General features: G+C 45.7%; 5 protein-coding genes across 5 annotated transcripts; 3 read left to right on the top strand and 2 right to left on the bottom strand.

Annotated features, from left to right (window-relative positions):
* The first annotated feature begins 34,660 nt into the window (after positions 1-34,660).
* LOC125522493 (acetyl transferase GW6a) lies at positions 34,661-36,850 on the top strand. The gene is made up of 3 exons (XM_048687554.2): positions 34,661-34,984; positions 35,190-35,365; positions 35,587-36,850. The coding sequence occupies exons 1-3, from the start codon at positions 34,676-34,678 to the stop codon at positions 36,437-36,439; spliced, it is 1,338 nt and encodes a 445-aa protein (XP_048543511.2). The 5' UTR covers positions 34,661-34,675; the 3' UTR covers positions 36,440-36,850.
* A 2,978-nt stretch (positions 36,851-39,828) lies between these two features.
* Positions 39,829-42,747, bottom strand: LOC125522391 (ubiquitin-NEDD8-like protein RUB2). Its single transcript, XM_048687451.2, has 3 exons — positions 42,493-42,747; positions 40,227-40,486; positions 39,829-40,132 (listed from the first exon to the last, which is right to left on the bottom strand). Exons 1-3 carry the CDS (start codon positions 42,583-42,585, stop codon positions 40,024-40,026), a joined length of 462 nt encoding a protein of 153 aa, XP_048543408.1. The 5' UTR covers positions 42,586-42,747; the 3' UTR covers positions 39,829-40,023.
* A 3,391-nt stretch (positions 42,748-46,138) lies between these two features.
* On the top strand, positions 46,139-50,202 carry LOC125520369 (uncharacterized). The gene is made up of 7 exons (XM_087532524.1): positions 46,139-46,398; positions 46,948-47,152; positions 47,414-47,615; positions 47,741-47,934; positions 48,289-48,442; positions 48,905-49,069; positions 49,445-50,202. Exons 1-7 carry the CDS (start codon positions 46,218-46,220, stop codon positions 49,889-49,891), a joined length of 1,548 nt encoding a protein of 515 aa, XP_087388650.1. The 5' UTR covers positions 46,139-46,217; the 3' UTR covers positions 49,892-50,202.
* Positions 50,203-50,532: 330 nt separating this feature from the next.
* On the top strand, positions 50,533-51,592 carry LOC147961765 (2-acetamido-2-deoxy-D-galactose-binding seed lectin 2-like). Its single transcript, XM_087532526.1, has one exon. The coding sequence runs from the start codon at positions 50,556-50,558 to the stop codon at positions 51,444-51,446; it is 891 nt and encodes a 296-aa protein (XP_087388652.1). The 5' UTR covers positions 50,533-50,555; the 3' UTR covers positions 51,447-51,592.
* A 1,106-nt stretch (positions 51,593-52,698) lies between these two features.
* LOC125524271 (uncharacterized) lies at positions 52,699-53,574 on the bottom strand. Its single transcript, XM_048689349.2, has one exon. The coding sequence runs from the start codon at positions 53,327-53,329 to the stop codon at positions 52,865-52,867; it is 465 nt and encodes a 154-aa protein (XP_048545306.1). The 5' UTR covers positions 53,330-53,574; the 3' UTR covers positions 52,699-52,864.
* Positions 53,575-70,611: the final 17,037 nt, after the last annotated feature.

Here is a 70,611-nt window from a genome sequence, read left to right as displayed (position 1 = left end):
TAGTAACTAAAAAAAACCCAAAAAGATTTCTCGTTCTTCTTTTGCTTGTTGGGAGCTTTCCCATGTAAATGGTTTTGTTTCTTTTCTTTAGGGATCGAGAGGAGAAGACCATAATTAAAATGTTAAAGTGGCTCTTATATGCATTATTGTTGATCTAACAAAGAGCCCATTTTACCTTGTCTTCTCTCTTGAATTTGGAGCGGGACGGGGAAGAACTCGGCCGTGTAAAAAAAGCAGCTAGAAGATAAACAAGGTATGCAATGTCCTTGTGTATATCCGGAAAGGATGAATGATTTGTACTGACCATAGTGCCATGATATTTATTAGGGGGGGAGACCGAGGTGGAGGCCCTCAAGAAGGAGTTGGCCGAAGCCAAGAAGAAAGCGGCCGAGGAGCAAGCCGCCCGTGAAAGACACGAGGCCAGAGTTGGTGAGGTCCAGCAGGAGCTCCAGGACGCCGTGAAAAAATGTGAATCCTTGGAGCGTAATATTACGGACCAAGAGACCGAACTTACCAAGGCTCGCGAGAGCATGCACGACGCCTGGGTTGAAGCCCAAGGCGCCCTCCAGGAAATCTAGGAGGCCAGAAAAATCATGGTTGGTAAGGCCTTTATTATGTAGAGCAAGTATATGGGAAGAAAAGGTTCCTATTACTGACCCAGATTTGGAGTTCTCCAGGGGCGTTTGCGGATCTGCCGCGCGGTGTTGCCGATGCTGCAGAGTTCTTTTGAGCCGAAGAAGGCATCTCGACGGAGAAGCTGTTCTGGTCGCAATACCTTTCGCCAGAACATCCGGTGCCCTTTAGCGATCAGCTAAAATAGCTGGTCGAACTGCATAGGGTGGCTGATACGTCTCCAACGTATCTATAATTTTTGATTGTTCCATGCTATTATATTATCAACCTTGGATGTTTTATATGCATTTATATGCTATTTTATATGATTTTTGGGACTAACCTATTAACCCAGAGCCCAGTGCCAGTTTCTGTTTTTTCCTTGTTTTAGAGTATCGCAGAAAAGGAAAATCAAACGGAGTCCAAATGACATGAAACTTCACAGAACTTATTTTTTGAACGGAAACAATCCAGAAGAGTTGGAGTGTACGTAAGGGAATCAACGAGGAAGGCACGAGGCAGGGGGGCGCGCCCTCCACCCTCGTGGGCCCCTCGTGGTTCCCTGATGTATTTCTTCCGCCTATATATATCCATATACCCTAAAACGATCGGGGAGCAGAATAGATCGTGAGTTCCGCTGCCAGAAGCCTCCGTAGCCACCAAAAGCCAATCTAGACCCATTCCGGCACCCTGCCGGAGGGGGAATCCCTCTCCGGTGGCCATCTTGATCATCCCGGTGCTCTCCATGACGAGGAGGGAGTAGTTCTCCCTCGGGGCTGAGGGTATGTACCAGTAGGTATGTGTTTGATCTCTCTCTCTCTCTCGTGTTCTTGATTTGGCATGATCTTGATGTATCGCGAGCTTTGCTATTATAGTTGATTGTTGGTGTCAAAACCGGCGGATCTCGGGTAGGGGGTCCCGAACTGTGCGTCTAGGCCGGATGGTAACAGGAGACAAGGAACACGAAGTTTTACCCAGGTTCGGGCCCTCTCGATGGAGGTAAAACCCTATGTCCTGCTTGATTAATATTGATGATATGGGTAGTACAAGAGTAGATCTACCACGAGATCAGAGAGGCTAAACCCTAGAAGCTAGCCTATGGTATGATTGTTGTTGTGTATGTTGTCCTACGGACTAAAACCCTCTGGTTTATATAGACACCAGAGAGGGTTAGGGTTACACAAAGTCGGTTACAATGGTAGGAGATCTACATATCCGTATCGCCAAGCTTGCCTTCCACGCCAAGGAAAGTCCCTTCTGGACACGGGACGAAGTCTTCAATCTTGTATCTTCATAGTCCAGGAGTCCAGCTGAAGGTATAGTCCGGCCATCCAGACACCCCCTAATCCAGGACTCCCTCAGTAGCCCCTGAACCAGGCTTCAATGATGACGAGTCTGGCGCGCAGATTGTCTTCGGCATTGCTAGGCGGGTTCCTCCTCCAAGTACTTCATAGAAGATTTTGAACACAAAGATAGTGTCTGGCTCTGCCAAATAAGTTTCCACATATTGCCATAGAGAGAATAATATTTACACAAATCTAATCTGCTGACGTATTCCGTAGTGTGACACACCACGACCAAGCCTTTATCCGAGTCGTTTCATTATCCCACAGCGCGTCATGCGAGCTGGTTTCCTTGCCACGTCTTGTTAAAGCAGAGATCGTGTCCCCTTATTCCGGGATTCTCATCAATATGGGCGTGGGTAACCCAACCGCGCCATTGATTACGACGCTTGGAGATAAGCGAGTTTTACCAGGCTGGTGGGGACACGTAGTTGCGTCCACCCATATAAGGGGATAAGGATCCACCTTTTCACCTACGCCTTCTTCCTCCCTTGCTTATCCATTCTCGCACACTCGAGCTCCAGCGCCGAAGTCCGCACTCCCCGCCTCAACCTTCTCCAGCCATGTCCGAAGCGGGAGGCAAGTGGATGGTCTCCTCCGTCATGGAGGGACACATCAAAAAACTGAGGAAGGCCGGATACTTGTCTAACGACATTGCGTACCGGCTTCCCGAAAAGGGGCAGCTCATCCCCACCCCTAGGCCCCATGAGAGGGTGGTGTTCCTCCCCCATTTCCTCCGCGGACTGGGCTTCCCTCTTCACCCATTTGTCCGGGGGCTCATGTTCTACTATGGCCTGGATTTCCACGATCTGGCCCCGAACTTTGTCCTCAACATCTCAACGTTTATCATCGTGTGCGAGGCTTTCCTCCGCATCCGCCCCCATTTCGGCCTATGTCTCAAGACTTTCAATGTCAAGCCGAAGGTGGTGCGCGGCAACCTGGCGGAGTGCAGAGGCGCCATGGTGGGCAAGATGGACAACGTCTTATGGCTCGAGGGCTCCTTTGTGGAGACCCTGAAGGGGTGGCAATCGGGGTGGTTTTACATCACCGAGCCGCGCGACCCCGAATGGGTCACGGTCCCCGAGTTTCGATCTGGACCCCCTACGCGGCTCACCTCCTAGAAGGAGATGGGCCTGTCGTGGGGTAAAAAAGGAGAGCTGACCGGACTCCAAACATGCGTCCAAACCCTAGTGGACAAGAAGCTCAAACTTGTCAACGTAGTCCAGGTTATGCTCATCCGCCTGATCCTCCCGTGTCAACAACGTGCTTTCAACCTGTGGGAGTTCGACCCGGCGCGGCACCGAACTCTGAGCAGGCTCTTCGACACGACGTACGAAGATGCCTGGAAGGTGCTTTTCAAGGGCGCCGAGGCCCCCGCATCCGCTACCGAGGATCGCGGATTCAGTACACAGTGTCACGCTCATGCGGTAAGCTGTTTTTTCCTTTTACAGGGTATCGGTTTTTCATAGTTTGACTCCATGCGGGATCTAAGCTCCCTTACCTTTGACAGGATTGGCAGGAGACGTCCAGACAGATCAATTGTCCGGCTCCTTTGCCCGAAGGCCCAGCGGACGCTCGCTTGGCGAAGCTGCTGGTTCCCGCACCCTATGTGGTGCCGGAGAAGAAGGCCGCGAAAAAGGCCATGGGGACTCGAAAGAGTGCCCGGTGCCAGGAGGTGTCGGACCCATCATCCGACGGTTCCGAGGCGCATTCCTCCCGTGAAGACGAGGAGGAGGAAGAAGAGACCTCTCCCCCTCCAGCGGGAGAAGAGAAGAAAAGGAAGGCCGCTCTCTCTGGGGAGGCCGGAGGTTCCAAGAAGGGGAAAACCCTTCCTCCGGACTATTCCACCGACGCCGACGACGGCGGAGAGGAGTGGCCGCCCAGGGCCAAGCCCCTGGAAAAATCGTAAGTATCCGGATACCAGAGTAATTCATAGTATTCGTTTATTGCACAGCTTTCCCTTATGTCGAATATGTTCATGCAGCCCACCCAAAGACCGGCTCGACGCGTCATCGAGCGGCTCACTGGACTCGTCGGATGTGAACTCGCTTCTGACGGCTTCCTCCCCCCGCCCTATGGACGACACCTAAGTGTTGTCCCAATAGGTTCCAAGCCGGGAGGAGGTGGTCCTGGAGGCGCCGCAAGGCGACCTCCCCAACCCCCCAGGGCTCCAAGTCTGGCTCTAGTTCGGACACCGCTCCGGAACCTTCAAAGGTTCCAGAGTCCGGCGGGGGACCTCCTTCCAAGAGGAGCAAGCCCACTGTGCCGGTGACCCCCGTCCAACCGGAGGCGCCGGACAATCTGTTGGAGGCGCTCCAAGGCGCCTCCATCGACGAGGAGCACCGCACCATTATGAGTGCGGTGGTCCAGAAGGTTCAGTCCGCCAAGAGCGGACTGACTGAAGCTTGTACTAGCCTTTTAACAGGCTTTGAGGTAAGTAAAGAATGTGTAAATAATATTACCGCATAGACAGTAGCCCCTGATGCTCTGTTTGGCATTCGAGAAGAAAAGCCGAATAGAGGATCAAATAAGATTCGCAGGAGTCTAACAAAAAGGTGTCAATATGCGTATGCAGGCTTCTCTGCTTGCGTCCACCGTACTGACTGCGGAAGTGGACACGCTAAAGCAGAACCTCGAGCGGTCCGAGCAAGAGCTCAGGCGTGCCAAGAAGCAGCTCGAGGACAATGAAGGTAAGAAATACCTTGTTTAAATATATATAAGAAGTTGCAATTGAAAAAAATGCCAGGATTATCGTGGCTATTGTAGGGGCCACGTCTGAGGTGGCGACCCTTAAGCAAGCGCTGGTCGAGGCCGAGAAGAGGGCGGCCACGGAGCGCACCGAGCGGGAGAAGTATGAGGCCGAGGTTGGCAAGGTACGGCAAGAGCTCCAGGCTCTCATGGAAAAACATGAGAGTTTGGAGCTTGACTCAAAGACGCGAGCGTCCGAGCTCGCGGTGGCTATTGAAAATGCCAAGTCTGCCAAGGCCGAATCCCAGAAGACCCTCCAGGAGTTGGATGAGGTGAAGAAGATAGCGGCGGGTAAGGCATTCTTTATGTAAAGCAAACACATAAACATGAGTTACTTGTTACTTACCTGAATTCGGAGCTCTCCAGGAGCGTTCGCAGATCTTCCCCGGAGTGTGTCCGATGCCGCCGCATTCCATCGAGCCGAGGAGGGCAGCTCGACAGAGAAGGTGTTCTGGTCTCAGTATGCTGAGGCCGGACACCCCATGCCCCTGAGCGACCAGCTAAAGCAACTGGTCGAGCTCCACAAGGCGGCCGAACAGGCCATGAAGGGCCTCATAGTTTGGCTGTGGCTTGGAGGGGCTCTGCCTGGGAGCTATTTTGGGCTGGTGCGGCGGCTGGTGGAGGCCTGTCCAAGGCTCCAAGTCATCAAACGATCCGTCTGCATTGAAGGTGCCCGTAGGGCCCTTGCCCGTGCTAAGGTGCACTGGGGCAAGCTGGATGCTGAGAAGCTTGTGAAGGACGGGCCACCGCCGGGGAAAGAGCATCGCAAGCCCGAGAATTATTATAAGGATGTTCTGAAGGGTGCCTGCCTTGTGGCGGATGAATGTTCTAGGGATGTAATTTTTGAGTGAAACTTGCTCGTTTTGTCCTATGCGCTGAAAACTTGTTCATATGCGCTAAGCAATGCTGTTGGAATTTAAAATATTACCTTCTGTGTGGCTGTTTATCAATTCTGAGAGATGGCAAGTCGTCGGCTTCTGCCCCCGTGCCGCTAGTGCTGGGGTGTTTGGGGATAAACCTGAGCGCTCTTTTTCCCATGTTTGGGTCCTTCGAGGGAGGCGCTCAGCCCAACGAACAAGGCAATCGGACTATAATGCGTGAACACTCTCACTTAGCCATAGAATTCTATAATTTTAAATTTCGGCGAAGCCCCTGGTATTCGGAAGACCGAGTTCGGGGCGCTATCCACGCCTTGGCCGGACAGAGCCGGCTCCTCGCTCTAAGCGGCATAAGTCTTCAGGGATTCGAAAAACCTCTCGAACAGCGACCAGCTCTCGCTTCATCATGACAGTCAGTTTTAGCTTTCTCCACTGAGGTGCTCGACCCAGCTCAACTGGGGCACAATCGCAGTGGTTCTCCTAGTGCTACCTTAGCCGATATAGCGGAACGTAAGGCACCAAAACATAGGAGCCGGGCAAACCCAACTATTGACCCAAGACATGATTCGGAGCCGATGCATATAATGCTATATGTTCGGGGTGCCGCACTTGTTAAAGTGTTCGGACTTCTCACACCATATTGAGGGGTACTAAAGCCCCTGGCATATTTTGGTCGTACCAAAGTGTACGGATGCAACATGTCATTAAGGAACATATATTAAAAAAGAGTAATGCAGAAATAGACAAAAGCTATGCATTGTTTATTAAAGAGGGATGTGATCAAAACAGAACGATACAAATAATGCAATAAGAAAAAGGTTGGACTATGTAACATGTCCGTTCCAGGGGCAAGCTGCGGAATAGTATACGAAAAAGGTATACTGCTCGTGATAGAGACCACCTGGGAGTTCCGTAATGCGGCATGGCTTGTCTGCTTCCCTGGTTCTTGCATCGTTTGTGCGGCAATTGAACTGCCGAACAGGCCTTCCGAAGAGTGGAGTCCTGAAAGTAAGAGAAAATTAAAAAATCGGCAGCCCCTGGTGCGGTTTAAGCCGTGTTTCGGGCGTGCCGTGATGGTGCCCCTCCCCCTGTACCCATGGTATTTCTAGAGCGTAGTTATGTACGCGAAGTACTTGTATCGCATTTTTGCGAGGGCTGGGGTTGGGGCCGCATTGCTACGCCTTCTCGGGTCGTGCCAGGCGGTCTTGTTATAGGTTACTCCGGGCGTGCTTGACGGTGTCCGGTCGTTTAATAGTCGGACTGGAGAACTGCCTGGAGAGGCTGCTTTGTACTTCTGCTGCAAGGGCCGCCGTGTGCTCCTTCATTCGGAGGGAGCGTTCGGTGTTTCCATTGACCGTAATTACTCCTCGAGGGCCTGGCATTTTGAGCTTAAGGTATGCGTAGTGCGGTACCGCATTGAACTTGGCGAATGCGGTTCGCCCGAGCAGTGCGTGATAGCCACTGCGGAATGGGACTATGTCGAAGATTAACTCCTCGCTTCGGAAATTATCCGGAGATCCGAAGACCACTTCAAGTGTGACTAAGCCTGTACAGTTGGCCTCTACACCTGGTATTACGCCTTTAAAGGTCGTTTTGGTGGGCTTAATCCTCGAGGGATCTATGCCCATTTTCCGCACTGTATCCTGGTAAAGCAGGTTCAGGCTGCTGCCGCCGTCCATAAGGACTCTAGTGAGATGAAATCCGCCAATAATTGGGTCTAGAACCAATGCGGCGAATCCACCATGACGGATGCTAGTGGGATGGTCCCTTCGATCAAAGGTGATCGGGCAGGAGGACCATGGGTTGAACTTTGGGGCGACTGGCTCTACCGCGTATACGTCCCTTAACGCGCACTTCCGCTCCCTTTTGGGGACGTGGGTTGCGTATATCATGTTCACCGTCCGCACTTGCGGGGGAAAACCCTTCTGTTCACTGTTGTTCGGCGGACGGGGCTCCTCGTCGTCATCGCTATGCAGCCCCTTGTCTTAATTTTCGGCATTTAACTTGCCTGCCTGCTTGAACACCCAACAATCCCTGTTGGTGTGATTGGCCGGCTTTTCGGGGGTGCCATGTATCTGGCATAAGCGGTCGAGTACTCGGTCCAAACTGGACAGGCCCATAGGATTCCTTTTGAATGGCTTTTTCCGCTGACCGGATTTAGAGCCTCTGAATCCGGCATTAACTATTGTATCCTCAGTATTGTCGCCGTTAACGCGGTGCTTCTGCTTGTTGCGACGCGACCTGCCACTACTGTCCCTGGTATCCGAATTACCAGGGTTCTTGGTCATATTGTTGCTACGAGCAAGCCAGCTGTCTTCTCCTGTGCAAAAGCGGGTCATGAGTGTCGTGAGTGCTGCCATAGACTTCGGCTTTTCCTGTCCAAGGTGCCGGGCAAGCCACTTGTCACGGATATTGTGCTTGAAGGCTGCTAGGGCCTCAGCGTCCGGATAGTCGACTATTTGATTTTTCTTTGTTAGGAACCGTGTCCAGAATTGCCTGGCCGATTCCTCTGGCTGCTGAATTACGTGACTTAGGTCATCGGCGTCTGGGGGTCGCACATAAGTGCCATGGAAATTGTCGAGGAATGCGGCTTCGAGGTCCTCCCAACAACTGATTGATCCTGTTGGCAAGCTGTTAAGCCAATGCCGAGCTGGTCCTTTAAGCTTGAGTGGGAGGTATTTGATGGCATGGAAATCATCGCCGCGGGCCATGTGGATATGAAGGAGATAATCCTCGATCCATACCGCAGGATCTGTTGTGCCATCATATGATTCGATGTTTACGGGTTTGAAACCCTCGGGGATTTGATGATCCATTATTTCGTCTGTGAAGCATAGTGGGTGTGCGGCGCCTCTGTACTGGGCTATATCACGACATAGCTCCAATGAGCTTTGTCTACTGTGTTCGGCCCTGCCAAATTTGTGGCCGGCATGACGGTTACTGTCTCGAGCTGTGGGGCGCCCACGCGATCCGTAGATCGATCTTGTTTGCCTTGCCTTGTCCTCCAACACATCTCGTAAGTCCGGCGCATATTCCCGTGCCTTGGTACGGGGTGCGGCTTGAGTGGAGGGCCGAGAGGCCTCTCTGTCGCAGCCACGAGGTGGCCGGTCGGCTGCATCAAGTTCTTCCTCCTCTAATCGGGGTAGCAACCTGCGCTTTGGGTAGCTCTTGGAGGGGAATTCGAGTTTATGCTCTTCGGCCGCAAGGACTTCAGTCCATCTGTCGACTAGCAAATCTTGGTCGGCTCTAAGCTGTTGCAGTTTTTTCTTGAGGCTTCTTGTCGTGGCCATAAGCCTGCGTTGAAAACGCTCTTGCTCGACGGGATCCTCTGGCACGACGAATTCGTCGTCGTCAAGGCTTGCCTCATCTTCGGAGGGAGGCATATAATTATCGTCCTCGGCCTCTCTGTCTGCCGCTCTCTCATGAGGGCTGGTTTCTCCATCCTCCTGTGCTAAATCTTGCTGGAGGGGGTTTTCTTCGGCACTTTCCGGAGTATTATTATCTCCCATGCTGGAATCACCGTATTTGTTTTGGCGGGATTTTGACCGGCGCCGCTGGCGCTTAGGCTATTTCTTGGAGGGGTCATCCTCCGCTGTTCCATCGCCATCTCCTTCTTTTGGGGTGTCCACCATGTATATGTCATATGATGAGGTGGCTTTCCAGGGCCTGATAGGCGCTGGTTCTTCATTGTCTCCATCATCGGCGTCCATACCGTCGATGTCTTTGGAGTCGAAGTCGAGCATGTCGGTTAAGTCGTCGACAGTGGCTACAAAGTAGGTGGTGGGTGGGCTTTGAATTTCTTCATCGTCCGAATCCCAACCTTGTTGACCGTAGTCCGACCAGGGCTCTCCTGATAAAGAGAGAGACTTCAGTGTCTTCAGAATATCACTGAAAGGCGAGTGCTGAAAGATGTCCACGGCAGTAAACTCCATGATCGGCGCCCAATCAGATTCGATCGGCAGGGGCGCGGAGGGTTTGGAGTCCAGAGAGGAGTCCAGCTCCTTGGAGTCACGAGTCTCGCAGAGTGCGGGGCTGGTGTTCGGCTCGATCGCCGTTGGGATCGCAGCCCCCGAGGCAGCGTCCGACCACCCATCCTCGATCGACGCAGTTGGCTCCGAATTAAGGGTCGAAGCCGATGATGGTGCGGCCTCCAGGGCACTGTTCGGCGGCAGAGCTAGATCATGCTCGTCGTGACAGTGCGGCGCACTCGGCAGTGGCTCGAATCCATCGAAAATCAAGTCCCCGCGGATGTCAGCCATGTAGTTTAAGCTTCCAAATCTGACCTGATGGCCAGGGGCATAGCTTTCGATCTGCTCCAGATGGCCAAGTGAATTGGCCCGCAGTGCGAAGCCGCCGAAGATGAAGATCTGTCCAGGGAGGAAGGTATCACCCTGGACTGCATCGCCATTGATGATCGTAGGAGCCATCAAGCCTGACGGCGATGACACATAGGAACTCTCAATGAAAGCACCAATGTCGGTGTCAAAACCGGCGGATCTCGGGTAGGGGGTCCCGAACTGTGCGTCTAGGTCGGATGGTAATAGGAGACAAGGAACACGAAGTTTTACCCAGGTTCGGGCCCTCTCGATGGAGGTAAAACCCTACGTCCTGCTTGATTAATATTGATGATATGGGTAGTACAAGAGTAGATCTACCACGAGATCAGAGAGGCTAAACCCTAGAAGGTAGCCTATGGTATGATTGTTGTTGTGTATGTTGTCCTACGGACTAAAACCCTCCGGTTTATATAGACACCGGAGAGGGTTAGGGTTACACAAAGTCGGTTACAATGGTAGGAGATCTACATATCCGTATCGCCAAGCTTGCCTTCCACGCCAAGGAAAGTCCCTTCCGGACACGGGACGAAGTCTTCAATCTTGTATCTTCATAGTCCGGGAGTCCGGCTGAAGGTATAGTCCGGCCATCCGGACACCCCCTAATCCAGGACTCCCTCATTGATCTTATGTTTCTTCTCCCCGTCTACTCTCTTGTAATGGATTGAGTTTCCCCTTCAAAGTTATCTTATCGGATTGAGTCTTTAAAGATTTGAGAACACTTGATGTATGTCTTGCCGTGTGTATCTATGGTGACAATGGGATATCACGTGATTCACTTGATGTATGTTTTGGTGATAAACTTGCGGGTTCCGCCCATGAACCTATGCATAGGGGTTGGCACATGTTTTCCTCGTGATTCTCCGGTAGAAACTTTGGGGCACTCTTTGAGGTTCTGTGTGTTGGTTGAATAGATGAATCTAAGATTGTGTGATGCATATCGTATAATCATACCCACGGATACTTGAGGTGACATTGGAGTATCTAGGTGTGAAAGTGCAACTATCCCTGGGTGGTTTTGGTAATTCCTAACAACATATAGCTCATTGAGCTAACATCATTCCAAGATTAATATTTCAGGAAAAGTTCAATGAATGGCATGGCATGGATGAGGAAAGTGGATCCCTCAAAATTCTAAGGATAAAAAGTTTGGCTCAAGCTTGAAGCTCAAGACTCTACATTTTATATTTTAGTGATCCAAGATCACATTGAGTCTATAAGAAAAGCCAATACTATCAAGGAGGGATGAGGTGTTTCTTAATGGCTTGCTTGCTCAAAATGCTTAGTGATATGCTCCAAAATCCTCAACTACCTTCCCACATCCACATATGACCTAAACCAAAAGTCAAACTCGGCCCCACCGATTCTTTCTATCCGGCGCCATCGAGTTTCAAATGTCATAGCCACTGCCACAAACCCTAGGCAAATCGGTCTCACCGATAGGGATCTCGGTCTCACCGAGATGGGATTGTAATCTCTCTGTTTCCCTTCTTAACGTTTCGATCTTACCGAGATGAGCGATCGGTCCCACCGAGATTGCAATGTAAACTCTCTGTTTCCCTTTTGTAACATTTTGGTCTCACCGAGATGAGCGAATCGGTCCCACCGAGTTTACCTGACCAACTCTCGGGTTAGCTTATTACCAAAATCGGTCCCACCGAGTTTGTGTAATCGGTCACACCGAAATTACGTTATGCCCTAACCCTAACCATATCGGTCCTACCGAGTTGCATCTCAGTCCCACTGAAAATCCTAACAGTCACTAGGTTTGCTGAATCGGTCCGACCGAGTTTAACCATTCGGTCCCACCGAGTTTGGCAAATTGTGTGTAATGGTTAGATTCTGTGTGGAGGCTATATATACCCCTCCACCCACTCTTCATTCGTGAAGAGAGCGATTAGAACATACCTACACTTCCAATACACATTTTCTGAGAGAGAACCACCTACACTTGTGTTGAGGTCAAGATATTCCACTCCAACCATATGAATCTTGATCTGTAGCCTTCCCCAAGTTGCTTTCCACTCAAATCTTCTTTCCACCAAATCCAAATCCTGAGAGAGAGTTGAGTGTTGGGGAGACTATCATTTGAAGCACAAGAGCAAGGAGTTCATCATCAACACACCATTTGTTACTTCTTGGAGAGTGGTGTCTCCTAGCTAGATTGGCTAGGTGTCACTTGGGAGCCTCCGACAAGATTGTGGAGTTGAACCAAGGAGTTTGTAAGGGCAAGGAAATCGCCTAATTCGTGAAGATCTACCGCTAGTGAGGCAAGTCCTTCGTGGGCGACGACCGTGATGGAATAGACAAGGTTGCTTCTTCGTGGACCCTTCGTGGGTGGAGCCCTCCGTGGACTCGCACAACCGTTACCCTCCGTGGGTTGAAGTCTCCATCAACGTGGATGTACGATAGCACCACCTATCGGAACCACGACAAAAACATCCGTGTCTCCAATTGCGTTAGAATCCTCCAAACCCTTCCCTTTACATTCTTGCAAGTTGCATGCTTTACTTTCCGCTGCTCATATACTCTTTTGCATGCTTGCTTGAATTGTGTGGAGATTTCTTGACTTGTACTAAGATAGCTAAAATCTGCCAAGAACTAAAATTGGGAAAAGGCTAGATTTTTATTTGGTCAAGTTGTCTAATCACCCCCCCTCTAGACATACTTTCGATCCTACAAGTGGTATTAGAGCTTTGGTCTCCATTTGCTTTGATTTCCATAGCTTTTGGTGGTCATAGCCTTGGTTTCACAACCTAGGAGAGTATGGCGTCTAGCGAGGGAAATTATCACCGTAGAGGTCCTTACTTTGATGGTACTGATTTTGCTAGTTGGGAGCATAAGATGAAAATGCATATTCTTGTACATAACCCCGCCGTTTGGGCTATTGTGTGTGTTGGCATGCAAGGTGAATTCTTTGATGGGAGAGAACCGAATCGTGAAGCTACTGCGGATGAGTTGAAGATGCTACAATACAATGCTCAAGCTTGTGATATCCTCTTCAACGGATTGTGCCCGAAGAATTCAAAAAAATCAGCCGTCTTGAGAATGCAAAGGAAATTTGGGATACTTTGATTGATATGCACGAAGGTACCGACTCCGTCAAGGAATCCAAATTGGATGTGCTTCAAAGTCAACTTGACAAGTTCAAAATGAAGGATGGTGAAGGTGTCGCTGAAATGTACTCTAGGCTTGCTCTTATCACAAATGAGATTGCTGGCTTAGGGAGTGAAGAGATGACCGGTAGATTCATCATCAAGAAGATCCTAAGAGCCTTGGATGGAAAATATGATACCGTGTGCACATTGATCCAAATGATGCCCAATTACAAAGATCTCAAGCCAACGGAAGTCATAGGAAGAATTGTTGCTCATGAGATGTCACTCAAGGATAAAGAGGAACTTCACAACAAATCAAGTGGTGCTTACAAAGCCTCATGTGAAGCCCCCACATCATCGAGTGAGAAACAAACCTTCAATGAAGAATTGAGCTTAATGGTGAAGAACTTCAACAAGTTCTACAAGAGTAGAAGCAAAGAGAGAAGCTCCAAGTCAAGGTCCTACAATGACAAAAGATCTTCTAGTCGAGAGCGAAATTGCTACAATTGTGGAAGTCCCAAACACTATTCCAATGAGTGTACGGCCCCCTACAAGAGAAGAGAAGATTCTCCCAAGAGAAGAAGTAGAAGAGAAGAATCACCATCTAGAGAAAGAAGGAGTAGAGATGATCGTTATGAATGAAGACCCTCACGGAGAAGCAAGGATTCGGAAAGAAAGGACAAGTCATCAAGGAGCTACACAAAACGAAGACATCAAGCTCATGTTGGTGAATGGGTATCCGGCTCCGACTCCGACAACCACTCCGAGAGAAGCTATCACTCCGACTCCGAATATACTCAGGATGAAGGTGTTGCCGGTCTAGCACTTGTGACAACCAACTCCTACGACATATTTGACTCACCAAATGAAGGAGTTGGAACATGCTTCATGGCTAAAGGCCCAAAGGTATCACACCCAGAGTATGTTGATTTCAATAGTGATGAAGATGACTTGTTAGGTGATGATGATTTACTTGTTGACAACTCTAGTGATGAATACTATGATGAAACGTCAATTAATCATGCTAATCAAGATAAAACGAATGACAATGATAAGGAGAAGATTGAGTCTCTAACTAAAGAACTAAACACTCTTAAGTTAGCTCATGAAACTATCTTAGGAGATCATCGAGAACTTTTAAGGACTCATGAGAAATTGCGCTTTGAAAAGCTCAACCTTGAGCAAGAGCATGAGTTCTTAAAAGCAATCAATGATGATCTTCATAAGAAAAGTTCTTCTTACATTGCCAAGCGTTTACTCTTATCCACTTACATGCCTCAAGTCAAGTCTAGTAACAAGAACAAGAAAGATTCTTCCTCTAGTAGTAACAATAATCATGCTAAATCCAATATTGTTGCTTCTAGTAGTTCTCTTGATTCCACTAATGATTCTCTTAGCCAAGTTACACTTGAGCAAGAAAATAGCTTATTGAAGGGAATTATAGAGAAAGGTGTTTACAAGAGCCTGGCCGGAAGTAAGCAATTCGAGGAAATTGTACGCATGCAAGGAAGGCACGGGAAGAATCAAGGTGTTGGTTTTGAACGAAAGTTCAATGCCAATGGAGTTGAGTGGGAAGAAGATCAATACCCCAAGACAAAGTTTGTTCCTCAACAAGAGAAGTATGATCCTACTTCTCTCAAAGGGACACAAGCTCAAGATGATCTTCCACCACAAGACCACAAGCAAAAAGGCAAGGACAAGCTTCAAGAGGAAATTGATGCATTTGAAGAAGCTCCTAAGGCCTTGGTCAAGTGGGTTACCAAGACTACTTCAAGTTCCACTTCATCAAGTACAACTACAACACCGAGGATTCCCATCAAGATGGTGTGGATCCCGAAGAAGAAGAACTAGAGAGTTCTTGAGGGTGACTCCGCCAACATACTTCACTCTTATCATCTTGGCAAGAACAAGTGCAATCAACTTCCACATCTTGCACTAGTTCAAGGAGTCACAAACCCTCTTGTTGGTAAGACAAGGGACAAGGTAACCTAAAAGCTTTCATAGACATCATCTTGTGTGTGCATCACTCTATGTCTATGGATATCCTTGTTTGTTCCTTGTGGGACTAACCCGTGTAGGTATTGAAAGTGCAACTCACTCCAATGGATAGCTCCAAATAATCTACATCAACATTGAGCATCCACATCTTCAACATCTACATGAAGTCATCATCGACAAAACCCAAGTTTAGTTCATCCCTCTTAGGGGGGATCTCACGTCTAGGGGGAGCTTTACTCTAAGAATTGAGCTAAAGCAACTCTAATGGTGTGAACACAACAATGCTTTATGTAAAAGTGGTAACCCCACTTGTGCTTAAACGATGAGTATGACCTATGATCAAATGTTCTCATTTGACTCCTAAGTCAATATACTCATATATAGATGACCTAGTCATCGCAAATTGTTTGATAGATGCTAGAATTGGTTGTGCATGCTTTGCCACATATTTCTATTACCATTTTATTGTGTGGGCATGTTGATTGCATATTTCACTCATTCGAGGACATCCACTTGTTGTTTTCATTTATTGGTTTTCTTTTCTTTTGCCAAGTGGATGGACATGCCTAAGAACCCTCTCTAGCTATCTATGCTTTTCTCGTCTCAAACTCTATTCATGCTACATCACAAAATTTGATCAAGCCAGATTCGAACCACTCTGTGTGAGGAGCACTCGGAGTCCCCGATTCGTCATAGACTTAAACTTCCAAAACTTCTTTGTGCGTTTCGGTCTGACCGATTCCTCCATTTCGGTCATACCAAGATCACTAAGTCGATCTAGGTTTTCAATCTCGGTGCAACCGATTTGAACCTTTCGGTCACACCGAGTTTCAGTAATTGCTTGCAGTTATGAATCTCGGTGCCACCGAGTTGTTCCACTTGGTCACACCGACAGGGTCGGGCTATATATACTCACGGGCAAAATTTTGGAAATTTCTGCGAAACCCCTTCGCCCACGCATAGCTCGCTCTGCCTCCTGGGTCTCCGGATCGTCCTCCTCGTCGCCAGCCACCTCCTGTCGATGGTCTCCGCCGCCGTCAACGGAATTCTTCCCCGCCGTTGCCGCCGTAGCGAGTTCATCGCCGAACTAGGGTATGAACTTGATCACTGTGCTATCCTCAATCCGATTCCTAGCACATTGTGTTTACCATGAATCTTGCCATGATTGAAATGATCTTATCCAGTCAAAACACTCCGTAGATTAGAGTTGAATTGAAAATTTAGGGTTAGGTTTCCGCCGAAACCATCTCGGACCCACCGAGTTGTGGAACTCGGTACCACCGATTCGGCTCAGGCCATTGCACATGTAATTTTCGGTCTGACCGAGAATTGCAAATCGGTGTGACCGAGTTCAGGACTTTGTGAAACCCTAGCAGTCTCGGTGCCACCGAACTGTGACTCGGTCTGACCGAGTTCACTAGTTTAGGTTCCAACAGCTGCTTCGGTATCACCGAGTTTACAAATCGGTTGATCCGAAATGCTTTCTGTGGAAAACTAAAACTAAGTTTTTGACTCATTCTTTTGCAAAAACCTCTGCATTTTGTGATGCTCATCCACTCTATCTCATCTATATCTATTCACAGGGTCTGCTGTCAGTGTTTGCAATATGTCTGATCAGAGTTACAGCCAGAACAGGTCAGAGGAGCAGGTTCACCTGAGTGAGGGCACTAGTCCCTCTAGCAGTTCAGATGATGGTAGCAGGAGCACTCCCAGCAACTTGCCCAAAGCTGCCACCAGAACAAGGAAGAAGAAAACTTCAGAGTCTGAGGATGAAGACTATGTGGCCACTGAGGATGATGCCACATCAAAGAAGAAAGTGCTTAAGAAGGAATATGGCACAGCTGCTTCAACCAAGCCAGGTCTGAAGACCAAGAGGTCAGCAGGGAGACAGCCAATGTCTAAAGCCAGAGCCTCCTCTCAAGCATCTTTGGAATCTCAACCCAAAGAGGCTGCTGCAGAAGGGAAGAAGAGGAAGGAGAGGATCAAAAAGACCACTGCTAGAGTGCTTGGGAGATCCTCAATCATGAGAGATTCTGAAGAGGAAGAGGAAGAAGAGGTTGCTGCACCAGCACCTAAGGCCCAGAAGCTTATGGGTGATGCTATCAGGACAGAGGCTGCTTCATCAAAGCCCAAAGAAGCACCCAAAGAAGCCTCCAAGCCCAAGAGTGCACCTAAGAGGAATACCAGGAGTATAGCAGCTCCTGAGAAGAACAAGGCCCCAGTGCCTGAAGTTGCTGTTGATGAAGATGGTGAAGGACAAGTCCTGAGAAAGCTCAAACCCAAGATTCCAGACCACAATGATGCTCATCCTGTGGCTGAGAACATGAAGATCAGGAGAGACTCAGGGTTGAGGCTATGGAGAGAGACAGATCCATATGCTACCAAGAGAAGGACTGTTGTTGATTATAGGTTCCACACAAAAGAACAGCAGGACTTCTATGAGACAGTGTTGTTGGACAAGAAGCCTATAGTGTGTGAAATGAGGTGGGTCGACTGGAAGTATATCAAGGAAAATGAGGAACACTATCCTGGTGTGTTTGACAGCTTCAGTGCTTGTGGAGTTGCAGACTTTGTTGGGCAGAAGCTCACAAAGTGGAATGAGGAGCTCATAATGCAATTCTACTCCACAGCACACTTCTATCCAGATGGCAGGATAGTATGGATGTCTGAAGGTACAAGGTACCACTCAACTATTGAGGAATGGGCAAATCTGATCAATGCTCCTAAGGAAGAAGAAGATGACTTGGATGTCTATGCCAAGAAGAAGATGGATCACAACTCCATGGCAAACATGTACAAGGAGATTCCTGAAGATGATCTTGAGACTCACCAGTTTGGGTCAGTAAAACACTTGCTGTCAGGGCTGCCTACAATCAATTGGATCCTTAGGCACACTCTCTTGCCCAAGTCTGGTGATCACAGAATGATCAGAGGCCATGCAATTAACTTGCTACATATATTTGATGTGCCACAGAAGTTCAAGGTCATGAGCCTTATAGTTGAGACTATCAAGAGGACTGCAGCTGACCAGAAAAGAAGTTGTGGATATGCCCCACAGATCCAGGAGTTGGTAAACTCAAAGATGGGCACAGGCACATACCTGTTGGATAAGGAACACTTGCCTATCTATCCTGACTTTGAGGACAATCAAGTTGTGATGAATGAGAATGAACCATCATCAGTACAAGCTCAAGAGAAGAAGGAGAAAGCAAAGAAAGTGAAGGCTTCCAAGATGCCAACTCAAGAGGAGGCATCTGAGTACTTTTTGAAAAGCAAGCAAGATCAGCTTGGCTACCTGATTGCATCCACTCTGAGGATTGAGAAGGGACTGGCCACCCTGACTCAAAACCAAGAGAGCTTGGAAAGAATCGTGGAGAAAAAATTCTATGATTTAGATGTCAAAGTAACTGAGATTCAGTCAGTTCTGGAGCAGCTACAAGATGATATGCAGGAGAGGAAGGGCAAGACAACCACTGATGCACTTGCCAGAGTGCCTAGAGCTCAGAGGTCTGCCGCAGTGCCTGTTCCAGACACCAGAGCCACTTCATCTGCACCAGCTACAGCTCCACCGCAACCAGCACCAACTCCATCAGCTCCATCCACATCAACTGAAGCCTTTGTCCTTGGTGTTCTCCAGAGAGACGTTTTAGTGCTATGCATTTTCTATGAACTTTTTGATAACTTGTTGCCAAACGGGGAGAAAAATGTATAGATCATAGGCTTCGAGAGAGAGAGTTTGCTTTTTATTCTCTCTTGCTTTGGTGGTTGAAATATGTTTGTCTTTTGATTGCTTGAGATACTATGCTATTATTTGTGAGACATTGATGATCATGTGGTTGATCATAAGCTACACTTATGCTTGTTAGATGATATTATCTTACTTATCCTTATATGATCATTCACTTTGCTTGGTGATGAGTGCATGTATTTAATTCTTATCATTTTGAGCGCTCCACCAAGATGTATGTGACATGGAAGAGTAACCCGTGATCCTAACTCATTGTGCATTTGCAGTCCAAAGCAAATCTTAAGATATGCACAAATTTAGGAGGAGCTCTTGCTTTTCACATACTTCTCAAAGCGACAATATCTTTCACTCTTATTATCATTTGTCGAAGCTTTGATCTATATGTTGTCATCAGTTACCAAAAAGGGGGAGATTGAAAGTGCAACTATCCCTGGGTGGTTTTGGTAATTCCTAACAACATATAGCTCATTGAGCTAACATTATTCCAAGATTAATATTTCAGGAAAAGCTCATTGAATGGCATGGCATGGATGAGGAAAGTGGATCCCTCAAAATTCTAAGGACAAAAAGTTTGGCCCAAGCTTGAAGCTCAAGACTCTACATTTTATATTTTAGTGACCCATTGAGTCTATAAGAAAAGCCAATACTATCAAGGAGGGATGAGGTGTTGCTTAATGGCTTGCTTGCTCAAAATGCTTAGTGATATGCTCCAAAATCCTCAACTACCTTCACACATCCACCTATGACCTAAACTAAAAGTCAAACTCGGCCCCACCGATTCTTTCTATCCGGCGCCACCGAGTTTCAAATGTCATAGCCACTGCCACAAACCCTAGGCAAATCGGTCAACGATAGGGATCTCGGTCTCACCGAGATGGGATTGTAATCTCTTTGTTTCCCTTCGTAACATTTCGGTCTTACCGAGATGAGCGATCGGTCCCACCGTGATTGCAATGTGAACTCTCTGTTTCCCTTTTGTAACATTTTGGTCTCACCGAGATGAGCGAATCGGTCCCACCGAGTTTACCTGACCAACTCTCGGGTTAGCTTATTACCAAAATCGGTCCCACCGAGTTTGTGTAATCGGTCACACCGAGATTACGTTATGCCCTAACCCTAACCATATCGGTCCTACCGAGTTGCATCTCACTCCCACTGAAAATCCTAACGGTCACTAGGTTTGCTGAATCGGTCCGACCGAGTTTAACCATTCGGTCCCACCGAGTTTGGCAAATTGTGTGTAACGGTTAGATTCTGTGTGGAGGCTATATATACCCCTCCATCCACTCTTCATTCGTGAAGAGAGTGATCAGAACATATCTACACTTCCAATACACATTTCTGAGAGAACCACCTACACTTGTGTTGAGGTCAAGATATTCCACTCCAACCATATGAATCTTGATCTCTAGCCTTCCCCAAGTTGCTTTCCACTCAAATCTTCTTTCCACCAAATCCAAATCCTGAGAGAGAGAGAGAGTTGAGTGTTGGGGAGACTATCATTTGAAGCACAAGAGCAAGGAGTTCATCATCAACACACCATTTGTTACTTCTTGGAGAGTGGTGTCTCCTAGATTGGCTAGGTGTCACTTGGGAGCCTCCGACAAGATTGTGGAGTTGAACCAAGGAGTTTGTAAGGGCAAGGAGATCGCCTACTTCGTGAAGATCTACCGCTAGTGAGGCAAGTCCTTCGTGGGCGACGGCCGTGATGGAATAGCCAAGGTTGCTTCTTCGTGGACCCTTCGTGGGTGGAGCCCTCCATGGACTCGCGCAACCATTACCCTCCGTGGGTTGAAGTCTCCATCAACGTGGATGTACGATAGCACCACCTATCGGAACCATGACAAAAACATCTGTGTCTCCAATTGCGTTTGAATCCTCCAAACCCTTCCCTTTACATTCTTGCAAGTTGCATGCTTTACTTTCCGCTGCTCATATACTCTTTTGCATGCTTGCTTGAATTGTGTGGAGATTGCTTGACTTGTGCTAAGATAGCTAAAATCTGCCAAGAACTAAAATTGGGAAAAGGCTAGATTTTTATTTGCTCAAGTAGTCTAATCACCCCCCCCCCCCTCTAGACATACTTTCGATCCTACAAGGTGACATTAGGGTTTTGGTTGATTTGTGTCTTAAGGTGTTATTCCAGTGCGAACTCTAGGGTTGTTTGTGACACTTATAGGAATAGCCCAACGGATTGATTGGAAAGAATAACTTTGAGGTGGTTTCGTACCCTACCATAATCTCTTCGTTTGTTCTCCGCTATTAGTAACTTTGGAGTGACTCTTTATTGCATGTTGAGGTATAGTTATGTGATCCAATTATGTTATTATTGTTGAGAGAACTTGCACTAGTGAAAGTATGAACCCTAGGCCTTGTTTTAACGCATTGCAATACCGTTTGTGCTCAGTTTTATCATCAGTTACCTTGCTGTTTTTATATTTTCAGATTACAAAAACCTTTATCTACCATCCATATACCACTTGTATCACCATCTCTTCGCCGAACTAGTGCACCTATACAATTTACCATTGTATTGGGTGTGTTGGGGACACAAGAGACTCTTTGTTATTTGGTTGCAGGGTTGCTTGAGAGAGACCATCTTCATCCTACGCCTCCTACGGATTGATAAACCTTAGGTCATCCACTTGAGGGAAATTTGCTACTGTCCTACAAACCTCTGCGCTTGGAGGCCCAACAACGTCTACCAGAAGAAGGTTGTGTAGTAGACATCAGTGGCCGAACAAGCCATGAAGGATTTGATAATCCGGCTATGGCCTGCCGAAGTCATATCCAGCAGCTACTTCAGGCTCGTGAAGCGGCTGGCCAATGCCTGCCCCCGTCTGGACGTCATCAAGCAGTCAGTTTGCATCAAGGGTGCGCGGGTGGCCTTCGCCCATGTCAAGATATAGTGGACGAAGATGGACGATGTCAAGCTCGCGACCGAGGGACCGCCCACTGGCAAGGAGCACCACACGCCTGAGCTGGAATTTGATGATGTCCTCAAGGGATCCCGCATTGTAGAGGTCCAGTGCTCAAAAGACATTATCTTTGAATGAGTACCTTCATGTTATCCCGCCCTGTATGATGAAAACAAGACTGATGTGTAATATAATGCTTGCTATTTATTTTGGAATTTTACCTCCTGTGCGGCCGTTTTTATTAAATCTGAGACTTGGTCAGTCATCGGCTCCAGCCCCCACGTAGGTCGTACGGGGGTGTTCGGGATGGAATCTAAGCACTCTTGATCCAAGAAATTGGTCCTTGAAGGAGGTGTTTAGCGCAATGAACCAGGCAATCGGACTATGTGGCTTTATCACCCTCACTTAGCCATAGGAGTTTGAAAATAGAAATGTAGGCGCAGCCCCTAGTATTCGTTAATCTGGACTAGGGTGTTGTAGACACCTGATCGGGTGAAGGCTGATCCGTCGCATAATGCGGAAAAATCGTAAGATATTTTAACCTTCGAAGAGCTGACCGGCTCACGCCGCATCATGATAGTCAGTTTTTGGCTTTCTCTACTGAGGTCCTCATCCGGATAAACCAGGACACAATCGCAGTAGTTCTCCCTTTACTACCCTAGCCGATAGAGCGGAACGTAAGGTAGTAAGCACAGCAGCCGGGCAACCCAACTATTGACCAGAGACATGATTCGGAGCCAATGCATATAATGCTAAATTCGGGGGGCCGAACTATACTGTAAAAGTGTTTGGACTTGTTGCCATAATATGGGGCGCAATAAATCCCCTGGCGAATTACGGCGCACCAAAGTGTACGGATGCAAATAAGAATAACGAAATAAAAATGAAGTAGTAAGCTAGTGCCACATAAGTTGAGCCGCAGACTGTTTCTATTATAATTGTGATTAATACGTCAAATCGTATTTGTAAAAATAGTGCAATAAGCAACAGTGGCTATTTAACATTCCAAGACCAAGGGGGGGCTGTGTACGGGTCCTGAAAACAGGTAGAATGGTCGCGAAGAAGAAGATCTAGAGATTTCCCCACATGTATGTGCTACTTGCCACCTTGGTATATCCGTCCTTCGAAAGGACCGATTATCAGGCCGTTGAGAGGGGCCTGTGAAAAGAAACCTGAAAAGGAAAAAAGAAAAGTAAAAGTATGTGTGTCCCAGGAAGGTCGAGCCGTGTTGTGGACTGCAGTATGGTTATGCCTCCGTCTCTTTCCATGGTATTTTTAGTGCGTAGTTATGTACGCGCAGTATGTATGCCGCCACTAGGTCGGGGCTGAGACGGAGGTCGAGTTGCTAGTCTAACTATTGAATAGCCGGACTGTCATCTTGCGGAGTAGTCCAGACTCGTTTGACAGTGTCTGGGAGCTTGGCCACTGAATTAAAGTTCTGCCTTAAAAGGCCACTCTGTACTTCCGCTGCTAGGGCCGCAGTGTGTTCCTCGGTGTGGAGGGAGCGCTCTGTGTTTCCATTGACTGTTATGACACCGCGAGGTCCGGGCATCTTGAGCTTGAGATAAGCATAGTGTGGCACCGCATTGAATCGAGCAAACGCGGTTCGTCCGAGCAGTGCGTGATAGCCGCTGCGGAACGGGACGATATCGAAGATTAAATCTTCGCTTCGGAAGTTGTCCGGAGATCCGAAGACGACCTCCAATGCGATTGAGCCCAAGCAACGGGCCTCTACACCTAGTATAACTCCTTTAAAGGTAGTTTTGGTGGGCTTGATCCTTGATGGATCGATACCCATTTTGCGCGATGTATCCTGATAGAGCAGGTTGAGGCTGCTGCCACCGTCCATGAGGACTCGTGTGAGGTGGAATCCATCAATTATTGGGTCGAGAACCAGTGCGGCTAAACCGCCATGACGGATACTGGTCGGATGGTCCCTGTGATCAAAGGTGATTGGGCATGACGACCATGGGTTGAATTTTGGGGCGACTAGCTCTATCATATAGATGTTCCTGAGCGCGCGCTTGCGCTCCCTCTTAGGGATATGGGTAGCGTATATCATGTTCACCATTTTGACCTGCGGGGGAAACTTCTTCTGTCCCGCTGTGTTCGGTGGACGGGGCTCCTCGTAGTCATTCTCGCTTTGCGACCCCTTCTCCTTATCTTCGGCATTTAACTTGCCGGCCTATTTGAAGACCCAACAACTCCGGTGGGTATGATTGGCTGGTTTATCAGGGGTGCCATGGATCTAACATGGACGATCGAGTATGCGGTCCAGACTGGAAGGGCCCTAATTATTCCTTTTATATGGCTTCTTCCGCTGACTGGTCTTGGAGCCACTGAATCTGGTGTTGACCACCATGTCATCGGTATTGTCACCATAGTTTCGACGCTTGTGCCTGTTGCGTCAGGGCTTGCCATTGCTATTTCTAGGTTCTGAGGTGCCAGGTCCGCTTGCATTGTTGTTGCTGCGGGCTAGCCAGCTATCTTCGCCCGCGCAAAAGAGGGTCATGAGTGTCGTGAGGGCCTCCATGGACTTAGGCTTTTCTTGGCCGAGGTGTCGGGCGAGCCATTCATCGCGGATGCTATGTTTGAAGGCCGCTAGGGCTTCGGCATCTGGACAGTCGACGATTTGATTCTTTTTAGGTAAGAACCTTGTCCAGAATTTCCTCGCTGACTCTCCGGGCTGTTGGACTATGTGACTTAAGTCATCGGCATCCGGAGGTATGACGTGTGTGCCTTGGAAGTTGTTGCGGAAGGCGTCTTCTAGGTCTTCCAAGCTGCCAATGGAGTTTTTCAGGCAGGTTGTTCAGCCAGTGCCAGGCTGGTCCCTTGAGTTTTAGGGGGAGGTATTTAATGGCATGAAGATCATCGCCGCGGGCCATATGAATGTGGAGAATAAAGTCTTCAATCCATACCGTGGGATCTGTGGTTCCATCATATGATTCGATATTCATGAGTTTGAACCCTTCTAGGAATTCATGTTCCATTACCTCATCAATGAAGCAGAGGGGGTGTGCAGCGCCTCTGTATCGGGCCAGATCATGGCGTAGCTCAGATGGAGTCCGTCTACGGTTTTCGGCCCGGACGTGATTGTGCTTGCCATGTTCGGCTTGATAGCCGTCGTCGCGCGTCGGGGCACGCCCCCGTGATCCGTAGATCGATCTGGCCGGACCTGCTTTATTCTTCAGGTCCTGCCGTAGGTCATACATGTATCCCCGAGCTGTTTTATCTCTGTGTTTACGGCGAGGTGGGACGTGCTGGTGTTCGGCTTGAGTTGTCGTTCTGTCCCGGCCATGTGGTGGTCGATCAGCCGCATTACACGCTGATGGTACAGGCTCAAGTGCCTCGTCATCGAATTGAGGTAGCAGTTTACACTTCGGGTAACTTTTGGTTGGGCGCTTGAGGCTGTATTCCTCTGCTGCCAGGACATCAGTCCATCTATCGTTGAGAAGATCTTGATCAGCTTGAAGCTGTGGCTACTTCTTTTTCAGGCTCCTTGCAGTGGCTATTAGTCGTTGCTTAAAGTGCTCCTACTCGAGAGGTTCCTCAGGCACGATAAAGTCCTCGTCGCCGAGGCTCACCTCATCCTCGGAGGGTGGAAGGTAATTACTGTCCTCCAAGTCTTCGTTTGCAGCCTGTTCATCAGGGCTAACTTGCCCATCTTCCCGATCGTCTTGTTCGGAGTTTTGCTCGACGGGATTTTCTTGGTCTTCTACATCGTCCGGAATGTTATTGTCTCTTCTGCCGGTATTGTTGTCTTTGCTGCGGCGCAATTTAGAGCGGCGCCGTCAGCGCTTTGGTTGTATTTTGGGAGGTCTATCCTCTATTGGATTTTTCTCATTATCGATGTCACCCTCCTTGGGTGTATCCACCATGTACACGTCATACGAAGAGGGTGGCCTCTAGCGTCTGATAAACGGTGGATTTTTGGCTTGCTCTTCTCTGGCATCGTCGTCCATACCGTCGATGTCTTCGGAGCCGTAATTGAGCATGTCAGTTAAGTGCTCGACTGAGGCGATGAAGTGGGTGGTGGGTTGGATGTAAAATTCCCCGCTCTCAGCCCCTAGTCCGGGTTGGGCGTAGTTCGGACGTTGCTCCTCCGTAATCACAAGGGATTCCATCAAGTCCAGAGCCTCACTTAAAGGCGAGGTTTGTTGAGCGAGAAAAGAATCTATGGAGTATGGCGGGAAGGGCATTCCTTGGCCAAGCCAGTGTCCGGGGAAGGGTCCGGCTTTGTGATGGTTGCCAGCAACGCTGCTTCCTCTGGCTCTCCCGTACTGGGCCTAGTGGCCACAGATAGTCCGGCGGGTTTAGAAATCCCGTATTCAGACCTAGCGAGACGCTCTGGTTCTAAGGCCAGAGCGGAGGCTGGGGTCGTGAATCCTTGGAAGATCAAGTCTCCTCGGATATCAGCGACGTAATCCAGGTTTCCAAAACTAATCTGGTGACCTGAGGCGTAGTTGTCGATCTGCTCTAGATGGCCAAGCGAGTTGGCCCATAGTGCGAAGCCGCCGAATACGAAGATCTGGCCCGGGAGAAAAACCTCCCCTAGGGCAGCACCGTTGCAGATGATGGATGGCGCCATCGAACCTTTTGGCAGCAACACAGTGGAACTCTCAATGAAAGCACCAATGTCGGTGTCAAAACCGACGGATCTCGGGTAGGGGGTCCCGAACTATGCGTCTAAGGTTGATGGTAACAGGAGACAGGGGACACGAAGTTTTACCCAGGTTCGGGCCCTTTTGATGGAGGTAGTACCCTACATCCTGCTTGATTGATATTGATGAGTATGGGAGTTACAAGAGTTGATCTACCACGAGATCATAATAGCTAAACCCTAGAAGTCTAGCCTGTCAGATTATGATTGCCTCTACGGACTAAACTCTCCGGTTTATATAGACACCGGAAGGGACTAGGGTTGTACAAAGTCGGTTACAGAGAAAGGAATCTTCATATCCGCGGGCTAGGCTTGCCATCCACGCCAAGGAGAGTCCCATCCAGACACGGGAGAGAGTCTTCTGTCTTGTATCTTCATGGCCCATTAGTTCGGCCCATGTCACACAGGTCGGACGCTCGAGGACCCCTTAATCCAGGACTCCCTCAGCCCCCCCCCCCCGTTTCCTTCCCTCTCTCTCTCCCTCTTCCTTCTTCTCCTACTCCAACTAGGGAAGGGGGGAAACCTACTCCTAATGGGAGTAGGACTCCCCCCCTTGGGCGCGCCATGAGAGGGCCGGCCCTCCCCTCCTCCACTCCTTTATATACGGGGGAGGGGGGCACCCCATAGAGACACAAGATTTGTCTTAGCCGTGTGTGGTGCCCCCCTCCAAAGATTTCCACCTTGGTCATATCGTTCTAGTGCTTAGGCGGAGCCCTGCGTCGGTAACTTCATCATCACCGTCACCACGCCGTCGTGCTGAGAAAACTCTCCCTCGGCCTCAGCTGGATCTAAAGTTCGAGGGACGTCACCGAGCTGAACGTGTGCAGATCGCGGAGGTGTCGTGCGTTCAGTACTTGATTGGTTGGATCGCGAAGACGTTCGACTACATCAACTGCGTTACTAAACGCTTCTGCTTTCGGTCTATGAGGGTATGTGGACACACTCTCCCCGCTTGTTGCTATGCTTCTCCTAGATAGATCTTGCGTGATCGTAGGAATTTTTTTTCAAATACTACGTTCCCCAACAGATACTAGGGATCAAACCCTAACAAAACTAACTCGATTACATGGTAAATCTCATCCAACCCATCACGGTCCAGCAAGCCTATGATGAAATTACTCACACACGGTGGTGAGAATCATGGAATTGGTGATGGAGGATGGTTGATGATGACGATGGTGACGGATTCCCCTCTCCAGAGCCCTAAACGGACTCCAAATATGCCCTCCCGAGGAAGAACATGGCTTGGCGGCGGCTCCGTATCGTAAAACATGATGAATCCTTCTCTCTCATTTTTTTCTCCCCGAACGTGAATATATGGAGTTGGAGTTGACGTTGGCGGAGGTCCAGGGGGGCCACAAGGTCGGAGGGCGTGCCCCCCACCCTTGTGGCCAGGGTGTGGGCCCCCTTCACTTGATTCTTTCGCCAATATTTTTATTAATTCCAAAACTGATCTCCATGAATTTTCAGGTCATTCCGAGAACTTTTATGTCTGCACAAAAATAACACCATGGCAATTCTGCTAAAAACAGTGTCAGTCCGGGTTAGTTCCATTCAAATCATGCAAGTTAGAGTCCAAAACAAAGGCAAAAGAGTTTGGAAAATTAGATACGATGGAGACGTATCATGTGTTCGTTGGGATCCGATGAATTGTGCGTTTATGATCAGATTATTCATTGAAAGTAAGTCAGTCTTTTCTGAACTTTATTATTCATGATAGTTATAGCTTTGTATTTCTCTCCGATCTATCTGTTTGGTTTGGCCAACTAGAATTATTTATCTTCAGTGGGAGAGGTGCTTTGTAGTGGGTTCAATCTTGCGGTGTCCTCACCCAGTGACCGAAAGGGTAGCGAGGCACGTATTTCTATTGTGTCCATTAAGGGTAAATCTATGGGGTTTATTCATGTTGCTTGAGTTAACGTTGTCTACATCATGTCATCTTGAGTAGAGCGTTACTCTGTTGGGCATGAACTTAATCACAGATGCATGCTGGATAGCAGTCGATTGGTGGAGTAACAGTAGTAGATGCAGGCAGGAGTCGGTTTACTTGTAACGGACGTGATGCCTATATACATTATCATTACCATGAATAATGTCATAACTATGCGATTTTCTATCAATTGCCCAACAACAATTTTTCTACGCACTGTATGCTATTGTTTCAAGAGAGAAGCCTCTAGTGAAAACTATGGCACCCGGGTCTACTTTAATCATATTACTAGAACCAAAAATACTTTGATGCAATTTTGATATTTTTATTTTGTTTTGCAATTTATCTATCCACCTATACAAGATTTGATCCTTGCAAGTAACGAGTTCAAGGGGATTGACAACCCTCTTGCCTGCGTTGGGTGCAAGTATTGGCAATTGTGTGTGTAGGTATTGTTCACTAGGGTTTGTGTGATTCTCCTATTAGTTCGATAACCTTGGTTCTCACTGAGGGAAATACTTATCTCTACTATATTGCTTCACCCTTCCTCTTCGAGGAAAAATCCCAACGCAACTCACAAGTAGCAAACAACACAAAGGATTTCAATGAGGAATAAAAATGCTCCCACATCCCCGTCATGCCATGACAGATACATAAATGTGTAATACATAAGAAGCTTTAATATCAATTTTTTACTAACCAATGACCGTGAACCAATACCCTTTCATATTACTACATCGATATAGTTAAATCATACATTTCATATTCGGTGATCTACATGATTTTTTTATTATATCACTCTTGTATGCCTATCATCCTTGGACTAGTATCATAACTCGTGCATATTACCACTTCCTATCTAAGAATCTCAAGAAGATATAAGTGAAGCATGAGAGTGCGACTCATTTTTATAAAATATAACTACCGCCGTGCTCTAAAGATATAAGTGAAGCACATGAGCAACTGCCTAGCTCAAAAGATATAGGTGAAGCACATAGATTATTCTAACAAATCATGATGAATGTGTGTCTCTCTCAAAAGGTGTGTCCAGCAAACAATGATTGTGTAAAACTAACAAACAAAATAAACTATAGCACAAGATGCTCCAAGTAAAACTTATATCATGTGATGAATAAAAATATTGCTCTGAGTAATCATACTCATTAATTGTGGACAAAAGAGGGGATGCCATTGGGACATCCCTAAGCTTAGACACTTGGGTCTTCCTTGAATATTACTTTGGGGTGCCTTGGGCATCCCCAATCTTAGGGTCTTGTCGCTCCTTATTCCTTTGTCCATCATAAACTGACCCAAAACATGTTTAGCACACAAAACTCAACAAACCCTCATAAGATCCATTAGTATAATCGGTAAACTATACACTTTGGTACTATTTTAAACCAATTCATAATTATTCTTCCATAACGCCTACTCTATCCTAATTTCTCCATGACTTATACCCCCCCCCTCGATATAATCCATAGCATCGTTAAAACAAGCACACTCTGCAATAAAAAACATAATATGTCTAAACAGAACAGTCTGTAATGATCTGAACCAAAACCATACTTACATAACTCCAAATATTATGAAAATTAGCACAATGTAAACAATTTGTATCTCAATACTATGTAAAAATTTCATAATTTTATCACGTTCCAGTAAAAAAATGTAAATTCCAGCACTCGGCGCAAAAGTTTCTGTTTTTACACAAAATCATTTCAACTATCATCCAAATCACCCCAAAGGCTTTACTTGGAACAAACACTAATTAAAAGACAAAAACATAATCATTACAATAGCAATAATCATGTCCTCACACCAAAACAGAAAATAAAAAATTGCAATAAAGATAAATTGGGTTGCCTCCCAACAAGCGCTATTGTATTATGCCCATAGCTAGGCATAATGCATAGTTTCAAGTGTTATCATCTTTATCCCACACTCCCTTGAATATAGTATTTTAATAAGCTTTCCTCAAAACCTCCCTCTTCTCAACAATGCATTTTCTATTTGGGGAACATAAATAATGAAAAGGGCTATCATTTGCAATCTTAATGTTTCCAATATCAGTCTTTTCCGGAATATGATTATCATGTGTCTCTTCATAGATAAATGTAAATTTATGATCAAGAACAACTCTAGCATTTATAAGACATTCCTCAACATAACCTTGTTGGTTCCCCTTAACAATCCAAGCATATTGATCATTAATGCTATTAAATAGATGTTGGATTAAAGCTATAGATACGACCTTTTTTCTAGCCTTCTCCTCAAATGCGAAACAATCTTTAGATTTAATCTTTCGAATAAAATATTTATGATAAAAAACTTCATCTATTAAAGTGCATTCAATTCATATCATAACAATAAAAAATATCTCTAGCCTCTCGAATTATGTAATCAAATTCGTTCATAAGGATAATAGTGGCAATCTTCTTAGCCCCAATATTGTTTATGAGGGGAAGTTCAAAAATAATCTTTGCAAAGTAGGATGGGTACAAGCAAACTTCCTATCAAGCTTACGTACTAGCATAATAATAGCATCAACATCACAATTTGTTCTTTTAAGGTCCCTCACTAAAAGGTAAAGCTGTAGTAAAAGTAAAAAAACTCTTGGATAACACTTTTCCCAATAATGTTTCCACTACCAAGTGAAAAATATTTTGTTTTCCAAGCTATGTGAGCCTCGTCATTTTGCAATTGATTATCAAGAGGATCATTATCAATATCAAACACTTTAGCTTCGTCCTCGTAAGTCTTGATATAACTATTCTTACTAGCACTTCCAGCGATAATAAATTTAGACATGATAAGAACTTCAAGCGAGGAACAAGAATAAAATATTTTTGTATTTTTTATTTTTTAAATGAGACTAATAAAGGAAAATAAAAGGAAATAAAAATTAGAACAATTAAATGACAATGTGTATCAAGGGACCTTGAGTTGTTCGATTAAGTCTCCACGACAACGGGTCAGAAATTATTTCTGCTACTTGTGAGCTGCGTTTGGTTTTCTTCCCAAAGAGGAAGGAAGAAGCAATATAGTAGCACATAGTATTTCCCTCAATAGAGAACCAAGGTTATAGAACCAATAGGAGATCCACGCAAATGACCTTTAGAAGTACCTACACACACAAGAGCAAATACTTGTGCCCAACGCGGGCAGGAGGGTTGTCAATCCCCTTGTACTTGTTAATTGCAAGGATCAAATTTGATAGTAGGAGATAGATAAAGTGCAAAGTAAAACAAAAGTAAATAAATTGCAGCGGGGTATTTAGGGTTTTAGTAATATAATTAAAATAGATCCGGGGGCCATAGTTTCCACTAGAAGCATCTCTCTCATAAGCATAGCATATGGTGGGTAGACAAATTAGTGTTGGGCAATTGATAGAAAAGCGCATAGTTATGACGTTCTTCATGGCATGATTAGTACATGGGCATTATGTCCGTGACAAGTAGACTGTTGAACTTACTGACGCCTACTAATATTATTCCAATTCAAGAGCGCTTCTATATTTGCTTCTCTACGTATTAAGTTCATGACAAACAGAGTAATGCATGAAGCATGATGACATAATGTAGACAGAATAAAACCAAGCAATATGATTAAACCCCGTCATTTCCTCCTTAGTAGCAACAATACAAATATGAGCCTCGCTACCCTCCTGTCACAGAGTGAGGACACTGCAAGATTGAACCTACCATAAAGCACCTCTCCTACTGAAGATAAATCAATTTAGTTGGTCAAACCAAACGGATAGACCGGAGAGAAATACAAAGCTATAACAATGACATATAATAAGTTTAGAAAAGACTCAATGAATAATCTGATCATAAACCCACAATTCATCGAATCCCAACAAACGCACCGCAAAAGAGGATTACATCGAATAGAACTCCGAGGAGAATATTGTATTGAAGATCAAAGAGAGAGAGAGAGAGAGAGAGAGAGAGAGAGAGAGAGATCTAGCTAATCACTATGGACCCATAGGTCTTGTGGGAACTACTCACACATCATCGAAGGTGTAGCAAGGTTGATGTAGAAGCCCTCGGTGATCGATCCCCCCTCGGGCAGAGTACCGACGAAGGCCTCTAGATGGGATCGCGGAAGAGCAGAGACTTGCGGCGGTGGAAAAGTTGTTTCGTTGGTGCTTCTAGGGGTTTTCCAATATTTTATAATTTATAGCACTGGAATTAGGTCAGACGGAGCCACAAGGGGGCCACAACACAACAGGGCGCACCTACCCTCCCCGCCGCAAGGCGCGCCCTAATGCCTTGTCGTCTCCTCATTTCTCTTCCGGACTCCCTCTGAAGTTTCCAGGGTCTCTTTTGGTCCAGAAAAATCTTCAAAAAGTTTCATCGTGTTTGGACTTCGGTTGGTATAGATTTTCTATAAAACCAAAAATAAGCAGAAAACAACAACTGACACTAGGCACTGGGTAATACGTTAGTTCCCAAAAAGATATAAAATTGCATATAAAGTATATAAGATTGACAATATAATAGCATGAAACAATCAAAAATTATAGTTACATTGGAGACGTGTCAATCTCCTAGCTTGGTTACTTCACACCTTCAAGCCTCCCAACCACACCCAACCTATCTAGGAGACACACAACCTTCAAAAGCAACAAGGCAGAGGTTGCTTGGCAATGAATCTCTTGCTTGTGCTTAAAAAGATATTACCCTCCACACTCAAATTAATTCACATATGATGGATCCATGTGTTAGAGAGGTTGGGTGTATGAAAGATAGGCTTGGATAACACATAGGTGAAGAGTTCAAAGGCTTTGCATTAGGGTTGGTGTAGAATGCCCTTTGAAACTCAGAACAAGACTTGATAGGTGATGAGTGGAATAGTGGGATGCGTATTTATATGTTGGACCTAGAAATCAGAGTGTTATACATTTTTCTGTACAACCCAAAGACTCCAAGTGTTTCCCTGGAGGAATCGAACCAAAATGGGAGTAGTTACTTCCAACATACTTGGAGGACCCGACTAAATTTCATTCAGAGGGTTCGAACAACGATAGACCCAAGAAGTATGCTATCGGACGCCTCTCGAAGTGTCTTGGTAAATCTCACTCAGAGGTATAGAATAATACTTTGATTTAGGTTGGTTGATTCTGAGGTTCTATACAGAAGTCTCTTTGAGGAACCGAACATGAGTCGGTGGTTTCCGTACCATCCTCAGATGATCAAACAGCTCACGCTTGGAGGTTCCAGTCAGTAAGCAATCTCTCTTGAAGGTAGTCAGTTGTTCCACATGGAATGGAGTTGGTCGGAATAGTTCAAGACATGTGGATATGGGCTAGGAAAAACGAGACTTTTGGAGGGATTTTTGAGTTTGATCTCTAAGCACTTTGCAAGGAATTCTTCACCTCACAATCTTGATATCCCCTATTGATAGTATCGGTATACCTAAGGATCTTCGATCACTAAAACTTATGAAATTCTCCTTAACAATCTTGCCAAATCTTAACCCTTGAATACTGAGGGGGTCAAAGCCATCTGCAATACATACTATCTTTTGGGACATAAGTTAACCATCATGTAGAGAAAATGATAGTCCATTTAATCTAGTTGTCATGAATCGGTAAAACCCACTTGGGGGGGGGGGGGGGGGGGTCATGCACTTAGACATAGGTTGAGCCCCGAAGGTGGGTAACAACCCTACTTCTTGTGTTCTAGCCTTATTCTCTCAAAGTCTAGCAAATGGCTAACCTAATATTGGTGAACATGGTGGTGTGGTGCTTTTTGGTGTAGAAGTCGTTCTTTGATGGCCTTCGGTACCTTTTGTAGGTTCCTTGTCTTCCAACTCTATGTTTGCTTTGATCCGGTTTCATAGTTTCTACCACCACCACCACCACAAAAAAAACGATACATTCGTTCCGTTTAAACTCTAGACTCCTTGTGATACATTTATCTAGCAAGGTCGGTCCATTGTACAGTAGGGGTCGAATATTAGTAGATCCCTTGTACTCATACAGGGATACGTATCATACCTTGTACATGTACGATATTTATACACATTATCATCAACGTCTATACCCTACACGATTGTACATGTAGACTCACTCGATAAGATCAATTTCTTTAGCCTTGGATATGTTAGGAAAATGTCTAAATTTAGCTATTTATAAACCATAATGTTTGCGTGGTGCAACGTTCTACGAAATTGTTGGAAGTGAATTAATTCCTTTGGAAGGAGGATTGTAAATATATAGCAGAAGGCAGCCAGTAGCGTAGCTATTATTCAAAAGGCGGCATTGTTCTCCCTTTGCATCGGTCGATCACACTTGTTCTCTCCGGCCCCACGTCCCAGCGTCGGAAGGCTAAAAGCTAGTGGGGATTGAACGCAAGGGTCATCCCTAAGCCCTCCCCTTCGTCTCCCCGCAGTATAAATATGGCGCCGCACCCCTCATCGGAGCAGAAGAAGCAACAGCAGCAGCAGATAGCCATTGAGAAGGCAGAAGAGGGAACCATGGCGGGGAAGGTGGGCATGGAGAGGGTGGCGGTGGAGGTCACCGTGAGGGAGCTGGACGTGGAGCGGGACCTGCCGGCGGTGGAGGAGCTGGAGCGGCGGTGCGAGGTCGGCCTCTCCGGCGACCAGGCCGACGGCGGCAAGAAGAAGAAGAGGAGCATGTCGCTGTGCGTGGAGCAGATCGGCGACCCGCTGGCCAGGGTCCGCCACGCGCCGGAGCACGTCATGCTGGTACGACGCAGTAATTATTAACTAACTAATCGCCTTCCTTGATCATGATCCATAGATTAATGCAGCCATGCTTGACCCCTGCTATAGCTAGTAGTAGCACTAGCTCGTATATAATTGGCTCGTGATCGATGTGCATGCGGTGTAATTAAGATCGGTAACTAACTAACTTGTGATCGATCCATCCATGGATGTCTTCTGTGTATAGGTTGCTGAGTGCGGGCAGGAGATGGTCGGCGTCATCAAGGCCTGCATCAAGATGGTCAGCCGCGGCAGCATCGGGTCTTCTTCTTCCTCCGGCTCGGTGGCGAAGCAGCAGCAGCCGGCGGCGGCGTACGTGAAGGTGGCCTTCATCCTCGGCCTCAGGGTCTCCCCCTCCCACAGGTACTTACTTCTGCTTCCCTCGATCTTTTCACACGGCCATGGCGGCCGGCCGGCGCGCGTGCGCAATGCATGCGCGGCCTAATATATCGCGCGCCGTCTTTTCTTTCTTGCTTGCTTACAAGTGCGCTTTCCCTTCTTGCCTAATCGCAACTGGTGGAAGTTTCTTCTTTTGAGCAATGGCGTGCTGACGGCGGCTGTGTTTTTATGGGGTTGTGCTACAGGCGGCTGGGGATCGCGACGGCGCTGGTGAAGGCGGCGGAGGAGTGGAGCCGCAAGCGGGGCGCGGCGCACGCGTCCATGGCGACGACGCAGTCCAACAAGGCGTCGCTGGCGCTCTTCACCGGCCGGTTCGGGTACAAGCCGTTCCGGCGGCCGCTGCTCCTGGGCCGCCCCGTGCACGCGCGGTGGCTGCCGGTCACGAGCCGCCACCGCGTGCTCCAGCTGCCGCCGACGCTGGCGGCCGCGGCCTACGCGCGGCTCCTCCCGGCGCGGGACACCGAGTTCCTCCCCGCCGACCTGCCGGCGCTCCTCGCCCACAAGCTCACCCTCGGCACCTTCGTGGCCATCGAGAGCTCCGACGGCCGCACCGCCGGGGCCGGCGCGCCGTCGCCGTCGTTCGCCGTGCTGAGCGTCTGGGACCAGACCCGCTCGCTCCGCCTGCGCGTGGACGGGGCGCCGGCGCTGCTCCGGCACTCGCTGGCCGCGGTGCGGGCGCTGGACCGCGCCGCGCCGTGGCTGCGCGTGCCCTCGGTGCCGGACATCTTCCGCCCCTTCGGCGCCTACCTCATCTACGGCGTCAGCATGTCCGGGCCGGAGGGCCCGGCCCTGCTCCGCACGCTCTGCAGCCACGCCCACAACATGGCCCGCAACAACCCGGCCTGCGGCGTCGTCGCCGCCGACCTCAGCCCCGACGACCCGGCCGCCGCCGCCATCCCGAGCTGGCGACGCTTCTCCTGCGACGAGGACGTCTGGTGCATCAAGAACCTCTCCGACACCAATGCCGCCTCCTCCTCCGACTGGCCAGCGTCGGCGCCGCCGGGCAGCGTGCTCTTCGTCGACCCCCGCGAGTTCTGACGTAGCCGCCGCAATGCCATTGACACTGCCATTGGCATGCACGGCATATAGGCAGGAGCAGGCAGAGTCCTCTGCCAAATTTTGACAGACATGTACATTGCACCCGGTGGCAATTACCTGCCTTGCCACCGGTGGCATCAACTCCCCCAGGCTTAATTCAGTCGTGCTACTCAAGTAGAAATTTTAAAACTAGCTTAAACTTGATTTATTTAGTTTGTTTTTCAACCAGCCAGGATGAACAATGCATCGCTAGCTACCTTGTTTATGTTCAGTTGTTCACGGTGCATACATGGCAGAATGAGTCAATATTTTCATCTTAAAACCGCACCGCGCAGTTGCAATTTTTCCCCAATGAAAAATGAAAAGGCAGTGCTCCTGTCAATTCCTCGAAGCAACTGTGATCGAAAACAACATTTAGTGAGCCAATAAGAAGAGATATCTTCCTGCAATCACCTCCAAACTATTGGGTTGGCTCATTTTTTATCTAACTTTCTTTTACTCACTTAAACCCCTAAACTACCGTATCCACAAACACTTCTTTCCTCGACAATTTCATTATCGCGTAAACAGCTTCTGGAAATCAAAATTTTGTTTCATTGCCGTGTATGCATGGTTCATAAATATGAATTGGTACGATGATCGGCGCGTAAAAATAACCTATAACCTATTTACCGCACCAGTGCATAAAGATAACCTATTTACCTTGAAACCAAAATGTAAAATGCATGTACTTGATTCTGTATAATATTTAAAAACTTCTAAAACTTTATTTTGTACTTCCTAGAACTAGTCCGGAGGCAAAATGCTTCCAAGATATGAATATGACAGTTTAGGCCATGATTTGCCGAGTCCAACGAATTTGAAAACAAAAGCAAGCCAAGTCATTGGACTACTCAGATTGTGCCTCTGCATAAGAACAACACAGGATTGCATCCTGCACTAGTGGACACTTCACTAGAGATAATGGGGTCCAATTAACTAACCAATTAACCATTTGGGTTCTGTGATGATCTACGCAGGACAGTGACATACCAAGATGCCCATCACACACTCACCTCACAGGAAATCTAATCTAAGAGCATCAAAAAGACACATTCAACTGCGCATTAATTAATCGAAGTACTCCTCCTAGCTATAGCTTGACAGTGGGTAAAAAGAAAGCAAGCAGGATTCACCCGGCTAAGTAACACATGACATCAGACAAATCTACCTTTGACTAATCAAGCAGACCACTGGAGAGAGGTGATGCTGGACTTGACTGGCCACTAGGCCGGTCCAAGTCCCCTCTAGTAACAATTAAGAAACTTAACCACCCCTCCTACCTACCTGCTGGTCTTGCACACATTCATATATATCCCAGTTGCAAGAGGCAGATCTTCTTTAATCCTGCGCGAGATCAAACAAATATTCCACGATCACGCGGAAATCTCCGTGCCGCGCCAATGACAAGCCCTACTAACTTTCAGTTCATGGAGGAGGAGATGATGATGCTGATGATGCCATGGTGATGGTGGCCTGATGGTGACGATCTGATCAATGCATGGTCCACTTGGAGAAGAACCAATCAGCCAAGTGCTCCTCGTATGGATCCTAATATGGAATAGTATTATCAAGGAGCTCACTCACCTGCAGGATGGTCCAGGGTACCTCCATGGAGGACCTGTCTAGGCAAAAGTAGGTAAAAATTACTTAGGTTTAGGGGAAATGGTTAGGGAATTGCAGCGATTGATGGTCCTGGGCTTCCGGCCAATCGATGAACCTGGTCAAAAGATAATTAACAGAGTAATGTATGCAGCAGTGGAGGCTTTTGTAAAGGGAAGGTGTTTTTCCTCAAGTTGCAGCCATTCAGGAGGAAGGAGGGGAGTAAGAAATGCCCTGTTCATGTGCTAGGGTTCTTCCTTCCAGCTTTGGTCCCCAACAAATTACAAAACGCAGGAGGGGTGTACATGGCCACCTCACTAACCGCCGCTCATTTTCTGCGGCGCCGCGGGCAATTAGGCGGGCGGTGCGGAGATTAGAAGCCGGGGTTTAAGGGTAATGCTCTGTATGAAACTTGAGAATTAAAGCCATATCTTGTGATTCCTGGCTTCCTGACATCTTCCCTGAAATGAGGTTAGAGAAACTGAATTAGCATGTAGAAAGGTAATAGTAGGACAGCAGCTATGGGAAAGGGGAAGCAATCTTATAGACAGATTAGCATGTCATTCACTCAATTCTCATAGAATTCTATTTTCCTTTTGGACAGCATTATCACAGAATCCTTCTAGCTTTGCCTAACAGAACAAATAGCATAAGCCTATGTGATAAGACATGGCATGCCCTCATCAGAACTAATAATAAACATAAAAAACATAACTGATGAGACATAAATCGCCTTCTACATTCATTCAGGTTGCTTGCGGGTGCGTGAATGATGCACCGACCAAAGAAAGGGGGAAATTCCAAATAGAATATCAAAGATATGTTGGAAGGAATATTGAAAAGACAAAACAAAAGGAATATCTAAACCCTTTTTACACTGCTGAATATATATGACATAGTTTTCCTTTTGCGCTACCATTCAAAAAAGAGAAAAAAAATCTAATGTCATTACCAGACAGGAACATTCAAACCCCAATTCTTTTCAGTCCAACAGGAGGAACATTCCTTTCTGGTGTGCAGTTTTTCTAAAGGAAGGCACTTACTTCAGTTGCTGCATCAGAAATGCACTAGGGAGCTAACCTGACAGCAGATCTATGCGCTGCACTCAGATGATCTCTTCATCTTCAGGTGCGTTGAACAAGAATCTGTGGAGGTTGCAAGGCCACACCACTTGTACAGTTTATGTCCAGCCACTTGTACCGTATATACGTAATAGGAATCAGATGCACTGGTCACACATGTGGGGGCACTGTTCAAAGGTGTAGTTCTAAATGTCTCATCTCACAGAAATTGTAACAGACTTGGATTCCTATGTGATGATGATGCCAATAGACACTTCGCAGTGGATAGACATGAAGAAATGTCTTGTGAACAGAGCAGGTATATCTATGTTAGGCAATGAGGCATCAGATGCACTGATCATAATTGTAGGGAACTGTTCAATGTTGTTGTATTGGATTCACAACTGTGATAAAGAGAAGAATGGAATCCTATGTGATGGTGCCAGTAGATGCTTTGCACAGGATAGGCATGGAAAAAGTCTAGGTTCACATAACATGCAAGTCTCTGTTACCCAAAAGGGGCATTTTTTAGATAAGTGTCAGTAGATCTCAACTTATACCAACCTTAAAACCCTTACGATCATCAACCAATTTCACTGCTATACTATTGGTGATCACATGGAGTTGCCGCAAGCAATCATAAGCATATTGGCGAGATCTTGTTAAGAAAAGATTAAGGAGAAGATATGATTCAGAGCAACCAGAAATCAGATGATAACGGACAAGCATATAGTTCAAACAATTCCATCCAAGTACAGGTGACAGCTGACTTCACAAATGCGTCAATTACATGGCACTTCAATCAACCGGCAAATTCACAGATCTAGGTCTGCAAACAAGTTCTGGTAGAAATGGCCTTTACGGTCCACGTCGAGGTTGCATCTACTGACCGCCCCTCAGAGCAAGCACAAGATGGAGCACTGAACCACCTTCGATGTTGTAGTCCTTAGCAGTTTTGTCATCAGCGAGTTGCTTCCCAGCATAGATGAGCCTGGACATGAGACAGATTTATTAAGATAAGTGAATGCTAATTAATGTGAAGCTTGAAAAGACAAGCTTAAATGAGACAGATTTATCAAGAGTACCTCTGTTGAACAGGTGGAATACCCTCTTTCTCCTCAACACGTTCCTTGATTCTGTCGATTGTGTCAGTGGGCTCAATATCAATCTCGATTTCCTTCCCAGTAAGTGTCTTCACCTTGATCATAGTTCCACCCCTAAGCCTCAGGACCAAATGGAGCGTCGACTCTTTCTGAATGTTGTAATCAGCTAATGTTCGCCCATCTTCCAACTGCTTTCCGGCAAAAATTAGCCTTTGCTGATCTGGAGGAATGCCCTCCTTGTCCTGAAGTAAATAAACCAAGTATGTCAGCTACTCAGTTGTATCGTTGTTATGAGGAACTGGAACTCTGTTGTATTTTAGTGATGCAGTTCCAGATGCTGGTTCTCTAAAGGATAGGCAGGAACACGGAAACAAAACAACTGTCCATTCAAGTTCGATTCAACACATGTCATTGAGATCTTATATACAAATAAACTCAACATCAAATATCATGACAAGATAAAAACAATGAAAAGTCACAACAATAGCTCAGCCATCACTTATTATTCTCTCTTACTTAAGAAATGAATAGCATTCCCTCTTTCACTTATTCTCCTCTTTCACATACGCCCTCCCCTCCTCCCCTCCCTGTTTTGAAATTTTCTTCCTTCCCATCTCTGGTTCTTCTCCCATCGGTATCCTTGAAAACCATCGTAACTGCCCCCACACTAATTGACTATCAAATAAAATATATTTTCTTTGGTAGTCAAATAAGTGTCGATTGGCAGATAAAGTCAGTTTTTGGTATCACATCGATAAAATGGCAGGTAATCAAATCAATAAAATGGCAGGTAAATAACTGTGATTGCTTACAAAATATGTATGCTCTGCTGCAACACATGTGCATTTACCTAGTGCTAGTATAAAAGGAACAAGCATAATATTAAGCTATATACCGAAAGTGGATCTAGAGTGCCTTGGTCGTCCATTTAACATAACAAAGGGCCAAAATTCAAAGTTGATCCCTTCTCCCAAAATATGTCATGCATCAGAGAGCTGATCATGAGCACACCTACAGCTTGGCTTGAGGTCAATTCACACTACAAGCTTAAAGAAAAGCTTGTGCTTAGCTCGTCTTTGGCTCGGTAAAGCTCGAGCTCAGCTGGGGTAAGCTCTGGCACCGAAACAATGTATTTTATTACCACACAAGCCTGCAGGCTGTAGCAGTTCAGGCGCTCAACCGCGCTGTCCATTACGCAAGCCATTCTTTCAAAGTGTGCATTCCAGCACGAACCTACTAAACAGGAGAAGTTGTACTAAATGAGTCATCTTTGGCTGTAGCAACAATTGATGGGCCGAAACAGGGCCAACTTGGAAGCTGGCATGTAGGGAAATGGGTCTTGGTGCGGCATATAGAAAATGAATGGGAGGCAAAGGACTGCCCTCAGGCGCCGTGAGCGTGAGCTATGCAAGCTCGACTCGTCAGTAGCTCCAGCCTAGCTTAACCAATACAATTACTACTAAATGTTAAGAACATTATTTAAGAAAATTTACTGTTGCATTACCTCTGCTTGTGGATGCAAGTAAAGCTAAACCTGTGAATAAACTCCATGCTTTATCAAAGAATTCACGTATGCACCAACTAGTTTGTGCTGAGCGGTCGAGTAAATATAGACATTTTTTCCAAGAAATTGCTTAGCAAACACCTTGTGCTCAATCAGTCTGTCTAGCCAACATATTTGGTTCAATCAGTTTACTGGTCACTGATACTGTATGACTATCTAAGCTACATTAACATCCAAAAAAACGACATCCTACTGGTAATCATGTATCAATTCTCATACCAATCAAACACATCCTAAGGCCATGCTTTCCCCCGATAGAAAGGAAGTGAACCATCAGCACGTCATCCCGGTGAACGACATTACAGTTGCTGCTTCCTCAATTTCACAGAATCCTCTGATCGTCACGTTGCAGTACATTGCAGGACGGTAGCACAAAGACACAATTCACGGCAAAGCAGAGCACAGCAACGGTATCTGGTTGCTGTCAGACACCTATGAACCGCAGGTCAATTTGCGCAACACCGAAACTGACGATCCCGACCGTACGCCGCGCCACACAAAACGAGATCTCTGAAGCCACCCCCAATCCTCACCGTACGAGGATATATATGTTTTTTCTTTAAAAGCAGGAACCACCCTCGCCGCCCGAAACTTAGCGGGGCCGGCATCTAAGGAGGCGCGACTCGCCCGAGATCGATTGCGGAGGAAGAAGGGAAGGAAGGGGATGGGAGGGGGGAATCGGACCTGGATCTTGGCCTTGACGTTGTCGATGGTGTCGCTGCTCTCGACCTCGAGCGTGATGGTCTTGCCGGTCAGCGTCTTGACGAAGATCTGCATCTTCGGACCCCCTCCCTCCTCTCCGCGGGGTCGACGGATCCGCTAGGGTTTTGCGCGGAGGCGGAGACGGAGCGGAGGTTTAGGTCGCTCGCTGGTGATTGATTGGTTGCGGACGACGACGACGACGACGACGATGATTGAGGGTGGGTGCGGCCGTCTCTTTTTTGCACATATAATAATAGGCCCCGCTGAGCCCAGGTCGGACGGGCGTGGGCCGGGCCCGACTCGGTATAGGCCGGTCACGACAAAGGCCAGGCCTACACGACAAATACTACTTCCGCCGTGTATGTATGTATATCCGGATTGGCCCGGAAACGGGCGAGACCAGTGCTGGGCAGGCCCAACAGGGATGTGGGTCGTCTCGCTGATGTCACCCAAATTTCCTTTTTTTACATCTTAAATGAGCATATTAAAAAGCATAACTTTAATTTTCCAATACACATTTTTAGCTTTTTAACATAGTATAAGAACAATGCCGCTGCTATTAAAAAAATGTTGAGCGACAACGAATAAAATGTTTCTGCGATTCAAAAGGGTGCATGTGCGCTTGAAAAATGTGTATACAATGTAAGAAAATGTTCCCGTAGTATAAAAGCATACTTCATACATTTAAAATTATGTATGTGAAAATATATTACAAAAAATTACCACATTACAAAAACTATAGAATGTTTATTACCATCAGAGAATGTTCCAACGTGTATTTTAACAAATGTTGACTGTGCATTACAAAAAGTGTTTAAAACATGTATTAAAAGAAATATATACGTAGTTTATTTGAAAAATGGCAACGTGTATCAACTTTGTTTATACATGTACACTAAAAAAATTATATTATGTTTCATGTACTAAAAATTTAGCTGTGTGATAAAAAAAACTACAAAAAAAACAAAACAGAAAAAAGAGAAGAGCTGAAGAAAAACAAAGAAACCCATTAAAAACAAGGACTGTGATATTTGGCACACGTGTGCCATATAAACAAAACTGTCACACCTCTATTTCTTTCATTTTAAAGTACCATACGATCCCTCGTTCTTTGACCTCGCCTCTTCCCAAATGACCCCATAGGCTCGCCTGAGAAACCTGCTTCTCCCGCACCTCTCGGGCGCTCACCCCCGAGAAAACTGTCACTTCTTCACGTCTACCACATGATTTCTTCTCAGGACAAAGTTACCATGATATTTGTATGCAAGTTATCAGGCATGTGTTGCATAACTTACCGTGCTATTTACATAGAACATATCAGGTACTATGCTTCAACAACTACATCCTTTCAAAGTTACCACTGTGTTTTGTACACAAGTTATAAGGTCTTCGATGTGTAAAATACCGTGGTATTTACACATAAGTTATCAGGGTATATGTACATCAACCTCCCCCCGGTCAAAGTTACCATGGGGGATTGTACATGAGTTACCGGGTCTACAGTTCGTATATTATCATGGTACTTGCACCTAAAAATCTGGGTGTGTTTCGGTAGCTTTTTTCATAGGTCAAAAATTGCCATGATGTTTTTGCGTAACTTATCACGCCTATAGCACGTGTGCCCCTCATGACACTAAACATTATGTGACTTTCCCGTGGCACGCCATGTATTGTGTTCATCCAAGAGGCCCACGCGCGAGGCGAGTGTATGTTTTTAACAACTTATATATTTTCCTTTGGTAAAAAAGTTACCATCATGTTTATACTGCAAGTTATCGGTTATGCGGTGCTTATATTATCATGTTATTTACACAAAAATTATTGGGGATATTTTGAACAACTTTTTCCCGGGGCAAAAAGTTATCATGGTGATTCTAGGTAACCTATCAAGCCCGTAGTGCTTAAAATATCATGTTATTTACACAAAATTTATCAGGGATATGTTTCAGCAACAAATTCCTCCCTCCCCCCCCCTCCCCCTCCACGGGTCAAAAACTTATCATGGTGTTTACTTATCGCAGTGCATATGTTTTCATACTATTTACACATAAAAATGTCAGGGGAGGGAGGTATACTACCGTGCTAATTACACAGAAGATACCGGAGTATCTTTTCAAAAAAAAAAATCCCTACGGTCAAAGTTACCATGGTGCTTCTACCTTGGTTATCAGATGTGCGCTGCGTATATTACCATCTATTTACACATAAATTATCAGGTATCTTTTCACATTTGTTTTCCCCAATGGTTAAAGTTACCACGGTGTTTGTATCTAAATTATCAGGTCTATGGCGTGAATGTTATCGTGCTATTTACAGAAATTACCGGGGGGCGAGTTCAACAAATTTATTCCCAATGATCAAAGTTATCACGATGCTTGAAACAAAAAGTTTTTCAGTGCTAACATATTAAAGGCAAAAACATGTCAAAAACAATATTTCCCTTAGAATGTTCAACAATGAGTGTCATAGATGAGGTGGTTGCCTCCTTTGTTAATTACTTGTAGACCAGAGATCAAATCCTAGTCTAAGCATTATTTTTGTTGAAAATCGAGAAGGCATCTGGGGCCATAAATGACGATTACAAAAATTAGGAAGGCACGAACGGGTATGCCCGGGAAAGGAAAGAAATCGGAGGAGGACGTGAGAGAAAGGAAAAAAATCGAGAGGTCGTGCGGAAAAGGAAGGAAATCGGAAAAGAATTGATAGCGTTGGATGCGTGTGGCAGTTTCGTAATCTGCCACACAGTTGTCATATACATATTTCGTAAAAACAAAGAAAACTGACATATAACAAAGGAAAATGAACGAAGCAAAACCAATGAAGAACAGGGAAACCAAATTATAACGACGAAAAAAGAAAATCAAAGAAAAACGGTGAAGAATGAAAAACACAGAAAAAAAACAACCCAAACAGTGAAAATACGACAAAAAAGAAAACCCACGCAAAAAAAATCTGCCCAAAACAATTAAGAACCGGACAAAGAAAACAAAGAAAAGAACGCACAAACTGCTACAATAGTGGGCCGGCCAAGTCGTGTTGCGCCCGAGGCGAGCGAAACATACATTCCACATAAGTGAGATATAGCTCCCACAAGGGAAAAATCAACAATCCGAAAGATGCGTTATTTGCCGCGAGAATATGCTCGGGCTTAGAAGAACCTTCAGCGTTTCCTCAAAAAGAAAAAAAAGAACCTGTCACTTTCAGAAATGAAAGAGTGGGAGGAAGAAACGAGATGCACAGGGCAGGCATCTTTGGCTTTACTTTTTTGTTTTTGCTTGAGGAGAAAGACATCCTTAAAAAAAAGTATTACCTGCGTCTCAAATTACTGCCGTGTTTAGATACGACGTGTCTAGACAAATGTAAAACAAGTAATTCGGAACAGATGGAGTAGATCTTGATTGAAATTTGCCGACTCGAAGGCTGAAGGAAGAAATCTAGTCACAAACTACTACTCAGAAAGATCTTAAAAATGGCTTATAATTTTCTATCTCAAGAAAAATGGCGCAATTTGATCAAATTTGAAGAAAACGATTTTTTCAATAAATTCAAACAAACTTTACAGCGTCTGAGTCGAGACAAAAAATTACAGGGCCGTACAACCATAGCAGGATGACTTGGCCCCCTTGGATTATCTCCAGGCCCCACTCCCCACTGGGCAGCTCCGTTCACACCGCGCGCTGCCGCCGCACAGAGAGAGCGCGCGCGCCATGGCTCCTCCGCCTCGTCGCCGCCGGCACCTCCTCCTGCCCGCGCTCCTCCTCGCCGTCTCCGCGCTGTGGGGAGCTCCGCCGGCCGCGGGCGCCGCGGAGTCTTGCAAGGCGTGGCTGGTGCAGTCCATCCCCACCGACATGCCCCACCTCCGCCGCGTCCCGGGGGTCCTCGCCACAGGTACCCACCGGCTCCCCCTCCCCACCTCCCCCCCCTCTAGTCGGCGCGGCTGTTCTCGCCGTCGATCCATGCGGTTTGGCTCCTGGGGCTTCGTTCCTCGATTACCACCCCATTCCTCATCGATGTGTAGGATAAGGCGTTTCGAAAGGTGTAAAAATGTCTGGGTTCTCTAAGACGGCATTTTGTTTCAGCTTGCTGTGAATGCAAATGCGTTCTGAGTTAATAGGACGCACATTCCATGGATGGGTTCGCCTGTCCGGTCAATTGGCCGTGCCCATTGCAATTTCTGTTTGCAGGTGCACGTAGGATTCAGTCATTGATGTATGAGTGGTGGTGTTTGGTTTCAGCATAGCTCAGCGCTTCTCGCCGCGCGGTACTACAAGTGTTGTTGACAACATGTGTGATTTTAATTAAAATTGCTCCTTGTCTGACTTCACGCGAAAAAAAGTTGTGGACGAATGGAATGGACTTTATCTGTTTATGTTAGTTGCCTGAATTGATAGTTTGATACAGAACTAGCTGACTTTTGTTATTGCTGCTGATCCGCAGCGGACGTGCTCCAGTGGCTATCGGGGAACACGACAGAGAGCCTTGACATCCTCGCGCAATACTGGCAGTTCATAGCACACCCGAAGAACCCGAAATCAGGAGAGTACGGGTTCTCCGAGAGCGACATGGCGAAGTTTGGGGCTGAGGAGGGGCGCCGGGTTTACAACGCACTTGAGAAAGCTGCAGATCGCAAGGTCCAAATCAGGCAAGGGTTGATGTCAAATTTTCAAGTGCTAGTTGTTAGTACCATTACAGTGATTTCCGTGCAATAGGAAGTTAGTTGTCCTGATTATGTTAGTGAGAAGCAACATAGGTGCATGCCCGTGATAATGCTGGTTTTGGCACTGTGCAGTTAACTGCCATGGAAGCATTCAAGCGAAAGGAGTTAAAGAACGATGAGAAGGAAACTTAGTATGTGTGCGCACAAGTCTAATTCATTTTGTTAACGACTGTATCATCTTTGCAGGATCGCGCAGCACGCTGGATTTGCTCCTGATTTCGACCAAGAGAGTGCTAACCTCGCTGCAGGAAGGCCAAACGTTCAGAATGTAACTGTACTTTTTGAGGATTGGTGGGGATCCGGCGTTCTGCATGCAAAAGTCTGGATATCTGACAAAAAGGATGTGTATATTGGCTCTGCAAACAATGATTGGAAGTCCCTTACCCAGGTATACTGGAAAGTAAACTAGCGGTACAGTGTTACTGCATTTACATTGTAGTTTGAAGAAAAATGCCGAAAAAACAAGTTTGTTAAGTTGAATCTGTTTGATAGTACTTTGACTTCTTATTGCAGGTGAAGGAGCTGGGGATTTATTTCGTTGGTTGTCCACAGATAGCAAAAACTGTTGAGGTGTATTTTCAAAATCTTTGGACACTTTCAACACTCAATTCAACCACTTACACCAAAATTGCCTGGGATAAGAAGTGGCAGACTTTTAGAAAGGTGCCATGTTGGTCACATTTCCTACAACCTGAACAAAGATGCAGGTTTGTAGCCTTATTGGTAATTGATAATCAGTTACTACCCAGTACAAAAATAAACTATCTCCTACCTACATGACATCATATTATCCATAACTTCCTGGCAGTTGTACTTTGTATGTTGTGTCCTTGTGCTAACATTTTTGTCAAACTGCTGACAGCATTTAGCTGTGTTCCTTTTATGTTCACCATCGATGTAATGTGCATACTGTTGCTTGATGTTAAATGGATACAATATTTACTGTTTTTTACTTGAAGGCATGTTATGGTTTCATAAATTTCCTAAACATTATTAGTAGGCATAAGTACTCTAATTCTTCTGTCAGTTTCCCTGGGTTGAATAATTCTAATATGCACCAGGTCACCTCTGCCACTTTCTGTCGATGTCCCGTATGTCGACGGCTATCCATCCCTTGCCAATCCTGAACTGCTTGATGTTTTAATTGAAACCCCTGGGCTCAAGAGATCCAGTAAAGAACACCACTTGAGCTATCTTTCGTTTGCTCCACCTGAGGTAATGCCTCATATTGTGTTCTTTCTGAAGAAAAAGGGAATAGATTTCATTTTTTGTATCAAGCAAGGGAATATCGGAAGTAGTATCATGACACTAACCCATACAATTTTCAGTCACTTGGTACTGTAGTAACATAGCCTCTAGCACACAGCCACACACTTGAATTTCTAAAGCACATACCATTTAAAAAATTTGTTTTCTGGGTTGCCTGGCTGCCTCACATAGTCTGCCTTAGCCCTTAAGGAAGAAAAGGAGAATGTCTGCTACAACAGTTGGCAAGTCTGTAAAATATTTATTTCAAGCTCTATGATTCTTGGCGTTAACGATCGATTTCCAGTTACGCGTCATTTTATCATACTATGTGAAATTAAAACATGCGGATCACTTTTCCAAGGAATAATCTTCTAAATTGTAACACATGTTCTGAATCTGATGCTGATTCAAGTTGTTCATGTTTTCCAGCTGTCGTTTGATAAGTTCCAGGCAGATGAACAAGGTTGGGTCGACACCATCAAATCTGTCAATTCTGGGGGAATGGTGAGGATAAGTACTATGGACTGGCTTGGACAATCGCAGTATGCTTCTGAAACTGTGTTCTGGCCATCTTTGTCGTCAGCGATATCAGAGGTATTTAAGTTGCATTTGTTATGCCAATTATGCAGGCAATACAGAGTCTCATGTAGTTTCAGTAAAATTGGGATACTTGGATATAATCATACCTTTTTTGCAAGGTGACATCTAATATACAGTATCAAATTTGTAGATCAACCGAAATAATTTGGCACTATCATGACTACATGAGCACTGTAATCAGTACTATCCAGTTGGCTATTTGCCAAAGCTTCAACACCAGAACTTTGTGGAATTGTACCTTACATGACTCTAGTTAAGCAGCCTGGTGACATTTTATTTTCAAAAAAATAATATCTCCTGGACAGTTTATCTCTGTACTTATCAATGCTGAATTCATCTACTAACTGAATATAACCTGATCATTGATAGGTAATATTCTCCAAGAATGCAACAGTTAGGCTGCTCGTAGCCTACTGGACACACTTCATCCCAAGCACTGAAAAGTACTTGAAGAGCCTCCTGTACTCAAACATCCTCTGCGCATCTTCGAAATACAACCACTGCAGTGGCAAGGTCGAGGTCAAGTACTACTTGGTTCCCGGGTACAACGAAACCGGACCTGCCTTGGCTCAGGGCGCCGCGACAGGGAACCGTTATCCCGACTTCACCCGGGTGAACCACGGCAAGTATGTCGTCAGCGATGTGAGGGCAAACATCGGCACCAGCAACCTCATCTGGGACTACTTCTACACGACGGCTGGAGTGAGCTTCGGAACGTACGACCCCTCCATCGTCTCGCAGCTGCAGGACGTCTTCGATGCGGATTGGGATTCTCCCTACACTATGCCGGTTAAACCTCTGGAGGCGTCCAGGTGATCAGATCAGTTCACTCATTTTTCTCCACCTGTTGCCAGGAAAGAACATCGGGCCTTGTCTTTCTGCAGACCTGATGCAGGCAACGACTTAACCAAAAAAGCGATGCGGTCGTTTTCTTTGCTTAGTCAGGTAATCATATTTCTCTTATTAGTTTGCTTAGTAGTACATTGTAATGCCTTGTAACTGTCGTCCCATAGCAAGTTGTGGCTGTGACCTAGAGTACTAGTTGTATGTTAGCTGTGAGCTTCACATATGTTGGTTGTGAACTTGACATGTGTTGCTTCTGAATGAATGGCTGTGAACTTCTTCAACCTGCTTGTCCTCTTATATTCGGTATATAACAAGGAAAAACAACTTGATGAGTAAATAAAAAAACATAAGAAGAAGAAAAAAGTCAAGTGTGTCAACTGCTTTGTTGAACGACCACTAGCTATATGATAGTACGATGGTGACTTGATCCCGTGTAATCTAATGGCCTTAACCAGAAAATTTCAACGACAACACCATCAATCAATCCGTGGGCTCTCTAGTTCCTTTCGTGTGCACTATTTATGCTCTAAATTTGACCATGACAACTAACTACTCTCCCACTAAATCCCATTCCCTATTTCATGATGCTCCTCATGGTTCCTCCTTCCCAGGCACCACGGCCAAGCCATCAGCCATGGCCTCCGGCCGTCGTCCGACCACCGCCCTAGTCCTGACGTCGTTGCTATGCCTCTACCACGCGCCAAGCTGTGTCCTTTCGCTCTCCTTCACCCTCGACTTCTCCGACCCCACCGCCGGCTCGTCGATTGTCGTCTCCGGCGACGCACTCGTGAGTCCACCGGCGCTCCAGCTGACGAAAAACAGCTGGGCATCGTACCGGTACAAGGTGCCGCTATGGAACGGCGCCACCGGCGAGATGGCTAGCTTCGCCACCGCATTCTCCTTCCGGATCGCCCCAGACAAGGACAGCCCGCCGCAGCAGCCAGGCAATAGGATGACCTTCTTCCTCGGCCATCTCCCTTCCGTGGACTTCCCGCGCAGCAGCAGCAGCGCCGGCGGCGGCCCGGCCGTCGTGACGGTAGAGTTTGACGCTTTCCCCAACCATGTCGGCATCGACATCAGCTCCGCCAACTCCACGGCGTCCGCGCACACGACGGCGACATGGCCGGGCAAGAACCTCACGACGTCCAGTGTCATGGAGGCCACCGTGAAATACCACAACGACTCCAGGATGCTGGCTGTTGCTCTCCTCATCGACGGTGCCCTGTACCAGGTCAGTGCCACCGTTGATCTGCGCCGAAATCTGCCGGAGGAGGTGGCGATCGGCTTCTCCGCCGGAATGCACCGGATACTGTTGTGGTCGTTCGGTTCCACCCTGCCGGAGTCCAAGCAGGAGGCATCTCCTCAGCTTGCTGAACCTCCTCTCCCAGCCAGCAGCTACGACCACAAGAAGATAGCATTGGTCCTACTATTCCTAGGAACGATCACGACGAGGTGTGTCCGAATTGGATTTCAGTTTCGATTCAAGACATCATCGGGTCGTGCTACCTTAGCTGTCCTAGCCTAGTACTCCCTCCGTTCCAAAATAGATGACCCAACTTTGTACTAACTTTATAGTACAAAGTTGGGTCATGTATTTTGGAACGGAAGGAGTATTTTACATGCATATAAAGAATTGTGTGGAAAGAACTCAGTCGATTGAAACTTGACAAAGTCTTAGTAAAGTGACATTAGCGTAGTTGTGTTGCTACATGCACGACTGGATTCTGCAAACGGCAACAATAAATGTTGCGGCAGTACTGCAAGCACGTCAACTGACCCTGCAACAATTGTGACTACATGTTGCAATCGTCAATGGCGGATGTTGCGACCGATGAGACGATGTGCTATGAATGATGAGGGATGGAGCAGATAGAGGAGTGGCTGGTGGCAATGGATTTCACGGTGAAGGCAGCCGCCACACTCGACGTAGGTCTAATGGTCGGAAGCAACCATAAAGAGGGTTATGTCGCGGCTGCAAGAGCGCATGTTGCAAAGATTGTCCAGGCTGGTGTGCGGCAACATCAGCAACCTTTGCAACTTCGTTGATGTTGTGAGCGCAGCTTTGCAACATGGTTGTTGTTGCAGCGGATGGAGATGGATGGATGGCTCTGATTTACCTCATTCAACGATGGACGAGGCGCTAGATAGCTGGGAGGTATTAGACGGTCGACGCATAGCGCTCGCCATATTTAAAGTCACGTCACCCTCGAAATACCGACTTGTGTGGATCAAGGGTTGTGATATCATAAGCACTAATCATTGATATGAACTTGGGAGGATGATAATTGAATAGTTTGTGAGCACTTAGGGAGGTACCCCTCAGTATTAAAATATAAGATGTTTTTTAACACCGTTGTTTTATATTTTGATATACATGGAGTATATTTATCCATGAGTAGTACTTCGTATTAATAAAAATGCATATTCGAGTAACAACATGCCTTCTTAGATCTAAATCGAGGTGCGTTCCAGAAATCCTCTACCCATATAGTGTAACAGCACATGACAAGCATTTCAAATGCCATCTTTGTGCAACACATGCTCAGCTTGCACGAGGCAGAGTGAGTTTCAGGAGAAGAAGAGAAGAGTTGCTGTGGAAGAAAACAGACGGAGGATGAAGCAAAACAAATGGCTGAAATTTTATACACTACAAAACTGAAAACAATTCGCCTAAAAGCATCCAGCAGTCGGTGCCAGTGTGGCGCTATCACTGAAAATGAAAGAGGCGTCCCTTCCATGGATATCCAAAGAGAAGAGGTGTTAATCATGGGCCACAATTTAGGTTAATTCCTGCTATGTTTTCTTATATTCACAATGAAAATAAGAATGTTCAAATTACAATCTCTGCTCCACAAAAAAGGGAGAGAAGCAGAGAGTCACATTTCACAAATTATTTACAGTGCTGCCTCCGCCATGGCAAGAATCGCCGCGGCCCTTGTGATTTCAGAAGTCGGCGAACCAGTCGTCCGCGTCCTCGTCGTTGAGGTAGTGGCGGTAGCGGTCGAGGTCCTCGTCGGCGAGGCCGTAGCGGCGGCGCCAGTACTCGAGCGTCGCCTCCGCCTCCCGCATGTTGCTCATCAACGTCTGGTACGCCGCGTTGATCCGCTGGAAGTCGATGGCGTCGTCTTGCTGGCCGTCCCCGCCGCCCCGGCGCACGACGTCCGGGTGGTGCTGCAGCGCGAGGCGGTGGAAGGCCCTCTTGACATCGCCCCTGGTGGCCCCCGGCGCCAGCCTCAGCGTCCGGTAGTGGTCATCCTCCAGCGCCCCGCCCGTATGCCTCGCCGGCGCCGCCCCGCGCGCGCCCCCGCATCTCACCGACGACGACGACGCCGTCCCACACCGCCGCGCCGGCGCCACTGACGCCGACGGGACGCGCAGGTTGAGCACCACTCCTCCTCCGGCAGCCATGGCTGATGCCTGATGGCTGTACCCACACGCGCCAAGAGATCACGAGAAGGTGAAATGAATGGATCGGAACGAGTGGGGATGGAGCTGTGGGATCTTTGGATCTCCCGATGCGTTCGCGCTGTTGACCGCGTGGTGGAGCTGGAATGGTTGGTGCTTGGAATGGATGAGGCTGCCGCGTGGTGGCGCGTGGGATTTATAGGATGGAGGAGGAGGCGGTTGGCTCGCCGGAAGGAGCGGCGCGTCTGGGACACGGTTGTCTTGTCTTGCCGGAGTTTCCCACGTTGCCATTGCTCGCACGTTTTGTCACGGACGAAACTTGACGACGGGGAGACACCGCGGCGTCACTATCCGTTCCGTTTTTCCATCCCGTTTTGACTGGATTGAGATACCCCGTAGGAAGGGAGCTGTTTTTGGCTGTTCTGGGGAAAAAGAAAAGAAAGCTTTCATGTGAAGTTTTTGAAGTGAAAGATGTGTATTTAAGTTCAGTTTGTCTAATTCACATCTAGATTTTTTTAAGGATATCATATCTAAGCTCTCACAAATATATAATGCAGCAACAAGAAAAAAAAACTAGAACAAAAAAACTAAACCACAAACAGAGTTGTCACATTTCGATGTGTCCTAGACAGACCCATTTAAGTTTTCAGCACTCAACAATTGACCAAGTAGTACATGCTATTACAAACGACATGGAGTTTCTCCGTTCCCGCCTTCCGGTTGCTTGTGCACCTCAAATAATACAATTCAAAAAAAGTAAACAAAATCTCAAAATTCTAATTTTTTTACAACACACATGTCGGAGTGTTCTACTACTTGCCATGCAAAATTTTGTGAAGAAATAGCATTGGATGTGCTCAGCGCCAAAAAAACAAAAACAAAATGGGTACTCTAAAAAAGCTCTTTTTTGAAGCGTTTTTGGCTGCTAGTTTTTTTTCCTACCCAAAGCGTCAAGAACGTGATCACTTCATGAAAATTAAAATGTCAGGGAGAAGAACTCCCGGAGAACACTCAAGAATGTTTGTAAAAAAATAAAATCAGATTTTAAAATAGTTTCAGGATTTACTGTTCACCCGGCTGCATTTGCACCCGGGAGCATAATGGTACTTTCGATATTACAAACCTCAACTCCAAAACTAGATGATTTACTTCTTTATTCTGTAAAACCGGATAAATACAACTCTCCCCCGTCTGGTGCATCAGAACTTCTTGTGCATATGGATCTGATTTTTTTTCATGAGTTCCAAAATTTTAAAATATATGAAATATAGAAAAAAAATCAATATATGATTTAAAAAGTTCAAGTCAAAATTAAAATATAACTTTTTTTGAGACAACTGAAAATAAAAATGAAAAATTGGCATCAATGCTGATGATGGGCCAAATACAAAGCCCAACTTAGACTGGATACTATGTATTGCCAAATATTTATCTTTTTATCATCGTGTCTTATGAATTTTCATTTGATTTTTTGCCACATGCTAGATACAAGTGTTACCTATGGGACTGTTTTCCTTTTTGAATTTTCCAGAACTTTAAAGGTTCAAATTGACGTCATGATGGCTACATTATTTCCACACCAATTAAGAAAGATGGAAAAGCAAAGGTCAGATTTTTGAAGTCCAAAGAAAATGTACTTCCTTTTGTTTTTTGTAAATATTAAAAATGTAATAATTTTTTTAAAATATGGGAAAGATAAACATCTGACCAAAATAATCGATTCCAATTATGTGAGAAGTTCTAGGAAACCCCCAAAAGATCTCTCAAATCATGAAGTGAGAATTATGTATATAAAAATGTTGGTGATGTTGATTAACTTGATTTAAAGAAAACAACAACAAAATGATGTCTCTCTCAAATATCATGACATTTCCGTACTTTTTTTATGTCTTACCTGTTTGGTTGATATATATATTTTTAAAAATGCATGGTTTTTTTTGGGCGGGGGGGGGGGGGGGGGGGCTACTGCATATCATTCTTAATAGATTTAAATTGTTTTATTGGACATACCACCATATCTGATATGTATCCAAGTATCCACTCAACGTAGCTCACAACACAGTTACCTAAAATGTACACATGATTAGGAAAATCATTGATCCATGAGCAGAACACACCTACTTGTGATTTACTGAATTGCTTTGAAACCCTCATAACTAAACTCTCCACCCCCTGCCCACCCACCCCTTGAATTCAACTGCATGGGTTCCGTCTCCTAATTTCCATCCAATCAAGCAATTCCACCAAAGCTCACCCGTTGATCCCGTATAGAGCAGTACATAGGTGTAGCGGGATTGCTCCAAACACACCGGATGCACACATAATACAATAGCTACCTACTCCCTCTGTTTTGAATTACTTGTTTTGGATTTGTCTAGATACGGAGGTATGTGCTAGATACCTCCGTATCTAGACAAATCCAAGACAAGTAATTCTAGATACCTCCGTATGTAGACAAATCCAAGACAAGTAATTCGGAACGGAGGGAGTACATTACTGTCCCCTCGAGCCGAATTTGTATTCAGTAGGGAGGAACTACGTGAAGCATGATATTTTGGTTACCTCATGTAGTCATGTGCACCGCTGGTGCCCACCTGCGCCACAGTTGGGGCAATGTGGTTCCTTCCCTCGGCTTCTTCGGCGTGTCACCTCTGTCCGGGCACGTCGTCGTGCTCTTGTGTCCAGCTTCACTACAAATGCTGCAAAACCGGGTGGCTTGTCCCTGCTACTGGTTGTCCTCCTACCTTCCACCGCTTCTCAGGAGCTGACAACCCAGTTAGGTTTCCAATGGGGGAAAGTTGTGATTCTACTGCCATATAGTTACACTTTCTATTCCTCACCATACATTTTTGCATCAAAGTTCATGCGGGCAAACTTCTATTTTTCGTTTCTCGCAAATAAAAAAACATTTGAACTTGGAACTTTGTAAATCAACATCACACAAGTACTACCATATGCAGAAATGCTTTTGATTTTTTTGGTGCAACAAACATATTTTAAATTGATGCAACTTATTCAAAATTTGTAATTTGACAATTTTGTGATTCACCAATGAAAGTGCGTTATATCGACTAGAGGGGGGAGGGGGTGAATAGGCAATTTTTATGAAATTCTTCACTGAGGAATTTGCAGGTGAGGAAATTCCTTAGCGAAGAACTACTAGCAGCGGAATAAGTACTCAAAAGTAAACACAACAGAATACAAGCATAGTCATCATGATGAAATGAAGACAGGCACAGAGTACAGGAAGCGTAATCACAGGATAACACAGGATGAAGACAAACAGACTGAAGAAATTGAACTGAGGAAATTGAGAAAGTCTTCAGTCAAAGTCTTCAGACACAGATATGAACAAACATATAACACAGTTATGAGGAAATGAAAGAGTTGAGGAAATAGAACCAGTAAGCTCGGTGAAGACAATGATTTGGTAGACCAGTTCCAACTGCTGTCTCAGTTATACGTCTGGTTGGAGCGGCTGAGTATTTAAACTCGAGGACACACAGTCCCGCACACCCAGTCAAGGACACTTAGTCCAAGACACCCAGTCCTCACCGTATTCTCCTTGAACTAAGGTCACAGAGACCTCATCCAATCACTCGTGGTAAGTCTTCAGGCGACTTCCAAACCTTCACAAACTTGGTCACTCGGCGATCCAGAATTCCTCTTGGATGCTCTAGACCATGACGCCTAACCGTCTGGAAGAAGCACAGTCTTCAAAGATAACAAGCGTCGGACCCACTCAGGATCAATCTCTTCAATGATGCTCAGTCACTTGGGGTTTGTAGGTGTTTGGGTTTTGGATTTTTGGTTTTTTTTTCACTTGATGATTTTCGCTCAAAGTCCTCGGAGGATGGGTTGCTCTCAAATGACAAGTGTCAGTTTCTCTCGGAGCAGCCAACCAGCTAGTGGTTGTAGGGGGCGGCTATTTATAACCTAGGGAGCAGCCCGACATGATAAGACATAAATGCCCTTCAATGATATGACCGTTAGGTGGATAGATATTTTGGGACAGCTGGCGCATAGCACAACAACAGCCGAAATTTTGAGTAGCAAAATCCTCAGGGCTATCATGTTCCTCACTGTGTAGGCAATCCGCACTGGCGAATTCCTAACTCCTCAGTCATGACAAATTCCTCAGAGATCAGAAGAACTTCGTCTCTGTCACTGAAGAAATTGACTGGACTGTATGAGATTTCCAATGGCTCCACTCGAAGGGATTGGTAGGTGTAGGATTTTGAATTGAGCATCACATGGAAATTTTTCCTTAGTATTTCCTCGACCCCCTTTAACAGTACGGTGTTTCCTATGACTCAAGAAAGAGAAAAACAAAACTATGAAAATGAAATTCTTCAAGCTTCATATTCCTCGCATGAATATCAAGTCTTCACGGACACACCAATTTCTTCACTTTCAAAGTCTTCATGAAAGTCTTCAGAAATACCAAAATCTTCAGTCGAAGATATTTATTTTTAGGGGTCGACTTTTCCTGTAAATATCAAACTCCTCATAGACTTATAGACATGTGTACACTCACACACGCATTAGTCCCTTAACCTGTAAGTCTTCAATACACCAAAATCACTAAGGGGCACTAGATGCACTTACAATCTCCCCCTTTTTGGTGATTGATGACAATATAGGTTAAGTTTTCAACGGGGATAAACATATAAAGTGTAACTACTGATATTGAGGAATTTGATTGCAAGATATAGAAGAACTCCCCCTGAAGATGTGCACAGTGAGGTATTTTCTTTTGAAGCAATGCACACTTGAAGAGTTGAATCATGTTGATCTCCCCCTATATCTTGCAATTCATACACGCATTTAATATATAATATGAAGAATTTGAAATGCATGATGAAATATGGTGCCTGATGAAATTCAGCATGCGTGCAATAATATCAACGAGGAATAAGCATGCAGAATAGTGCATCAAGAGTATCAGAGCACAGTGCATCAAAAGTATCAGAGCACCATCGGGTTTAAGATTACAACTCGATCCAATAAAGTTTCAGAAGAACGAGAGTTGTAACTTAGCAGATAAAAATGTTTTATATGAGCATTAAAAATAGACCCGCTTGAAGACTAACTCAAATTTCTCCGCCTTTGTCATCGAATGACCAAAAGGATCGAAACTGAGGACTAATGCCCCTGAAGATAATCAAGTTGATGAAGGAGCGCCAGCGTTGTTGGGGTCGTTGGTCGATGTAGGGCCTGCCGCAGTGTCGTCCACATCTTCATGTTCATCAGTGTCGCGCGATGAAGAATATGAGCTGGCCACCAGAGAAGGAACCTTGACTTTTTTGAATTTCTTCGGTGGAGGTGCAGACCAGTCAAAATCTTCATTAAGACCCATGTTCTTCAGATCTTCTTCACCATACAGATGTGACACGATTGCCTAGGTGCGACCGAAGACTTGATGGAGGTAGTAGTGGTTTTTCTTCACTGCATTGTGTGTGGCAGTCATGTTATGAAGAAGTGAACCAAACTGACGCTTAACTCATTTGTGATTTTGATCCACCTTCTGGTGAAGACTAAGCATAAGTTCACCGTCTGTCATCACGCGCGGAGCAGTGGCTTGAGGAGTGGACTTGGGAGCATTGGCAGAGTCATGTGTGGCAGAGTCATCATTGGTGGAATAAGATGCAGCTTTGCGAAACTGACCATCCAATGGATGAATGCCTTCATCAATTACAGCTGGTGCCTTGCCCTTTCCATCAACTGAGGAATATGTCTGCTTGAGGACTTCAATTGGGGGCAAGTAGCTGAGATGATTCTGGAAATCAGCTTTGTAGTTGAGTGAAGACCTGGTCCTGAGGAATCTCATGATTCAAGGTGCATAAGGCTTCAGCTCAAACGGAGACATTGCAACATTGGTCATAGTCCTCATGAAGAAATCGTGATAATTGACAGGAATGCCATGAACGATGTTGAATACCAGATTCTTCATGATGCCAACAATTTCCTCATCAGATGAGTCGTGGCCTTTGATAGGACTGATTGTCCTCGTAAGAATACGATAGACAGTTCTGGGCACGTACAACAATTCCTTCACGAGGAATTTGGTTCGTGGTGCCTGACCTGATTTCAAAGGCTTCATCAGCACTTGCATGTAATGATGTGTGAGCTCAGGTTCACTATAGATGCAGCGAGCTTCTTCAAGGGGAGGACTGAGTGGTAGAGCACGAAGCAATTCAGAGGCTGGTGTAGTGTAGGGAGTGTTTTCAGACATCCAGTCCAGCATCCATGAATTCACATCTTCAGTATTTCCAGTGATGTGCAGCGTTGCATAGAATTCAAGAATCAGTTCTTCATTCCAATCGCAGATGTCAGAGCAAAAATTGAGCAGTCCAGCGTCGTGAAGAACACTGAGGACTGGTGCGAAGCACGGTAGAGATTCCATATCCACATGAGGAATATGCTCATGGTAGAAAATCTTCTCCTTGTTGAACAACACTGAGAAATAGAAATTGGCTTGACTAGCAGTCCAGAAACGCCTCTTCCTAATGCGAGCAGAGTCATATGGGTTGTAATCTTCGAAGAATACGTGCTCGCCGAAGAAATCATCAGCCTTGAACTTTTGCTTGCGTGAGAATGGATCCTTTGGCTTCGGCAGAGGAGTGTCAGTGAGTTGCATCACGACCCCAGGAATCTCGATCGCAGGTTCTTCAGGCTGAGAAATTTCTGGTTCTTCCTCAGTGGCAGTCTGCGTTGTTGGTTGTTCAGCAGCAGCAGTTTCTTCAGCGCTAGTGGTTAGAATTTCCTCATGGACAGATGCAGTGGGATGAGTTTCTTCAGAGCCCATGTGAACAGTTTGTGTGGGGGACTGAGGAATTTGCTGTAGAGGGGTGAACATTGGAGAGTTTGGATGCTGACTTTCCCAGAATTCATCACTGATTACGGGTGTGGAGCAGCCAATGTCCACATCTTCATCTTCCATTTCTTCAACGCCAGCCTCTTTAGCTGTGAACTGAGGCATAGGCGAGGAGATGATAGGTGTTGAAGGGATCGCATCCACTTTAATTTCTTCATCCAACGGTTCAGACGAAGCAGTAGAAGGAGTTTCTTCATCAGATCCGCTGGGGATTACATATTCTTCATCAAAAGGAACAAGGTCCTTTGATGGCCTGGTTGAGATGGGAACAATATCAATCAGATGTGCAAATGAACTTGTCATAGGCTTCATTTTCTTTGGAGCTGAAGAATCTGAAGCAGCTAATGCTTTCCTTTTCTTCACTGTAGCACGCTCTGCAGTCTTGGTCTTCTTCACATCTGATGCAGATGGAAGGATTGGAGTTGAAGTTGGTGCAGGAGCAGCTGAGGAATCTGGTTGATTTTCTTCAGGCACAACTGATGCAGTTGCCCTGAGTTCTTCAGTTTCTTCGGGCACACCACTAGTGGGTGCCCTGGCAATTTCTTCAGTGGCTGGAATGCAGTCATCAGCCCTGGAACTCACATTTTCTTTAGCAGCCTGATTGTCATCAGCGGTGCTGGCATGTTCTTCAGTCGGCAGAGCAGATGCCTCAGCCTGAGGAATTTCCTATTGCGTTGGGGCAGCAACATTTGAAGTGAACTGTTCAGTTATCTTTACAAATCTAACCTTGGCTCCTTGCCAATCAGCATAGTAAGCTTTGAAGTCATCGCTGAGGGTTTTGATTTCAGATTGGATTTTTACAAGTTCATCAGTTGTCATAGTGACAACGTTGTTCTTCAGAAATTTCTCTTTCTTGTACTGGGCCTTCTTGATCTGCCTGGCCTGATCATATTTCCATTTCTCCTCTTGGATGAAATGAGTCAGCATGTGATTTTGACCAGGCGTGAGCTTGAAGTCAGGCATAGGAGTATTTGGGTCCTTGTGCCAGAGATCAATGTAGTCGAGGATCAGCTTGGGATCCAAAAGCAGTGGCATAGGTGTGCCTTTGGCTCTAGCGGCCCTAACTTGTCTGTCTTTGATGATTTCTGCAAGTTCATCATCATCAGCTTCATCTTCTTCAGGTGGCACTTGGAAAGTGACTTGCTTCTTTTGAGGACTTGGGCGTGGACCTCGTCCAGCAGTGGCCTTGGTCTTCAGCAGAGTGGGGCCAGATGAAGAATTTGGTGCAGCTGAGGAGCTTGCTGAGACACCAGAGGCAATGGAGATGCCTACAGTCCTTTGGCACGAGGCCAGATGCGCAGGTGCTAAGGACTTTGTCGGAACAGCTGAGCACTTTGGAGGAGGTGCTGAGGATTTTGAAGGAGCAGCTTGAGGGATTGGTCGTGAGGACCTTGAAGAGTCTGGCCGTGAGGGCGCAGCTGAGGAACTTGGCCGTGAGGGCACTGTTGGTGAAGCACTTGGCTTATGAGCAGGCTTCTTAGACATGGATTTCCTCGGCTTAACAGAGGCCTCAGCAGAGGCAGCAGCAGCCACAGCAGAGTCTTCATTAAATTTCCTCACTGCTTCTCTGGCTTGCTTAGCCAGCTTGGCTTGGCGCTTGGCCCATTCATTAGGATAGTCCTCACTGCGCTTGAGGCTGGTGGGATCAGCAATTTGGCCAGGTGCCAATGGAGCTCTTGGGCATGGAGGATTGAGTGCGAATTTCTTCATGTACTTAGGAGTGACATATCTGTACTCCCTCCATTCTCTTGCCCATCTCCTCTCTATCTTCTGAATGCGCACTTCGCGCTCATTCTTGGTTTCCTCAGTAGGTGTGCAGTACCCAACATATATGTCATCAGGGATTTCAAACGCTGTATTTACCTCAGGCCTCTTTCCTCCCTTCCGTGGCTTCTTATCGTCAGCCATTTTCTTCAGTTGAGGAATTTGAACAATTGAATTCTCTGAAGAAGTATGCAACTTTTCTTCGAGGAACGCTGCAAATGAGTTAAGTTGATGAGAACCTAGTGATTCAGCAGCTGACATGTGTACCTGTGAACAGAGTATAGTGGCGAGGAATTTGGAGAGGTCATATGCGTTCTCAGAAGGTTTTTCAAGAAAAACAAGTTTGAGGAATTTGACCAGATGAGTCTTGAAGATTTTCACTAAGCGTTCTTTGTCTTAGGTTCCAGAGTTGTATAGATCGAAGATCCACACAATTGAGGAATCTTGAAGAAAAATGATGCTTAGAGAAACGAATCAAGAACAGATGACTTTGTGAGGTGTTCAGTATGTGAAGATATGAAGAAAAACACTTTTGAAGATTTTGTAGATAATCATTCGAATCAACGAGGGCAGTAAAAGTAAATTTTATTTACCCTGGACGAAGAACACGACGAACTGAAGTGAGGAAATGTGAAGTTCGTCTATGCAGATCTTCCACGCCCTAACTTGGCGGAGGAAGACGGCTACGGCGGCGGCGGAGTGAAGATGTCCGCGGTCGGCGCGAGTACGTCGGTGACGAGGTCGAGGCAGTGAAGCTCTTCCTCACCGGCGGTGATGAAGTAGCGGCGGCGCTAGGGTTTGAGAAACTCGAGCTGGAGAGAGAGGTCGAGCGGAGTAAAAGAAGTGAGGAAGGGAAGGAGGGGTATTTATAGCCTCGGTGAAAAACTGCTCGCCCGAAGAAATTGGACGAACGTGCCCCTGTCCCTTCTCATTCGCATGACATGTGTCACCCACGTAGTGAGAGGTGGAGATCATGTTAGATAGTGAGTGAGTGGATAAGTGTATCGTGGGATGCGGAACGGTTTGAGCGGCAAAGCCGAAAATATAGATAAGATAGATTTTAAAGTTCCGTTCGCAATTTCTTCAGCTGACAAGGACACAGTGAAGATTTTGAACGAGTTTCAAATAGAACGCACATGAAGAATTTGTGAACAGATTGGGTTGAGTATAGCATAGAGGGGAAGGGTCCGATCACATTCAGTTAACAGAAAACCAACTTGAAGAAATAGCAATAAGTGAATACTGTAGAGGACATAAACTCATATATATATATATATATATATATATATATATAGACAATGAAGAAAAACGACGGAACCAGTGAAGACTATGCAAAGTTGAAGAATATGAATAATTTGAGGAATTTCAACTTTTGGTGGTGGCGTGACCCACCGTATAAGAATGATGATTTTAGACACCGCATACAATTATCGTAGGGTTCTGAGAATGAAATTCTTCATTAATTTCTTCACACTAAGAGTGTTATTCTTCATTGGTTGAAGTAAAACGTTTCTTCATGTGTTGCACATCTAAATCATCAATTTTGCATAAGTGTTAGGATGAGTGTCCTTTTCACAGAACATTCGAAGATTCTAGGATATTTAGCTCACACCGCAACTTGCTAAATCTCTTCTCATCCAAGGGCTTTGTGAAGATATCGGCTAGCTGTTCTTCAGTCTTCACATGCTCAATAGAGATGTCGCCCTTCAACACATGATCACGAAGAAAATGATGACGAATCTGAATGTGCTTTGTCTTCGAGTGCTGAACTGGGTTGTGAGCAATCTTGATGGCACTCTCATTGTCACCGAAGAGAGGTACATTCTTCATGTTGACGCCATAGTCCTTAAGAGTTTGCTTCATCCATAGAAATTGGGCACAGCAAGAACCAGTGGCAATGTACTTAGCTTCAGCAGTAGATAGTGATACGCAGTTCTGTTTCTTTGAGGACCAACAGACCAAAGGTCGTCCGAGGAAATGACATGTACCAGATGTTGACTTGCGATCCACACGATTACCAGCATAGTCAGAGTCAGAATATCCAACAAGATCAAAAGCCGAGCCCTTGGGGTACCATAATCCAAGTGTTGGTGGGTGAGCTAGATATCGAAGAATATGCTTCACAGCCTTATGGTGTGATTCCTTCGGTGCAGCTTGAAATCGGCCACACATGCAAACACTAAGCATTATATCTGGCCTAGATGCACATAAGTATAATAAGGAACATATCATGGAGCGGTATACCTTATAATCAAAGTCAATGCCATTTTCATCAATGCACAGATGGCCATTTGTGAGCATAGGAATTTTGATGCCTTTGCAATCTTGCATGCCGAATTTCCTCAGTACATCCTTGAGGTATTTCTCCTGAGATATGAATATGCCTTATTGTGTTGTTGACGAATTTGAAGACCTAAAAAGAATTTCAACTCTCCCATACTAGACATTTGATATTCTTCACTCATCATATAGGCAAATTCATCACTATAACGTTGGTCAGTACAGCCAAAGATAATATCATCAACATATACTTGGCACACAAACAATTCACCATCATAAGATTTAGTGAAAAGAGTAGGGTCGAGTGAACCGGGTTTGAAGCCTTTCTTCATGAAGAGTTCCTTCAAAGTATCATACCAAGCCCGTGGGGCCTGCTTGAGGCCATAGAGGGCCTTGTTGAGTCTGAAGACTTTGTCAAGATTCTTTGGATCTTCAAAACCTGAGGGTTGAGCAACATATACTTCTTCCTCAAGCTTACCATTGAGGAATGCACTTTTTACATCCATTTGATATAGAGTGATATCATGATGGTTAGCATAGGGAAGTAATATGCGAATAGCCTCAAGTCTAGCAACAGGTGCAAAAGTTTCATCGAAATCAATTCCTTCAACCTGGGTGTAGCCTTGAGCTACAAGCCGTGCCTTATTTCTCACCACAAGGCCATTTTCATCTTGCTTGTTGCGGTAGATCCACTTTGTGCCAATGATATTGTGCTTGAGAGGATCTGGACGTTTGACCAGTTCCCAGACATTGTTGAGCTCGAACTGATGTAATTCTTCTTGCATGGCCTGAATCTACTCAGGCTCCAGAAATGCTTCATCTACCTTAGTGGGCTCTGTAATAGAGACAAAAGCATACTTCCCATAAAAGTTAGACAAATGTGAAACTTTTGAGCGTGTGAGAGGACCTGGCGCTTTGATGTCATTGATGATCTTTTCAACTTGCACTTCTTTTGCAACGCGAGGATGAGCTGGTTGTCATTGAAGAATTTGATCAGCGTTTTCTTCAGCATCATTTTCTTCAGCATTTTCTTCAGGTGCATTAGCTCAACGTTCTTCATGTTTCAAAATGAATTCTTCAGCAGATTCTTCAGTAGGAATGACATCCTCAGTAGCCTTGAACTTGATAGTTTCCTCAGGTGCTGGTTCATCTATCACAGTAGGTAGGTGCTCTCTTTGCGAGCCATTAGTTTCATCGAACCGCACATCTACAGTTTCAACAACTTTGTGAAGAACGTTGTTGAAGACTCTGTAGGTGTGCGAGTCCTTTCCGTAACCAAGCATAAAACCTTCATGTGCTTTCGGTGCAAATTTTGAGTTGTGATGAGGATCTCTAATCCAACATTTAGCACCGAAGACTTTGAAATAACTTACATTGGGTTTTTTATCAGTGAGGAGTTCATAGGCAGTCTTTTTGAAGAATTTATGAAGATATACTCTGTTGATGATGTGGCACATAGTATCAATTGCCTCAGTCCAGAAACGACGAGGCGTTTTGTATTCGTCAAGCATAGTGCGAGCCATCTCAGCAAGAGTCCTGTTTTTGCGCTCCACGACGCCGTTCTGCTGAGGAGTGTAAGGAGCAGATAACTCATGAGTAATACCAAGTTCATCAAGATAGTCATCGAGACCAGAATTCTTGAACTCAGTGCCATTGTCACTTCTGATGTGCTTGATCTTCACACAAAAGTTGGTTGAAGCCCTCGAGGAAAATCGTTTGAAGACTTCCTGCACTTCATGTTTGTAAGTAACAAGGTGTACCCATGTGTAACGAGAATAATCATCAACAATAACAAAGCCATATTGATATGCTTCATTTGAGATAGTAGAATAATGATTAGGACCAAAGAGATCCATGTGAAGCAATTCAAATGGGCGAGTGGTGGTCATGATAGTCTTTGCTGGATGCTTGGCCTTGGTCATCTTCCCAGCTTCACAGGCTCCGCATAGGTGATCCTTGAGGAATTTGACATTCTCGATGCCAATGACATGCTTCTTCTTCACAAGCATGTGCAAATTCCTCATGCCTGCATGACCAAGTCGTCGATGCCAGAGCCAGCCTTCTGAAGCTTTTGCAAGTAAGCACACGGCTGGTTGTGGTCCTGTAGAGAAATCAACAATATACAGGTCTCCTCTCCTAAAGCCTTCGAAGACTTTGGAATTGTCAGCTTCCATAACCACAACACAACGGTACTTGCCAAAGACAACAACCATATCAAGATCACAAAGCATTGAGACAGACATAAGGTTGTATCCTAAGGACTCAACAAGCATGACTTTGTCCATGTGTTGATCCTTTGTAATCGCAACCTTACCTAGACCCAATACCTGACTTTTGCCTTTGTCAGCAAAGATGATATGCTTCAGATGCGACGGTGATAATGGAGCATCCATCAATAGATTCTTGTCACCAGTCATGTGGTTTGTACATCCACTATCGAGGACCTACTCAGTGGCTTTGGGTTGATCATCCTGCAGATGAATTAGTGCATCTTACAAACTCATATACTTCATCAGTGAAGAATATGACATCAATTCATCAGATCAATTTCATCAAGTAAAAGAACTGATAAAGCAATATGAGGATGTGCGAAATGAAAGTTCATTTCTTCATGATTAGCCTGCGTCCTATCAGGCATGCTCAGATCTTCAGCAAATTCTTCAGACGATTATGTGCGTCTGGAGACCTGACCCTGCAGAAGAGATTAGTTCTTTTTCTTCACCACCCACATCTGAAGAGGTGGCAAACAGTTCATCATTCTGCGAGCTCCATACGAGAAGGATGGCATAGAAGCCAGTCCATTTCGTTTCACATAAGAGGGGTTAGAGTAAGCATAAGAGTAAGCAGAGAAATTCTTCGAGGACTTATGGACATAATGATTTGAAGAATAATGCACATATCCACAATCCTTAGCTCTTCCCTGCGAAACAGACGGGTTAGCACGATGATGGTCATATGAGGACTTTGATCCATATGAAGAATTTGGTCCATATGAAGAATTTGATCTGGGGTTCCTATTCTTCACAGGTGGCATCATGATGACATTCACCTGGAGATTTTCAAGGCATCTTTTGGGAACCCAGATTTTCTTCATAGGGGAGCCGTTCCTGCAGGTAGTGCCAACATATCTAGCAAATACTTCACCATTCTGATTTTTGAACAGTTTATATTTGGAGTCAATTGACTCATCATCAGAATGAGGAGTTTCAAATGCAAATCCAGATAAGTTAGATGGATCAACTGGAGGTCCCTTTGCAGCAACCCATGTAGTTTTGGGATACTGCTCAGGCTTCCAATATGTATCATCAGCATTGATTTTCCTCTCAAAGGCGATACCCTCTTTCCTAGGGTTCCTGTTGATGATCTGCTTTTTAAGCACATCACAAAGAGCCTGATGCCCTTTGAGGCTTTTGTACATGCCTGTGGTGTACAATTCCTTCAGCCCTGCATCGTCAGTGATACTAGCAATGTCCTCAGATGAGGAATTAGTGATAGCAGAGGCATGTGAAGAATTTGAAACATTAGCAGCATTTGAACATTCAGGTGAAGAATTAGCAGATTCACGTTCAATGCATTTCAAGCATGGAGGAACAAATTCTTCCCGAGATGCGCTTATTTGTTGAGCAAGTAATGAATCACGCTCCTTCTGAAGATCTTCATAACTCACTCTTAGCTTCTCAAGGTCTTGCTTTCTTTGAAGAAATTCATAAGAAAGCTTCTCATGATCCAATAAGAGAGTGTTATGATGACTTTGAAGTTTGTCAAGCTTGGACTGAAGTCTCTGAAGATTTTCAGTCAAAGTTTCAGTGCGATCCATTTCTTCACCCAACATATCATCACTTTTATTTAGCATGTTTTGAACCTTTTCTAAAGCCCTTTGTTGTTTTATAGCAATCTTAGCAAGTTTAGAATAGTTGGGCTTAAGGTTTTCATCAGATTCATTCTCACTTGATTCAGAGGAGGTATATTTGAGTACCTTGGCACCCTTTGCCATGAAGCAATAGGTGGGAGCGTAGTCATCATCCCCTTCATCAGCCTTGTTGGTGAGGTCATTTTCCTCAGTGTTGAAGATAGACTTGCTGACGAATGCAGTAGCGAGAGCAAGGCTCGCCACTCCGGATTCAGACTCCTCAGATGACTCCTCTTCCTCATTTTCTTCAGATTCAGCCTCAGAGTCCATTTCCTTGCCAATGAATGCCCTGGCCTTCTTGGAGATGCTCTTCTTGTGATATGAAGGCTTGGAGGATTTTGATGATGAGGATTTTGTGGATTTCTTCTTTTTCTTCGCATCATCAGAACTGTAATCCTTGTATTTCTTCTTCTTTGATTCCCTTTCTCACTGAGGACAATCTTGAGGAAATGTCCAGGTTTCTTACATTTGTGACAGAGCCTCTTCTTGTAGTCACTGGATGAGGAATCATTGCTCCTTGAGGATCTTCCAAGGCGACCACGTCTTGAGAACTTTTGGAACTTCTTCACTAGCAGAACCAGATCATGGCTCAGTTCTTCAGGATCACCAAGGCTGCTACCAGAGTCTTCATCTTCGGACTCAGATACTGCCTTGGCCTTCAGTGCACGTGTTCTGCCATAGCTTGAACCATAGAGATCTCTCTTTTCAGCAAGTTGGAACTCATGAGTATTTAGCCTCTCAAGAATATCAGCGGGATCAAGTGACTTGTAATCAGCACGTTCTTGTATCATCAATGCCAGAGTGTCAAATGAGGAATCAAGCGATCTCAGTAATTTCTTCACCACCTCATGGTCGGTGATGTCAGTGGCACCAAGTGCTTGAAGCTCATTTGAGATGTCAGTGAGGCGATCAAAGGTTTGTTGAACATTTTCATTGTCGAGTCTTTTGAAGCGGTTGAAGAGATTGCGAAGAACATCAACTCGAGAGTCACGCTGAGTTGAGACTCCTTCATTCACTTTGGACAACCTGTCCCAGATAAGCTTCGCTGTTTCCAAAGCACTCACTCTGCCATACTGTCCTTTGCTCACATGGCCACATATGATATTGTTCGCTTGAGAGTCGAGTTGCTTGAATCTCTTCACATTGGCAGCATTCAGAGAAGGTGTGACCGAGGGAACACCATTTTCCACAACATACCAGAGATCGTTATCAATTACTTCAAGATGCATTCGCATCTTATTCTTCCAGTAGGGGTAGTCCGTCCCATCGAAGATAGGACACCCAGTAGAGACCTTGATCATACCTGCGGTCGACATAACTAAAACTCCAGGTGGTTAAACCAAAATCACATAGAACAAGGGAATACCTTGCTCTGATACCAATTGAAAGTGCGTTATATTGACTAGAGGGGGGGTGAATAGGCGATTTTTATGAAATTCTTCACCGAGGAATTTGCAGGTGAGGAAATTCCTTAGAAAAGAACTACTAGCAGCGGAATAAGTACTCAAAAGTAAACACAGCAGAATACAAGCATAGTCATCATGATGAAATGAAGACAGACACAGAGTACAGGAAGCATAATCACAGGATAACACAGGATGAAGAAAAACAGACTGAAGAAATTGAACTAAGGAAATGAAGAAAGTCTTTAGTCAAAGTCTTCAGACACAGATATGAACAGACATACATCACAGTTATGAGGAAATGAAAGAGTTGAGGAAATAGAACCAGTAAGCTCGGTGAAGACAATGATTTGGTAGACCAGTTCCAACTGCTGTCTCAGTTGTACGTCTGGTTGGAGCGGCTGAGTATTTAAACTCGAGGACACATAGTCCCGGACACCCAGTCAAGGACACTTAGTCCAAGACACCCAGTCCTCACCGTATTCTCCTTGAACTAAGGTCACACAGACCTCGTCCAATCACTCGTGGTAAGTCTTCAGGCGACTTCCAAACCTTCACAAACTTGGTCACTCGGCGATCCACAATTCCTCTTGGATGCTCTAGACCATGACGCCTAACCGTCTGGAAGAAGCACAGTCTTCAAAGGTAACAAGCGTCAGATCCACTCAGGATCAATCTCTTCAGTGATGCTCAGTCACTTGGGGTTTGTAGGTGTTTGGATTTTGGATTTTTGGTTTTTTTCACTTGATGATTTTCGCTCAAAGTCCTCGGAGGATGGGTTGCTCTCAAATGACAAGTGTCGGTTTCTCTCGGAGCAGCCAACCAGCTAGTGGTTGTAGGGGGCGGCTATTTATAACCTAGGGAGCAGCCCGACATGATAAGACATAAATGCCCTTCAATGATATGACCGTTAGGTGGATAGATATTTTGGGACAGCTGGCACATAGCACAGCAACGGTCGAAATTTTGAGTAGCAAAATCCTCAGGGCTATCATGTTCCTCACTGTGTAGGCAATCCGTACTGGCGAATTCCTAACTCCTCAGTCAGGAC

Source organism: Triticum urartu, chromosome 7A (assembly GCF_056163025.1).
Source record: "Triticum urartu cultivar PI428250 chromosome 7A, HENAU_Tu73, whole genome shotgun sequence".
Lineage (NCBI taxonomy): Eukaryota > Viridiplantae > Streptophyta > Magnoliopsida > Poales > Poaceae > Triticum > Triticum urartu.
The sequence above is the reverse complement of the archived record's forward strand: the minus strand, read 5'-3'. Positions and strand labels throughout refer to the sequence as shown.

What these genes read in the sequence shown, in the direction of transcription:
- LOC125522493 (XM_048687554.2), top strand. Translation starts at nt 34,676, where the DNA reads ATGGCGCCGCACCCCTCATCGGAGCAGAAGAAGCAACAGCAGCAGCAG. An exon ending in CGCCGGAGCACGTCATGCTG is followed by an intron (nt 34,985 to 35,189) that starts GTACGACGCAGT and finishes TTCTGTGTATAG; the next exon opens with GTTGCTGAGTGCGGGCAGGA. An exon ending in AGGGTCTCCCCCTCCCACAG is followed by an intron (nt 35,366 to 35,586) that starts GTACTTACTTCT and finishes GTTGTGCTACAG; the next exon opens with GCGGCTGGGGATCGCGACGG.
- LOC125522391 (XM_048687451.2), bottom strand. Translation starts at nt 42,585, where the DNA reads ATGCAGATCTTCGTCAAGACGCTGACCGGCAAGACCATCACGCTCGAG. An exon ending in ACGTCAAGGCCAAGATCCAG is followed by an intron (nt 40,487 to 42,492) that starts GTCCGATTCCCC and finishes TATTTACTTCAG; the next exon opens with GACAAGGAGGGCATTCCTCC. An exon ending in ATTCCACCTGTTCAACAGAG is followed by an intron (nt 40,133 to 40,226) that starts GTACTCTTGATA and finishes TCTCATGTCCAG; the next exon opens with GCTCATCTATGCTGGGAAGC.
- LOC125520369 (XM_087532524.1), top strand. Translation starts at nt 46,218, where the DNA reads ATGGCTCCTCCGCCTCGTCGCCGCCGGCACCTCCTCCTGCCCGCGCTC. An exon ending in CCCGGGGGTCCTCGCCACAG is followed by an intron (nt 46,399 to 46,947) that starts GTACCCACCGGC and finishes GCTGATCCGCAG; the next exon opens with CGGACGTGCTCCAGTGGCTA. An exon ending in TTTCGTTTGCTCCACCTGAG is followed by an intron (nt 48,443 to 48,904) that starts GTAATGCCTCAT and finishes CATGTTTTCCAG; the next exon opens with CTGTCGTTTGATAAGTTCCA.
- LOC147961765 (XM_087532526.1), top strand. Translation starts at nt 50,556, where the DNA reads ATGGCCTCCGGCCGTCGTCCGACCACCGCCCTAGTCCTGACGTCGTTG.
- LOC125524271 (XM_048689349.2), bottom strand. Translation starts at nt 53,329, where the DNA reads ATGGCTGCCGGAGGAGGAGTGGTGCTCAACCTGCGCGTCCCGTCGGCG.